The 72,089-nt window shown below is 39.4% G+C and overlaps 3 protein-coding genes and 1 long non-coding RNA gene across 5 annotated transcripts; 3 read left to right on the top strand and 1 right to left on the bottom strand.

Annotated features, from left to right (window-relative positions):
- Positions 1-20,267: 20,267 nt before the first annotated feature.
- On the top strand, positions 20,268-29,914 carry LOC122045817. Its single transcript, XM_042606189.1, has 4 exons — positions 20,268-20,457; positions 20,749-22,501; positions 27,798-28,873; positions 28,972-29,914. Exons 1-4 carry the CDS (start codon positions 20,417-20,419, stop codon positions 29,897-29,899), a joined length of 3,798 nt encoding a protein of 1,265 aa, XP_042462123.1. The 5' UTR covers positions 20,268-20,416; the 3' UTR covers positions 29,900-29,914.
- Positions 29,915-37,922: 8,008 nt separating this feature from the next.
- Positions 37,923-41,906, top strand: LOC122045816. 2 transcript variants are annotated; one of them, XR_006130126.1, is made up of 3 exons: positions 37,923-40,993; positions 41,118-41,280; positions 41,628-41,906. It is a non-coding gene; the product is annotated as an uncharacterized LOC122045816 (long non-coding RNA). The 2 variants fall into 2 exon arrangements; XR_006130125.1 differs by having other exon boundaries at positions 41,118-41,288.
- A 1,071-nt stretch (positions 41,907-42,977) lies between these two features.
- On the top strand, positions 42,978-44,524 carry LOC122045815. Its single transcript, XM_042606188.1, has one exon. The coding sequence runs from the start codon at positions 42,994-42,996 to the stop codon at positions 43,858-43,860; it is 867 nt and encodes a 288-aa protein (XP_042462122.1). The 5' UTR covers positions 42,978-42,993; the 3' UTR covers positions 43,861-44,524.
- Positions 44,525-64,778: 20,254 nt separating this feature from the next.
- On the bottom strand, positions 64,779-71,037 carry LOC122045814 (kinesin-like protein KIN-12C). Its single transcript, XM_042606187.1, has 16 exons — positions 70,645-71,037; positions 70,316-70,447; positions 70,122-70,205; positions 69,911-70,036; positions 69,631-69,690; positions 69,503-69,556; positions 69,319-69,411; positions 68,693-68,788; positions 68,379-68,527; positions 67,320-67,472; positions 67,112-67,241; positions 66,335-67,033; positions 66,151-66,249; positions 66,032-66,079; positions 65,280-65,951; positions 64,779-65,206 (listed from the first exon to the last, which is right to left on the bottom strand). The coding sequence occupies exons 1-16, from the start codon at positions 70,939-70,941 to the stop codon at positions 64,955-64,957; spliced, it is 3,144 nt and encodes a 1,047-aa protein (XP_042462121.1). The 5' UTR covers positions 70,942-71,037; the 3' UTR covers positions 64,779-64,954.
- Between the last annotated feature and the right edge of the window lie 1,052 nt (positions 71,038-72,089).

The following is a 72,089-nucleotide window of genomic DNA, read 5'->3' as shown; positions in this document are numbered from 1 at the left end:
AAAGAAAGTTATCTTTAAAAAATTAAAATCTCTTCCAATCTACAAATAAGGAAAGATATCTAATCTTTTCTTAATCTTTGTAGAAGCTTTATAAAAGAGATATTTAATTTTTAAACTCTCTTTTAAATCATGAACATGATTAAAAGGAAAGTTTTTACCAAAATTAAAATCAACCTTTTAATCTATAAATAAGGAAAGAGATTTAACTCTTCTCTTAATCTTTTGTAGAATCTTATAAAAGGAAAGATTTAAATTTTTAAACTCTCTATTAAATCATGTTATCCACATAAGAAAAATTTTAAAAATAAAATTCCTTTTTATTTTAATAGGGCCGGCCACCTAAGCTTGAGTTCAAGCTAGAGCCGGCCACATGAATTCACCCATGAACCAAAACATGGCCGGCCCTAGCTTGATCTCCAAGCTAGCTTGGCCGGCCCCCTATAGGATGGGTAAGAAGGTGGGTATAGGTGGGTATAGTACTCTATAATCAAGAGGCTACGATAGGGACCGAGAGGAGGAATTGGTTTTGGTCTCCCGATAAAATTAAGCATCCCGTGTTCGCCCTGAACACACAACTTAATTTTATCAATAATAATTCATTCCACTAGAGAATTATTATTGAACTACCGCACCAATCCCAAATTATATTTTTGGGCTCCTTCTTATTATGAGTGTGTTAGTATCCCTGTGTTTAAGATAACAAATGTCCACTGATTAAGTAAGTTACTGACAACTCACTTAATTAATATCTAGCTCCAAGAGTAGTACCACTCAACTTCATCGTCATGTCGGACTAAGTCCACCTGCAGAGTTTAACATGACAATCCTTATGAGCTCCTCTTGGGGACATTCTCAACCTAGATCACTAGGACACAGTTTCCTTCTATAATCAACAACACACACTATAAGTGATATCATTTCCCAACTTATCAGGCTTATTGATTCATCGAACTAAATCTCACCCATTGATAAATTAAAGAAATAAATATCAAATATATGTGCTTGTTATTATATTAGGATTAAGAGCACACACTTCCATAATAACTGAGGTCTTTGTTTCTTTATAAAGTCAGTATAAAAGAAACGACCTCTAATGGTCCTACTCAATACACTCTAAGTGTACTAGTGTAATTATATAGTTAAGATAAACTAATACCTAATTACACTACGGCCCTCCAATGGTTTGTTCCTTTCCATTATGGTCGTGAGCTACTGTTTATAATTTATAAGGTACTGATAACATGATCCTCTGTGTGTGACACCACACACCATGTTATCTACAATATAAATTAATTGAACAACTACATTTATCATAAATGTAAACATTTGACCAATGTGATTCTTATTTCTAGATAAACGTTTATACCAAAAGCTAGGTTTTTAGTATACACTCTAACAGTCTCAGAGTTTTCTAGCATTGGCAGAATTTATTTTTGCTTTTAAGGGGTGAGCATGCTTGGTCATCCAGTTGAGTGGGATGACCTGATCATGATTTTTGTTCTTTTCAACTGTAAGCGCCCGTTCGGACCCCAGTAGTTACTCGGAGCTCATGTCTAAGTCTTTTTTTAGTTGGGCCAGCTCGACGATTAGCTACTCAATCATATTGTGTCCGGTTGACCAGCCAGCGCTCGAAGCTACTGGTTCTCATGTTTGAGGAAGGTCGACCCTGGCACATGGCCAAACTTTCCACTAAGTACTGCAAGCAAAATGAAGCTAGTTGACGCCAATCGGGAAAAGTAAAGAAAAGATGTCGTTATACTTACCTAGTGGCTTTTTAGGTAAAACCGTCAGCAAGCTCCTAGGCGGGATGGTCACCGCTCGGGTTGTGGGAAGCATGGCGCGACATTGTCTGGTTGGCGCCACTCGTTGATTGGCAAATGGAGGATAGCCTTGATGTGTCTACCACCGCTCGGAGTTGAAGGCGCTGAGGTGGCTGGGCCCTTGGATTTTGACTTCAAGGAGGAGAGAATAATGGGCAGGGGCACTTCTATACTAGTCGGTGGATGTGGAAGATAGGCGACTGGCGCCGCGATTATTGTCCCGGATGCAGACAACGAGGGGGTTTGGTCAGAAAAGGAGTTGTTGGCAACACAACCTCCCTCTCAGGAATCACAGAAATAGAGGATCCCCCCCCCCCCCCCCCCCCGGCGCCGCTGCTCGGAAGGAGGTCGGGAGGTCATCACTGGAGCGCGGCCTGCAAAGTCGAAGACACCGAGCGAGAAAAGGATTCTGCTCGGTGTCACTTGCAGTGTTGGATTAACGGCTCACCGACGTGGCCGATTCAAAAGGAACAACGATTGGCGCCATGGAGGGGCGCTCAAGGCGGCAATTCACTAGTGGTAGCCGTTGTGTCACTTGTTGCCACCTGACTTCCACTTGCTTCATCGGTCGGCTCGTCAGAGTGCTCGGCCGACGTCAGACCGCAGCTCTCCAGCTTGGCCACCTCTTTTGCGTTGATGTCTGCATCGACAAGCTTACACTTGCTGTTCAGCAACGCTCGATTCATGATTGGATCTACAAAAATGAAAGAGAAATCAATTAAATTCAAAGACGACATAAAGAAGAAAAGACGTACCAAGAGAGATGGGCAACCGTGTTTGGATGGGGCTCAACCCGAACACATATAAAACTCCCTCTAATAGTAGCCTGTATATGGTATTTTTGACTGGCGAGACTCGTGACCGCTTGGAGGTAAGAAGACTAGCTTCGATATCTGCCGGTCGGAGGTGGTTTGGACAGCTCTATTTGCCAACCGATCAGAAAGCCCAGTCGATCGAGGAGATGGACAAAAAAGTAATGCTCCTTCCAGTGATTATTGGAGCTAGGCATTTTGTTAAAATATACAGCGCCCACTCGAGCTTAGAAATGGAAGATACCCAACTCAGAAAATTTTGGGTAATAGAAATAGTGGAGAACGCGATATACCAAAGGAATCTCATACAAACAGAATAAGACGACGACCTCACACAATAGCCTAAAGGAATTAGACACTAACTGATGCAGTGGGATGTGAAAATATCTATAAACTTCTAAGAAAAAAGAATGGACAGGAAAGTTAAGGTCAGCAAGAAATTAATCTTTAAAGAATAGAAGAAAACCGTCTGGAGGCAGATGAGGGAGGTTGTTAGTAGAGGGAATGACGATTTTATATTCATCGGGAAAATGGTAACTTAACTTCATCTGTCGACCTCATCACCATTGAATTTGGACTCGATGGAGGTGATCCACAACCCGGAGATGGATGGGATTGGGGAAGGAGAGACTGTCATCGAGCAAAGGATAGAAAGCAAAGATTAAAAGGAAGAAAGGAAAAGGAACTTACTAGAACAAGAGAGATCGCTGGTGATAAACAGAGAAAGAAGAGCAAGGAGGTGAGGAAGACAAAGATGAGGAATGTGAAGGGGCTATGGAAAAGTTAAGGGTTTAAAAACCCTACAAGTGATCAACCTGGGTTATCCGATCAAGGGATTTAGAAAACGAGGTTTCATCATAATCGTTGAATTCAAAAAAGGCAACCGTCACATCAAACCCAAACAGTTGACTGTCACATCACACATACGACGATATGCAAGGGCAACACGTGACATTCAGTTACAGATGACATTAATGAGGAAGCAAGAAATAGGAAGTAGGAAGCATGATTATAGGGCGTGGCCAAGCATGCTTTACATTAATGGTGAGGGATTTGAATGACTTTCGAGAAATTATGGTGACGTTAAGGCACTACGTGGGTTGAGCAGTTGGAACTGAGATCAGAAGGCAAAAAAAAATGACTAAGTGTTGGTCATGATATCGTTGAGCGACAGTTGAGAATTACAGTCGAGCGACTGCTATAGCAAAGAATATTACAGTCGAGTGGCGACTATAAACCCTTAAGCATTGAAGATTACAATCGAGCAACGACTATAAACCCTTGGGTGGAGAGCATCACAACCGAGCATCGTCTATAAGCCCTTGAGAAATAAGGAGCACAGTTGAGCGGTGACTATAAACTCTAGAGCAGTAAACATCACAGCTAAATAGCGGCTCTAAACCCTAGGACACTCGATTAGGAAGAAAGAAGGCTATACCACACTAGCTGTTCAGTCAGTCTGACTTACAATCTCCTTCGACTAGATTTGAGGGGAAGGCTTGTTATGCGATGATGAAGAGGGCCCCCACTAAAGCTAGGCCAAAGTAAGGAAGACTAGCTGACGTGGAAGTCAAAGTTAAGGAAGGAGTCAAAGTCAGTCGAGCGGGCTAGTTATAGTCGAGCGGACAAGCAAGGCTAAATGGATAAGTCGAGGATAATAGACAAACAGGCAGTGCATCCCCTGGTCATCGTCCCTACCGAGCAGGAAGCGTGTCCGTCCGGATAAGAGGCAGCCCTCCGACAACAAAAAAGCTAAGTAAAGGAAGATTGTGATGTTCAACACGACTGAGCGGAGGTCGACCAGCCTACAACGGGATCCACCCGCGTATCTCCTCATACTCTTTTGAAGGTTTGTGCCAGATACAACAAAATATATTCCGCAGGTTAATTGTACTTTGAAAGCTTCTTGTCTGTCGCATCAGAGATATGCATGATCGCTTAAGGAAAGGTGTCAGAGACACTTTTTGACTTATCATTTCATAGGACACTTAGGACAACATGTGCATGCTTTGAGATGCGTGCATAGACACTACAGTGGCACTATAAAAGGGGGTTCTCATCTACAGGCGAAGGTATACACAACTTCCTTATTCTATACACTTTAGCTATAATTTTCCACTATTCTCTAAATCACCGAAAATTGACTTGAGCGTTGGAGGGCTAACGCCGGGAATCCTTTTCCGACCCGACATTGACGCTTTTGTGTTATAGGACTACGTGGAGTCTTTGCCTCGTCAAACTTTCAGCCACATCCCCAACTTATCATCTTCCCCGCTTTCAGCTTATCCTCTTCTCCGCTTTCGGACAAGAACACATATATACTCTCCCGTATGGTTTCATAGGACACAAAATACAACCCATCAGTCAAATTAACCTCTCCCTTTCCTTGGGAGAGGAACCACTAGTGCAAACTCGACAAACATCCTTTATCATAGTAAGCACTACCTTGGCCTATAATGTCATACTAGGAAGACCAACACTAAGTACCTTCTAAGCGGTGGTCTCCACTTTTTTATCATAAAATCAAATTTTCGATGGGAAGCCAAATCGGGGAGATAAAAGGTAACTAGTTAGTGGCGATGAAATGTTACGTGGATATAATTCGAACTGACTCGCGTAAAACTCATTAAACTCAAGATAATGTTATGTAAGTCGTCCAAGAGACACTGATATCCCTACCATAGGAGAATCATGAAAGTGTATAGATCCATCCATAGCGTCCAAACGGGGTCACTCGAGTAGCGGTCAACCTCTCTTCAAAGCTAAAACAAGAACTAATTGCAAATCTCTTATGCAATTATGATATCTTCGCCTGGTCCTTAAAGGATGTTACAAGTATTTCACCAATTGTAATGGTTCATCAGTTGAACACACTGCCAAAAGTTCAGCCCGTTCGGCAAAAGAAGCGCAACTTCTCATCAACGCAAGATCAAATAATTCAAATGGAGATCACCAAGTTAATGAAAGTTGGGCACATATAGGAGGTTCAATTCCCTACTTGACTCACTAATATTATATTGGTGTCCAAATCAGTAGGTAAATAGAGAGTCTGCATCGACTTTGGTAGCATCAATAAAGCTTGTCCAAAATATTGCTACCCTTGTCCTGTATTGATCAACTGATTGACTTTAGTTCTGATTGTGAACTCATATACATACTGGATGCTTATCAAAGATATCATCAGATTTCTTTAGCTTCTGAAGATCAAGAAAATATTAGTTTCGTAACCGCTAATGGAACCTCTTGCTATACTGTCATATAATTCAGTTTAAAGAATGCAAGGACAATTTATGGATCTGGTTTTTAAGCATCAAATCGAGAGAAACATTGAGGTGTATATTGACGATATTTTAATAAAGTCCGCTCGATCTAATACTTTGATCTCAAATATTAAGGAGACATGTTGCACGCTCAGTACATGCTTAAACTTAATCTCAATAAGTGTCTATTTGGGGTCAAAATTAGAAAATTTCTTGGATACATTGTAACTGAATGAGGAATTGAGGCAAACTGTAAGAAGATCCCGACGCTCCAGAACATAGCCCCCCCCCCTCCCCCCCGCCCGCCCCAATAATCTCAGGAAGACACAATGATTGGTCGGGCATATACATCACTTGCTTGATTCATCTCCTATTTAACTGATCGAAGTTTACCCTTTTTGAAAATATTGAGAAAAGCTTCAAGTTTAAGTGGGACATAAAATGTGATGAAGTTGTCATCAAATTAAAAGAATATCTATCCCGACTACCTTTGCTCCAGACTAGTGATAGGAGAAATGTTATAGGTGTATCTGTCAGCATTTAAAAGAGCAATTGTCGTAGTCCTACTCCGACAGGAAAATGGTATACAACAGCCTATCTATTTCTTGGGATTTATTAAAGGATGTCGAAAGTAGATATGCTAATATGAAAAAATTGGCTCTTAGACTAGCCCTCGTCGCTCGTCGACTAAGGTTATACTTCCTCGCTCAATCGATTATAGTCCTCACTAATAGTAGTTTGAGTCGAGCGTTAGCTAGCCTTGAAGCCTTAGGGAGGTTGATCAAATAGACAACTAAGTTGAGTGAATACAATATCCAATATCAACCGTAAACAACCATTAAAGCTTAGGCCTTAGCGGGTTTTTTTGGAAGAAGTTCCTGACCAAAAGGCATATAGGACTTGAAAGATTTATGTGGATGACTGCTCTACTTGGAAAGGAAGTGGAGTTGGAATGTTACTGATCTCTCCTATAGAAGAAGTGCTCCAACTTTTTGTCCGACTTGACTTCTGGACATCTAATAACAAAGCTAAGTATAAAGCCTTACTAATCGAACTTCAAGCAATAAAATAAGTCAAGGGCTTCCCAAGTAATTATATATTTAGACTCTAAGTTGGTGGCTCAGTAAAAAGAGGTTTTGAAATCAGAAGAGATCGATTGCGGAGATATGTAAACAAATTTAAAAAGTTTAAAGGTGATTTTCAAGAGGCCGCTTTTAAAAAAAAATCCCGAGCAAATAATCAGAAGGCAAATGAGTTGGTCAAACCAGTAAGTGCACTAGCAACTTGGATAACGGGCAACTGCGTATCTTAATCTCTACTGGTTTCCTAGATCAAACAAGGTTCAAGTTAGGATGAGCTAGATGATTGGAGAACACCTATCATTGATCATCTCAAGCAAGGAATTTTGCTTGCCAACCAGGAACAAGCTCGATTGCTCAAAAGAAAGGCTCCCCGTTTAACTGTTACTTTAATTGAGGCGACGTATTGTATTGACGATCCTTCTCATGCCCCTCCTCAAGTGTCTCAATCTAGATGATATGATTATGTAATGAGAGAGATTCATGAAGATATTTGCGATAATCATATGGGAGGGAGGACGCTAGCTCAGAAGACATTACTAACTGGGTATTTCTGATCGATAATGCTAGTCGATATTGCCCGATTTGTTGCAGCTTGCATTCATTGCCAAAGGCAATAAAACCTTTCCCATCATCCGACAAAGTTCCTGATGGCCTCCACTATATCAATCTCATTTGATCAGTGGGGCATGGATATTATGGGGGCATTCTTGGTTAAGCTTCAACAGAAAAAATTTCTCCTAATTGTCGTTGACTACTTTTCTAAATGAGTCGAGGCTGAAACATTTGTCTGAATAACTAAAGATGCAGATTAAAAATTCCTATGGCAGAATATCGTTTGTCAATATGGCATCATCCCTCATAAAGCTCATCTATAATAATGCTAGGCAATTTCAAGGTCGACGACTAAAAAGAATGATGTGAAGGATTCAAAATCCAGCAAATCTTCACTTTAGTAGACTACCCACAAAGCAATAGTCAAACTGAGGTGGTCAATCGAAAAATAGTTTGTGAACTCAAAATCAAATTAGAGCATGTCAAAGGCAGTTGGATGGATGAGTTGTCAAGCATCCTATGCGTTTACTGAACCACACCTCGAGAGAACATATGAATGACTCATTTTCATTTTGTTTATGGAGGAGAGGTAATCATCCCAATAGAAATTGGAGAAGAGTCAAACTCAAAGGAGCACTTATGGATAGGAAAATTCTACACAACGACTCTTGGATCTCAATCTGATCATTGAGATTCAAGAATGAGTGGCTGCTCGACACAAGGTGTATCAACGGTGGATGCGTATCAAATACAATAAATGAGTTATTCTTCACACTTCCCAAGTCAGAGATTTGGTCTGTAAGAAGGTTAAGTCAGTGGGGGCATAAACAAATTGGAGCCACAAATAGGAGGATCCTTTAGGGTGATTAGTAAGCAAAGCTCAGGATGCTATTATCTAGGATATACGAATGATAAAAACTTCAATCGACCATGGAGCGTCAACCACATGAAAACTTACTTTTCTTAAGAATAGTTTTATAATCTTCAAGATTAATCCTCCTGAGCTTATCTATGTTTTGTATTTCTCTTATCGAATAAATGACTATTTTTCTTTTAGACTCATATCTTATCGCAAACTCCCCCAACTAGGACATAGTTGAGATTGAGATTCTCCCGGCTGCCGTAGCAGACTTCCCTTCATACAAGGATCGAGTGAGTATCGTATCGCCTTATCGTTTTAAGAGCCCAAACTCTTCCAGACTTAGACATAGTCGGGTTCGAGATCCTCCAGATTACGGTAGTAAACTCCCTTTCATAGAAGGGTCGAGTGAGTATTGTATCGCATTGTCCTTTTCAGAGTCTAAACTCTCTTGACTTAAACATAGTTGAGGTCGAAACCCTCCAAGTTATGATAGCATATTCCCCTTCATACAAGGGTCGAGAAAGTACTATATCGCATTGTCCTTTTCAGAGCCCAAACTCCCCTAGACTTAGACGTAGTCGAGGTCGAGATCTTCTAAGTTACGCTAACGGACTCCCCTTTGTACAAGGATCAAGTGATTATCATAATATCTTATCCTTTTTATAACCCAAACTCCCACAACCTTGGGCATAGTCGAGCTTACGATCCTCTAGGTTGCAGTAGTGGACTCCCCTTCATACAAGAGTCAAGCAAGTACCGTATCGCTTATCCTTTTTAGGATCCAAACTCTTAGGACTTAGACGTAGTCGAGGTCGAGATCCTCTAAGCTATGGTAGTGGACTCTCCTTTGTACAAGGGTCAAGCGAGTACCGTATCATCTTATCCTTTTCAGAACCCAAACTCCCCCGGACTTGGATATAGTCAAGGTTAAAATCCTCCCAGCTACATCAACAGGCTCCCCTTTGTATACTGTATCGCCTTGTCCTTTTCAAGGCTCAAACTCCTCCGAACTCGGACATAGTCGAGGTTAAGATCCTCTTTGGTCTCTACAATTGTAGCGAAAAGCTACATAAATCTCCCAAACTTCTATCATATTGACAAGAAACTGTATAAAAGATGAACGCTAAAAAAGTATCTTAAAAGTCAGTGATATCTTCATCAAGGATGCTCTTATTGATATTCAAAAGGTCAATGATTGGGAGAGGGGAGTCGGCAAGAAGCTTCTCATTCTCTATTAGTTGCTTCAATGTTTCATCATTCCCATGCTGCACCATTTGGATGAAGCGGGTGATGACCATATCATAAAATTCCTTCGATTAAAAAAATTCTTTTTTCCTAATGGCCCAACACTCATCTTCTCCCGCCTGGTGCCCCTCAAGCTCTGACACCTTGCTCTCTAGCTCATCTTTTTGAGCTTCTAGTGTCGACATAGAGGCTTGCATTTCCGCTAAGGAAGCCTCCTGAGCCTCGGCTCGAGCATCCTCGACTGCGACAAAGGCAGTTTCCAAATCACACCGCTAGGCTTCTGCCAGGGCCTTGGACCACTGAACCTCTCCTCAAGTGGCTCCTAGTTCCACCTTCAAAAGCCCCAACTCCTATTGTTGGCCTGCAAATCAACACAAATGGTTGCCTCCTTGACTATGACAATTTTCAGTTTCATTTCATAGTCAGCTGCCAAAGTGTCTATCTCCACCTGCAGTTGACTCACACTGTTAGCCAGGCTAATCCTTTCCATCATCGTCTCCATTATTCCCCTCCTTAATCGAGTGATCATTGCCTGGTCAAAAGCAGGTTTTACAAGTTGTCTCTTTAGATAATCAACTTTCAATTGTGCAATAATTATTTCCTACTGAGCGGTGACCAAAACTTCTTGTAAAGGGGTTACGATTGACTGGGTCTCTAGTTTAGCTATGCGAACCTACAAATCTCACTGACCCCGCTAGATCTTGGGGTATCGTTGGTCAAATATCATCAATTGGGACATGTGCTTAACCCCATCCTACATAAGTTCCTCTACTAAAGTTTGGATGAGCATGTCCTTGGTCACTGCTTCCCCGTTCTTCCATGCGAGGGTTGTCAGACCATAAAGGGTGAGGTTCAACCTATGCTCTTCTTGAACTGGATCTTGGGTTAGCACTACTGTAATGGGGATGCCTTCTTCACCCAGCGAATCCTTCCGACGACCCCAAGGATTCAGATCCCCGGGAGCATACGAGAGATGTGCTACCATGAGGGAAGTTCCCAATTCAACAGGGGGTGGGGGAAGTTGGATCTTAGGAGATGGTGAGAGAGGCATCAGGGGAAAATCGATAGTAACCAGGTAGCTCTCCAACTCGACTAGCTCTAGGGATCTAGTGGGAACTTATGCAGAGGAAGATGGGCCCAAGTAGTCAGTTGAGGGTCCAGACGGATGACGCATGTTCCTTGAAATTCTGAGAGGGGCTTCTAACTCTATAGACGAAGTCAATCTCGAAGCACCGGATTGATGGGAAGGAGACCTTCTCAATTCTCCTTTCGGGCTTGGCGCTCTCATCACCAATTGAGAAGCCCCCTATGTTAGGGTTGTAGCAGGAGCCGGTGGTGCTCCTTCCTCGAAGGTCGACTCGGTGGATCGATGATTGCTACTTTGCGCGCCATCAGCTCTGCCACAATAAGCTTCATCACCTTGTTCAACGATGTCCTCATCATCGTGTCGATTGCAAAAAATAGCATGTCTTCAGTTAGATATCAAAACTTGTGATGATGAGGATTCTTACCAAATGAAGTGTTGAGATGAGCTAGTCTTGGGCTCAGCCCGAACATATGCAAAAGTCCTTCCTCGAGTAGAACATTGCTGCTAAACTATAGGCCCAGTAGCTTTTGAGACTCACTGTAGTAGCTCCGCTCCAAGTGATAGTCATTCAACGCCAAAGCGGGGACAATTTTCATTGCCAACGAGTCAACTAATAAATTGAGTCTGGGGTTTGACGAAGAAAAATTAGAGTTTCCATCCCTTGTGGGATGAAGGAATAGGGATGATAATTTTTCTCATAGGTTCAGAGTCCTGTTAGGCAAACTCGAAATAGGGACAAGTTCAAGGAGTCTTTTCAGGTATGAATTTAGATTCAGAGATTTTTCAAATCCCCGCAATCGAACGAAAGTGGGTGTAGGGATGTTATCCCCATCCCTGAATCCACTCAAATAATAATAATAATAATAATAATAGAGTTTGATATTTTCTGTTTATTAAAACATGAATTCTTAATGTTATTATACATGTATTGTTAATAACTAATCTAGAAGTGTTCTAGATATGACGTTGTTACCTGTTAACTGAGGTGCCAGATTCAAGCCCTCTTATCAACCATTTATCCGTCAGATATAGTTGACTGAGGTGCCTTGTGCATGCTCTTATCAACCGGAGTGGTACTGAGGCTGCCCAAAATAATCCCTTCGAGGGTTTCTGGGGTATGGGGCCGCGAAGTGGTGCGCCCAGTCACTATAAAAAGTTTACCCTATCTTAGTTTTGTCCCCGAGGCCATGGTGTCGTGGCAGGACATCCAGGTTGTCACCTAGACACTCACGGTTCGAATCCCAACTACGACGTATTTGCAAAAAAAAATCTTCCAAATGGGGGGTGTAACTAAAGGATGTTGGGCTTCTGGACTGGCCGTTGTGTGCGCTTCTCGATTTATCCTGGTACCTGGTGGGAAACTTTCGTGGGATCGGGCCAGTCACTCCCAGGGATAGTCATGAGGCTAACTAAGATTATCATTTTTTTTATTATACATGTATTGTTTAATTAATATTAGTATTTATTGTCATTGGATTCTTGTATTAATATTTTTATGAAATGTATTGAAAATTGAAAACTTTTCTAACTAAGTCAATGGACAATAGACATTTAAAGTGAGGATAAGGATTTAATCCCCTTGGGGTCGGGGATGGAGATTCCTCGGTTAGACGGAACTGGGGATGAGGCGGGGATATAATTCCAGGGTGATGATGGGGATGATAAGCCTGCCCTCACTAGGGGTGTAAACAAGCCGAGCCGAGCCAAGCCGAGTCGAGCTTTGGGGCGTTCAAGCTTGTTTGATAAGGTAGCCGAGCCGAGCCGAGCCGAGCTTAAAATGAACCAAGCTTTTGAAATGAGTGCTCAAGTTTGGCTTGATTTATTTTTTATGAGCTTGAGCTTGTTTGAAGCTTGGCTTGAGTTTGGTTTGTTTAGATATTATCAAGCTCTCAATTCAAGCTTGGCGTGAGCTTGGTTCAAGCTTGGTTCATTTAGATGTTATCAAGCTCTCAATTCAAGCTTGTTTGATTGTTTAAAACTTTTAATTGTTTGATTGATTATTGAGCTTGATAATTTAAATTTTTTTATTTTTTTTTTATTTTTTTTATTTTATTATTTATTTAGTATATTGAAAAGAGTTTTATTAATAAATATGGTTCGTGAACATTGTTCATGAACGTTGTTCACAAACATTATTCACGAACGTTGTTCACGAACGTTAACGAGCTGAACACATATGTGTTCAAGCTTGTTTGTTTAGCTTAACGAGTTGTTCAAGCTTGTTTGTTTAATTAATCTTATATATATTGAACGAACATAAACAAGCTGTTACCAAGCTGAACAACAAGCTTGTTCATGAACGCTTGGTTCATTTACAGCCCTAGCCCTCACCCTGTCTCATTGTCATCCCTATGAAGGAAGCTTCTTGATCAGGTTATTCTCAAATCGGGAGGAAAAAAATACCTCATCCTCCATTTCCTTTGGGTAAAAGAAAAACATAAAAAAAGCGAGAAAAATATGGAATACGATACAAACGGAAAAGGATTACCAACCCAGTTAAGATACGAAAGGAATTAGGGATAAACTGTGATAATATGATGTAAAAATATTGTGATACTTCAATTAAGAAAGTTAGGATAGGGAAGCGTAATCCACTCAACATATGGCTTCGGAAGAAGGTTACAAAACTTGGAGGGGGGACAATTTGGTCGGTCATTACCATTCGGAAGCCTTAATAGATGATTGACTGGAATTCCATATGTCATCCTTAACCAATCCAAGGATGCATCAATGAAACTTGTAGCAATGGATTTATTATAGAGAACAAAAGAGGATTCCCCAGCCATAAAATATGCTACCAAGGGGCTGGTGAAAGAAAAATTCGTAAAGATGGACTAAAACAACTTATTGGGTAGAGAAGAAAACTTGGAAACGAAGGAGACAAAGAAGACTAAGAAACGATGATTAGAGAATCAATAAGTATGTGCAGGAACGTTCTTATCTAACCTAATATAGCTCGACTCATTCAATAGGAAACATTAGATCTCTACTGTTATAAGGGCGGGATAGATTTTTCACCGTGGGATCAGACACATGAGACAAATAAAAACTCAAGTATCATTACATGATAAAAGATGCCTAGTGTTCTATCCCATGGGTTCCATCATATTAATGTGATGTGATCTCAGAGTCACACTGATACATTTTTGGCTTAGAAATTGAGGTGGATGACTTAGGCAGCATGCTTAAAAAGAGTGGTTGCATTTAAGGACATAATAACCAAGGTGTGCTGGCATTTAATGCATAATCTCTTCAGAAATATACAATGGATCTGCCACATGTCTTAAGCAGTCGAGGCAGTGGGAATTATTCTGATTACACAATAATCTAGTCAGTCAAACTCTCGCCTCCATCGATTAGACTTGAAGAGGAGACTTGTGATTCGAGAAATAATTAGTGTGTGCCACGTGGATAAGAGAAGATTGGTAAAACCTGCTGAGATGGTTCCAATAAAGGAAAGTCAAGTCGATGCCCGACTCCTTAGCCTCCCGACCTTTAGATTTCTTGGCTCCTTCGCCTTCCTACCTCTCGGGTCTCTTGGCTCCTTAGTCTCCCGACACTTGACTTTCTCCTTAGCTTCCCGACCCCTTGGCGACGTAGGACGTATGACCATTTCAAGAAAAGGATAAATCATTGCGTAAATCTCAGATTATTTCAGGAAAAAGACTGTGACGTGAACAAGTCTTGCATTATTTAAAAATTAAATAATGGCAACATGTGAAGAGGAACATAAGGAAAAATTCTTGGGTCTCCTTATAAAAGGTAGCCCTTTCCGGTATCTTAAGTATATAGGTACACTAACGTACATCAAAATCCTAATATTCATCTTTTTCATCTTCTAACTTGAGCGCCAAAGTGGTTGTGCTGGGAACCCCCTGATCATCATTCTAACCCTCTTCTTCTTGTTTGCCTTCGTCTAGGCTCCCAACTACATTATCATCCTAGTTGTCATTCAGTGATTGACAATTAAGTTGGCAACACCCCGATGATTCAATTATCAACGTTCACGAGCAGGATCATACGTGTTCTATGTTATCATACTATATCTCTTACTAATTATATCATCATGTATATTTAAATAAATTTTATTTTATTATTACTAATCAACTCTTTTTTTATTTTTCTTATTTGATATGCATATTTGTCATAATTTCATATCACCTAATTAGAGAATTTATTGATCATCTAAATACATGCTTATAGTATCATAAATATGTCTCTCAAAGTTTTTACTGGATAAATGTAATCCCGACTTTCTCTCGAATCTTCTCATTTTTTATCATGCTCATTGTTGCATGTCCACTCATCCATTGACGAAGCAAGGAATTATACTTCACCTTGGATAAACAAAATTTAACAAAAAATAACAAATCCCCTAGGCTGATAACAAAATTTTATTTTAAAATTTAAGATTGATATAGTGAATAACTATATCCTAATGGACCCCGAGCTAAAGTATGATACTCTTGTATCAGGCTCTGCCCTTGCACATATTCATTTTAACATATTTATCTCTATAACTTTTATCTTCACTCATATATTTAAATTATGGTTCAATATTCAACTTTGAATAACATAACAAGTTTAACTGTCATTTTATGAATATTTCTTTTAAATTTTAGAGATTTTATATTATTATATAAAATTTTGATATTTTCTTTCATTTCAATAATGTTACTTATATTCTATATAAGACATATTTTTCAATTCTTTTATAATTTTTTAAAAAATATTTAAACTAATTATTTTTTATTTTAATAATTATATTATTACATCAAATATTGTTAAATTTAAATTTTATATATTTTATTTTTACTCTATTAAATTAAAACTTTTCACTTTTAATATTTCTTGGTAAAATTCAAGCTTGGCATTATGATAAACAATCTAAAACAAATGAGATATCTCAAAATTTGACTATAAATTAATTTGCAAATCAATTTTCAGTCATTCTATTTCACAAATCAATTCGTGTCAGTGTGTTTCAAATTCAAGCTACAAATTGTATTACAAATTAACTTATATACTAAAAAAAAATTTAAGAATTCTTGAATTTATCAAGCATAAACTAATGCGCAAATCATGTGTTGATCGGTGCTTCAGACGATATATTGCTTTGAATTAAAGCAATTTTTGTTTAATTTTTCTGTCGAATTAAAAGGGAGACAACAGGATCTGTGCTGTGGCAGTGAGAAAAGTGAAAATCGAGCCGGGCCGGTTGTGATTCCGTCCGGCCTGATTCAGTTTAAAACGTTTTCTGATATGATCGTAAACAAATGAAACGTATCGTTGAAGCCTGACCTGGCCCTCAGGCGCGTACTGGCCGGGTCGGCTCGGCCCATGGGCCGACGCGGAACAGGCCTACCAGAAAGATCGCCGTGGGACGCGGCTGAGAGCGGGGCTCGAACGGTGCCGGGAGCTGGATCTCGGATCTCGGATCTCTCCTTCGATCTCGGTGTACGAGGCTTGCGGACGATGGGGAATGAATCGTCGAGTTGTCGCAGCATCTCTTGCCCCGCCGCCTCGAAGGCATCCGTCAACTCCGCCTCCGACGGCGCAGATTTCGCCGACGATGTGCCCGATTTCTGGCCGAGAAATCCCAAAGAAATTAAGCAGGAACTAAGTGGAAATGCATAAAATCGCAATACGAGAAGAGAATTCCTATGTCCATCTAACCTCCAGTGACCGCGACGAAGGCGGCGGCGGCGGCACCTGGAATGGGGGCTTGCTGATCTCGCCGCCGCAGCGACTCCAAGGCTAGAGGTAGGAAACCAAGTCTTCAGACTTGATGAGCACCATCATCGTCGTCTTCCAATCAGAGCATCTGCGTCGCGCCCTCGCCGTCCCTTCACGGTTATACCATCGCGATCCGATCCCTCTCGCCGCGCCATCGCGCCCTTTCAAATTCAAATAACATTGCCGTTTCGAATTTATTAATGCTCTGTGTTTACCAGGAGGGAAAAGACAACTTGAACGGAGTACATTCTCTTTCCTTCCAGCGACTCCTCTTTTTTGGGTTTCCTCCTGTTTCAACGAAGAGCACACATTTGTTTTTCCACCCCACGAAATTAGCTGAGACGATAAATGAATAATAAATTTATCCAATGAGTGAAAAGTCGTATTTCGAAATTGACCAGATGTAAATCCCTATACCCGAGACAATGCACCTATTCATCCATACCTCTCAATCATGTATCATAATTTATCTTCCTCGTGATGATTCAAAGATGACCAAGATATTGAGACGAGCATAATCACTTTTTGCTTAACAAAGAGTTCACCATAATCCCATGGTTTGGTCGAACTAGTCACTACTTAATAAATTTGTAGAAATAGATAAGTGCCGATTCCTCAAAAAATTGACGGAAAATACTCTCCTATATAGTGATATGTTCGATTTACTGATTTACTTCTCTATAGATGATTGTGAGATCAGTTGTGTGAGATTCCTTGATCAACATATGATCTTTTGTATAAACAAATAGCTCACTGTGATCTCACTGTCATGGGTGATTGAGCTCACAATTGTGCCCCTCCTCTATCATAATACCACACTGAGTGAGGACATTGAAATTTTCTTTTCATGATATAGTTGACTCTCTAAGAAATAACACACTGAGCTCAAATTAGATTAGCCAAGTGACCTTGTATGATGACTTGGTTAGCTGGAGATTGGGGTTGTTCAAGAAAGAATGGGTTGGATATCTATTGTATCATATACCATCAAAGGTAAATGGATATTTAAAAAAAAAGTTTGTGATATAGTACTTTAAAATATAAAGTGTGTGTAATTTAGAGGGTAGGATATCTATTGTCTAAAATAAAAGGTTTTTTTCATAGTTTAAAGTATTAGAAAAATAGGTTATCCCTTCTAGTCAATACTAATAAAGTATATTTGCAAAAAAGCACTTCTTTTGTTTCTTTTTAGGAAATAAGAACAACTAGAGATCCTTTTTCTTGAGCAATAAAGCTTTCTCATTTCCTTTTGACTAAACAAATAATAATTCGCAACCTTGGAGGAATACAAATTGTTGTCCCTGTTCTTTTAATTGGCAAATGTTTTGTTGGCCAAATCTGTTTTTCCACTTTATTTTTTTTTAAAGAGAAGTTGCGTCTTCGATAAGTGTACCATTTTAAAAAAAAAGTGTTTGTGAAAGGGACATACATACAGGGGCTTTATTGGATAGAGACTTCAATGGAATAATATATTTTAAACTCATTTTTCTTAATAATAGGGATGAAATTATAAATCTAATCTTCAGTTTCAAACCTCTCGGATTAGAGGTCAGATTGTCTGCCATCCCTGATCTCTCTTAGTCCTTCATATCCTGATTAAAATCTGATTAAAATTAATTGTGATATTTTTTGTGTGCTAATTTTGTTATTTAAATTATAATTTTGGATCGAATTAGATGATCACCGGCGGTGAAGAAATCACCTCTACTTCACACTATATAATTTAATTATCGTTAGTAGCTTTGACCGTTTGACTCGATATAAAATTATAATCTAGATGGAAAATAAATTTAGATAAATTATAATTAATTTTGATTAAATTTTAATCACGATTGAGCATATATATTATAGAAAAGATTATAAATTATGGACTAGAGGATCTGGATCCTTGAATTAATGCAATTAATCCAAATGAAATAAATAAATCAATATAAAAAGGATAATGGTAAAAAAAGATAAATTAATAATTGTTCAATTGGACTAAATTATTCTCTGTTCGTAAGTAAATAATAATAAGATAGTAAAAAAATTAATTAGATTTAAATTATTCAGTTATTTTCATAATTTAATATTATTTAAAAAGGATACATTTTTTTAAGAAATCAATTAGAATTTTTTATTAAGATCATTACAAAATTTATTATTTTATAAAAATAAGTTATGTTATTAATTTATAAAAAATATCATAAATTAATTATTTTAAGACGATTGTAAATAAAATGATGTTTATGAATAAACTTAGTATTTGATTCAATAAACTGTATTTATATCCATTCAATATTAAAAATATATATAAACTAAACAAGCTTGATCATTCAATCTTGAATAAATTAAGTTTCATAAATTAAAAAAACATTTAAGTATTTTACAATAATAATGTTAGTTAAGCTTAATAACTAATAAGACAATGAAGTTTGATAAGATTTTTAATAATTAATTTTAAATAAATTCGATAAAATAAATAAATAAATAAATAAACTTCAACATAACTACAACCCTAGTTATGTGTTTGAATAAACTAAACTTAAATAAATTTATTATTATTATTTTCTTTTCTTTTATAGTTTTTAAAATAACAAAAAATAAAAACGAAGAAAGAAAAAAAATATCAATAATCGTTTGAAATTATTGGTAATGAAGTCATTAAAGTCGTTTTAATGAACAGTACGATTGGCGTCCCTTTTACCGGATCCTCACCTGGTCACACGTTTCGTCCTCCGATTCGCGCATTACCCTGTCACGTGTCGCTATTGGGACATTCAATCTGCCGCCAGAGACGTGGAGTTGACGGGCGTTGCAGCGACACCGTTCAACCGCCGTTCCTTGGGGGCACGTGTCGTTTATTTATTGGTTTAATTAGTAAAAAAAACAAAGTTTTTTTAGTTAATGCGTCCAAATAAAGCACATTAAATAGCTTAATAATAACCAATCCGTGTGTTTCTAATGGAAATGAATTAATATTAACTTAATGATGATTAATAACCTATTTTAATTACATTTTGGCAAGGGAAAGCATAAAACTTAGCTACCTGTATTTTCCTTTCTCCTAATTAAATACTATTATTAGTAAAAAAGATACCTTAATTTGTTTTTTAAAAAATAACTTATCCTAATTTTCTTTATAAATTATTATTTGTTAGGTACATTTCTTCTCTTGGTTAGGAAGTAGTTTTAATAAAATAATAATAATATAAAGTAAAATAATCTTAATCAATATGGAAGGAGTTTTCATTAGTGTAAAGTATTTTTTAACGATATTATGATAGTTTTAACTATCATTAATATAATATTTTTAATTAATAATAGAGTAATTTTGATCATATTAAAATAATTTTTATTAATATTAAAGTAAGTATTTTTAGTAAAACACAAGATCAAATTTTGAATTCCAATAAAAATAAAGATTTTAAAAAATCTATTTTTGAATATAAAAATTATATTCTAGATTTATCCCATATATGACGTCTACATATTATTAAAAAAATATCATTCATTTGACTTTGTTCTCTTATTTTAATATAATTTCCCATTTAAAAAAATATTAATTTAATTATAGTTAATTACTCGCATGACCTCACAAATAAATTTGCGAAAAACAAAAAAAAAGTATTAATTTGTTTTTTTTATTTGCTTCGTTGAAAATTGGAACCATCTAATTAATTAATCCCCTTTTCTTTTATGAAATAAATCTATGTTCATAATTGCTCCCACGTGATATTCACGCGCGAGTCTGGTGAGGGCATAGTAGTCAATTCGAGTTCCAATATCAATAATACTCGTTAATTGGTGGATTCTTATTCGCTTCGCCACCACCACTGAAGTCTCCCTCCTTCGCCACCTTCTCGTCTTCCTCGCCCTCTCTCTCTCTCTCTCTCTCTCTCTCTCTCTCTTTCTCCCTCTCTCCATCCATCGCCGGCGATCCAGACCGACCGGACGGCGACGCATGTTTCTCTTTGCTGCATGATGCTTTCCTGCGCTGTTCACATCCGCTCCCTCTTCCGGTAAGCTCTTCTAGTTCGCCTCCGTTTCGTCTTCTCACCATGTGCGGCCAATCCCTTAGGTTTAATGTTTTCTTCCCATCTCAAATTGAAAAATAGGTTTGTTTGGTAAAGTAAGCGAACTTTTGGTCGGGAGAGTGGTTCCTTGGGTTTCCAAATGCTAAAACTACCCTCAAAATGTTATTTTCTTCCTTCTCCATGCGTTGTTTTTCTTGTTCGGAATTAGCTGTTTAATGGATTAGAGCGTGCTCGTCGCTTTTGCTGATGTTCGATTCATCTTGGCTTTGTTTTTAGGGGATCTTTGAGGCCGCGAAGCAGGCCTTTTCCAGTTCTTCGATGGTTGTCGCTGGTGTTTGGCGTTTTGATTGTGCTCGTGACATCATGTGTGGGCGCTTACAACTCCTGCGCGGATGATTCGGTGCGGGGTGCTTGCGTGGGGGCTGCTTCTTTCGGATTTCCTGCGACCCTAGTCGGTTTAGGGCCTCCAGAGGATGATAGCTGCCAGGACCCTGATTATGGAGCTCAGGTTGGCGCCACGATCTCGAAGTGGCGGCCTGGTGGCCTGGCGGCATTCAGATCATCTAACGGAAGAGTCGTTTCCTGTTCTTTGGTGGATTCCATGAGCGGGGTTGATGATTGGCTAAGTGCCGGAGGAAAGAGTAGCGACATGGTAGACTCCACGTCATGTATGGCGCCTCTTCTTGCTGATGTTTGGATGAGCACTTCAAGTGGGAATACCAGTGAGCTTCATGACCATTCTAAACATGTTGATTCAGGCCTTCATGATGGCTCTTCTATGGATGTGGAGATAATTCCTCATTCTTTGGATTGGGGAGAGAGAGCTTTGTATACACCTTCAATTGTTTCCTTGACTGTGAAGAATCCTCATAAAAATAGAGTTTTACATGTATTTGAAAGCTATAGTAGTAACCCTCAGTATTTTTCTCATGGTTTTCAAGAGCTGATAGTGGCACCTGGTGGGTCTACCTCTATTGCTTTTGTGTTCCTACCGAAATGGTTGGGTTCATCCTCAGCACATTTAGTTTTGCAGACAAGTTCTGGGGGTTTCATAATCAAAGCTAGAGGGATAGCTGTTGAATCCCCATACAAAATAGAGCCTTTAGTGGGCATTAGTGCTCCTAATAATAGAAAGTTGGTTTGGGACTTTTCTTTGCACAATCCTTTTAACGATGTGCTTTATGTTGAAGAAGTGAGCACATGGTTGTCCTTGCCTAGTCAGACAAATCAATCTCTACATTTTATTTGTCGTATGGATGAATCCCAGCAACTGTCAAGTGGGCTTGATTACCTTTTAGCTGACAAAGAATGGTTCAGACTGGAAAGTAATACATCAGAAATGAGATGGTTAGACATTAGGCCGAACAAGCAATGGGAAGTAGCTCCTAACAAGGCTGAGTCAGTTCTACTAATGCAATTGTGGCCTTATAATGAAGGAAAGGTTCTTGGAGGTACCTGTTTAAAGCTGCGCAATTCCAGACTAGATAAAACTGCCACAGTTGTTCTCCCCCTTGAGCTAGAAATCCACGGTAAGACGAATTATAGTGATGGAAGTGGTTTAATTACCTTAGATATTGAGGCTTTTGAGCCCCTCGATGTGATGGAGGCAGTTGTTATAATTTCGTTAACAAACCATGGAGCAGATCTACTTAGATTGGTTAGTATTGAGCTTACAGATGGTTTAGATCTGTTCACAGTCAGATACAAGGAAGGTTTTTTACTTTTTCCTGGGGCTGTTGCGAAAATAGGTTCGGTTAGTTACTCAAGAACCTTTTTGTCCATGGAGATTGAGCCTGAGATTCCCAGTGATTGTAAACTTTCAATAGCGACGAATAATTCTGACAGTTCTGTAATGGAAATTTCATGCCTTGACTTGATATATGCCAGTTCTTTTAGTGAACAAGGCTCTGGTATTGTTGCATCAAAAGCATCATATATTAGTTGGTCATCACAGAGTGAGGAGGAAAAACATACAAACTCAAGGACAGGATCCTTAAAAGGCATTGCTAATGCATCAGCTCCTGCTGAGGTAGTTTGGTTTTATATGTGTCACACCACTTCCTATATTAACAATACCTTCTATCTTTCTACACTATCTGGAAATAGTTCCCTTTTAAAGGACAATAATGTAGGCCAATGCATTGTGTTTCTTATAATATTTACAAAGATTACTTTTTTAAAGTTTTTTAATTTGATTGTGCCAGAATTGTACAATTTAATCCCAATCAATGCGAGCTTATGATTTCCTTATTATTCTTGTCATATCAAGGCTTGTTTGACAGTTTTATTGGCAATTATTTGGCATTTTTTAGGTTTCATTAGTTTGTGTCATATGCATTGACTGCTGAATTAATAAGAATCAGATAGCTTTGTTTGATACTTGAATTAAATAGACTTTATCTCATTCATATATGGACCAGTCAATAATTTCTGAAGAAATTCTTACCATATTTTGTGTAATGCTAGTTGTCATCTAGAATGTTCTAAGGCAACCAATGTAACATAACTATAACTAAAAATAAATCCAGGTGACCTTGAAACTACTACCGATTGTATAGTTTTACATAGAGTTCAACAGTGGAGGATGATCCATGTGGTCAATTCCAAAAATTTAGGACACAATGTTTTTGTTTTTTTTGCTTTCTCTTCTTTGAAGCATTGCCACCAGTGAAAGAAAAAGATGGTTGAATTTGGCAACAGTGTAATGTGACACTTGATTTTTGCCTGTTCAAACTTCATCTCTCTGATTGATGCTATAATTCTCTTTCTCTCAACAATACAATGTGCGTGTCTCTCTACTTTCTCTATTAACTTTTTCTTTATGTATCACCTTCCATTGCATCAAAACATCTGTCTGATTCAGTTCAAATTGAACTGATATAGTTTAGAACAGGTGATTTACAATTTGGAATATAATGTTGATCTGACGAGTTATTATAAAATAACACAGTGATTTAGGGTTAAAAGTTCATCCATGTTTTGTATTTGATGGAGCGTCCTCTCGCCTGCAGACTTCACATTCTCACAATTTGTTGGCAATGGCTCATCGGCGATATCTTCTTCCTTAATAGATGTCTCCCTTAGGCAAGCTTCATGTGGCTGAGTGTTGTCGTCACAACTTCAACCTACATATCTGAAGGTCAACCATTGGACACCATTGACTCTAGCCTACTTCGTCGGAGACTACTACTTCACCAACTTCTTCATCTACCATCAGGCATTCCTCAGCAGTCGATCATCTTCTTCGCACATCTTCAGCAGCCCTACTGCACTTCCTCACTCTAGGGACCTATGCATTCAACCAGACACCTTTGGTGGATTATCAACTCAGTGCACATCCTCATTCCTATATCCAGCTTCTCCCTTAAGTCCTCAACATAACCAAAACACCAGAAAATCCCAGCTTTCAGCATCTAGATTACTACAATAAAATCCAGATTCTAACATTCAAATTCCATTACTATCTAGGCAGGCTTTAGGCTATTATTATATTTAGATAAATATTGCTATTAGACTTAGGAGAAAAATTAACATTTTGTGTGTACAAGAGACAAAATGGGTTGGCAAGAAGGCAAAGTTGATAGAGAACTCGAGTTTTAAGTTATGGTACATAGGAAATAGTAAAGTAAAAAATAGAGTGGGTATTGTTGTAGATAGTTCATTAAAGGATGAAGTTGTAGGAGTAGTTAGAAAAGGAAATAAAATTATAGCCTTTAAAATAATAGTGGCGAAAGAAACTATTAACATAATTAGCGCATATGCATTGCAAGTAGGATTAGATGAAGCTACCAAATCAAGGTTTTGAAACAACTTAGATGAAATATTACAAAACATTTCGCCAAATGAGATGATTTTCATAGGAGGTGATCTAAATGGGCATGTTGAAAAATGAGGAATATGAGAGGGTACATATGAGTGATGGGTTTGGAACGAGAAACGAGGATGGAAAAATTATATTAGATTTTGCGATAGCATATGATTTTATATTAGCTAATACGTTTTTTAAGAAAAGAGAAGAACACTTAGTCACGTTCAAAAGTGAGAATAATAAATCACAATTGACTTTCTTATAGTTAGGATTTTTTATAATTAGGAAGAAGGATAGAAAGATTTGTAAAGATTGCAAAGTCATTCATGGAGAAAACTCAACTACCCAACATAGGTTAGTAGTGTTGGATATATGCCTCAAATATAGTATCAATAGAAAGAAAATATATATGACTCCTAGAATTAAGTAGTGGAAGTTGAAGCATGGGAAGCAAAATATATTTAAGGAGAAAGTAGGAGTACAAGCATTAGGTGAAATATACTGTGACTCTAATACGACATGAGATAAGATGGTATTAAAGTTAAAAATAGTAGCTGCGAGTGTACTCGGTGAGTCAAAAGGACATGCACCATTAAGTAAAGAATCTTGATGGTGGAATGAGAAAGTACAAGAGAAAGTGAAGGAAAAAATGAATAGCTTATAAGGAATTATATATTTATAAGAACAAGGAAAACTTAAAAAAATATACAATAGCAAAGAAAAAAGTTAACAAAGTAGTGAATGAAGCAAAGAATGAAACTTTTGAACGGTTATATAAAAAATTGGATACAAAAGAAGGGGAAAGAGACATTTATAGAATAACTAGAGTGAGAGAAAGGAATCTTATCCAAATAAAATTTATTAAAGATGAATGTAATAGGGTACTAGTAAACGATGAAGAAATAAAAGAACGGTGGAAGAAGTATTTTCATCTTTTTAATGGAGGTTTAGGTGATCAACTTAACTTAGGTAATTTAAGTAAATCAAATGAGCATAGAAATTAAAATTTTTATCGTAGAATTCAAACTTCAGATGTAAAACAAACTTTAAATGGGAATATGGGATTCACAATGGAAAAACCGTTAGACCAGATGATATTCTGATAGAGGTATGGAAGTGGCTAGGGAAACAATGTATTGAATGACTTATAAAATTATTTAACATGATATTGAAAATGAAAAAAATGTTTGATCAATGGAGGATTAGTACTCTAGTTCTCTTATATAAGAACAAGGGAGACGTACAAAATTGTACAAACTATAGGGGTATTAGATTAATAAGTCATACCATGAAACTTTGGAAAAAAGTAATAGAAAAAAGATTAAGGAAGGAGACCACGGTGACCGAAAATCAATTTGCGTTCATGCCTTGAAGGTCGACAATAGAATCTATACATCTTCTTAAATAATTAATTGAAAAATATCGGGAGCAAAAATAAGATCTGCACATGATATTCCTTGACTTAGAAAAAACTTATGATAGAGTCCTAAAAGAAATTATATGGAGAATTATAGAAAAGAGAGGTGTTAGCGTAACATATATTGAACTAATTAAAGATATGTACGAGGATGTAAGAGTAAAGATTTCAGATGGAGTAACTGAAGTATTTTTAATAAATATAGGATTACGTCAAGGATCAACTCTAAGTCCCTATCTTTTTATATTAATTATGCACGAACTTACTGCACACATTTAAGACATAGTATCTTGGTGCATATTGTTTGCAAATGATATTGTTTGGATAGATGAAACACGTGAATGAGTAAATGCTAAACTAGAATTTTAGCAGGAAATACTAGAAGGAAAATGTTTTATGTTTAGTAGAATAAAAACAGAATATATGGAATTTAAGTTTAGCAATATTAGACGTAATGAGATAATTGTTAAGATAGGAGATGACGAGTTATTGGGAACCGAGAGCTTTAAATATTTAGGATCATTTTAGCAAAATGATGGAGGGATTGAAAGAAATGTTTTACATAGAATATAAGCAGGATGGTTAAAATGGAAGAAAGCGTAAAGTATCTCTTAAACTTAAAGGAAAGTTCTATAAAACTGCAGATAAACCTGTTATGTTATATAGAGCTGAATGTTGGGCTATGACTCAAGAACATGAGCAAAAGATGAGAGTTATAGAGATGAGGATGTTAAGGTGGATGTGTGGACATACGAGGATGGACATAATAAGAAATGAGAGCATTAAAGAGACAATCGGAGTTGCATCTCTTGAGGGAAAACTCCAAGAGACATGCTTAAGATGGTACGGGCATGTAATGACCAATAAATGCTCCAGTTAGACGATGTGAAATATGACACACACACATATCAAACGAGGAAAAGGAAGATAAAAAAAAAGACTTGGTTAGTAACAATAAGATAAGATAAAATTTATTTAAGTATAAATGATGATATAGTAGGAGATAGAGCTCAATGGCGTAAAATGATCCATACAGCCGGCCTCACCTAGTGTGATAAGACTTGGTTGTTGTTGTATTGCTGTTAGATTTGACTCATTTTCACGAATAATTATGTTTACTTCCACATACTTCATTTTCATATTTCATTTTTTATAACACATTTTTTTTCTATTTTTGGCAATATGCTATTGTGTTTTATTAATTTGTTAATCATATTACGGTGTTAAATATGATATTTCTACAAATTTTAGTAGGTTGATTTTTTTACATATTTTTTTTAATGATTAACATGAATCTTACAATTCATGATTCCCGAAATCACTAAATGATTCATGATACAAACCTTGATTCATTAACCTTGTCACATTTGATACCCCTTATTTCTATGGTATCCTACTCTCTGTTTCAGTTTTGATACTCGGTACTTTCTGATAAATGACGTGATTGTCTGTTCTAGCAAAAAGATTCCTTTGAATTAACACTTAGATGCTCTGGATAATGGACATTCATATTTGTTGGTTGGAGGACATTCATATTGATCACACCGTAGTTGGAACAATCCCTTAGTTCCTGTGGAAAACCATTACATATCCATTATTTTACCATTAAAGTAGAATTTCTATTCTGTATAAGATCTATACATTTGAACTACCACCCTCTTAAAATTTCATCATAGTTACAGTGCTGCTTCATTGCACTGTTAAAATCCATCATAGCAATGATGCCTTACCTTTGTTGCACTAAAATTTTTTAATTATAGTTTGCAGAATTATGAACCACATTACTAGTAATAATTATGTATTTGTATTCATATTCTGAAGCCCATATAACTATAAGTGGTGGTAATGAAAATCTGATCAAATTTCCATCATATAGGCTATTGCATTGCAGAGGAGGGTCTGTGCTATTTGATGGATCCAGTTCTTTACTCAATGTCTATGTTAGACTTTGGAACAATGGAAATTTAAACTCAAACACTGAAGTTACTTTAAGATCCAGTAAATTGGCGGCATATTTAGCTATGCAATCTTCTTGTATTTTCCTCTTTGTTTTTCTTGTATTTTCTTGCATTTCAATTATGTTGTGTTTTCTACGTGCAGTCAAAGTTATTGAAAACATTTGAAGTGGATGAGCTAATACTTAGCAATTGGATATCTCATGGTGCTGGAACTGACACTTCTGTCCTTGAAGAATGCAAAATGTTCTTTCCTGTGGTCCTAGTTGGAACACATTTCTTTAAGTGGATCTCTGTACACAATCCTAGCCAACAGCCTGTTGTAATGCAGCTTATACTGAACTCAGCAGAGGTGATTGATCATTGCAAAACTGATGAACCATATGAGTATACCTTCTCTAGTAGGTTTACCGAGATCAACTTTCCAAAGTCAAGAATTGGATTCTCCCTATCAGATTCAGCAGTGACAGAGGCCTTGCTTCATCCTTCTCAAACTGTGATGTTTGGGCCAATTATCTTTCGACCTGCAAATCGATGTATGTGGCGAAGCTCAGGTTTGATACGGAATAATCTTTCTGGTGTGGAATGGTTTCCTATTCAAGCATTCGGAGGGTCATATTCTCTCACCCTTCTGGAGGATGGTGAACCTGTCTGGAAGCTTGAATTTGACAATCATTTACCACTAAACATGTCATCTGCAAATTTTATAACAAGCCTCAAAAACACCAGTTCCTTATGCAGCTATCGAATTTCCAAGGAGATATATGTCAAAAATATTGGTGATCTTCTTCTTCAGGTGAAGAAACTTAGTATCTCAGGAACTGAATGTAGTTTGGATGGGTTTACCATTCATGAATGTGAACATTTTACTCTGGAACCAGGGGAATCAGTAAGGCTTGTAATTTCATACAATGCTGATTTCTCTACGCATGTTGTTCAGAGGGATCTTGAGCTAGCATTAAGTACTGGCATCTTTGTAATACCTATGAAAGCAAGCCTTCCATTTGATATGTTCAGCCAGTGTAGGCAAACACTTATCCAACCACTGCAATGGAAACTCTCTCTTTTTATATTTGCTTCTGTTTCTGCCCTTGTGATATTGTTGGCAAGTAAAAAACCACACTCCTTTTTCGTGGCTACTGAAGATTGTTATGAGAATTCTGATCGAACAGTGAGTAAGGCTGGAAAAAATTGCAGTCATCATAATGCAAAACTCTCCAGGTTGGTTTCTTTAGTCATTTCATTTCTTTTTTGTTATAATAGAATGATCCTGATTAGTACTTGATTTATAGCTTTTGTTTTCACATTTGGTAATGCAGGTCATCTAGCGAAGGTGAGAACTCTAAGGTTAAATTTGTGGACAGATATCGTGTTTGTGAAAATGTTACGCTTAACCACCCCAGAATGATACAAGGGAAGCAAGATTTTAATTATCAAAAAGAAGTCCCAATCTCGTGTCCAACTAACCATGTCAAAAGTCTTGATCAATTCAGTATGATAGAAACTCCACAACGCGGTAGTCTGACTATTAAAGTTATTAGGGAGAAAGGAAGAAGAAGAAAGAGAAGAGCTACTGGAGCTGGATTAGCAGCGCAACTTGAAGTTTCTAGCAGTCAGAGTGGGAACTCCACGTCATCGTCACCTGTATCCTCGAATGCTTCTACTCCAAAGAAAGCATGGTCTGTTTCTCCACGAAGTGATCTTCCATATACTGGTTTATCTTTGGAACAAAGGCACTATAAGATGCATGATTCAGAAATTACTATACCGGGGAGAGTATTGGAATCTGATAAGCAATGCAAAATGGTCGGTGTAGTGCCTACTCAAAGGCAGTCTCCTGCAAATCCGAAATCGCCTAGACACCCAGCTGCACCTAATGTGAATTTTCCAGAATATGGTTTCACTCGTCACCATATTGGTTCTTCAAGTGTTTTAGCCCCATGTTCACCAATTGCACCTCCTGCTCGTGCTCCAGGACAGAATAGCAAGGATAAATGCATGAAAGAGGAGGAAAGTCATGGGATCAAAAAAGAACATACTTATGACATATGGGGAAATCATTTATCAGATAATTTCTTGGTTAGGCGAAAGGAGTTAGCTATCAATGCTGATGCTTCGGAAGATGACTCACAAAGTTTCTTCGCAAGTGATCCTCAGTCCCTAGTGATGATGTCATCAGCATGGTCTGTTTCTCCTGGGCAAAGTTTGCCCTCTGATAATGTAACCTATCACGTTCCAATGAATTAGAAACTTTTCCCTACATCTAATTCTCACCTAAATATTAGATTGTCATACTAACTTTGCCAAGCATAGACTATGCCTAGCAAAATGCACTTCTGTTGTCTATGCTAAACCAAGGTAGGTTGACAGCTTACTACATAGCATACTGAAAAGCAGTACTGCCTCTAGCATAATCAAAAGTTTATGATAAAATTTTAGGATGAAAAGATTATAGCTGCAAATATTAATCAGGTACAAATTTTCATGTTCTCTTCCCAGCAATTAATCCCATGTTGCATGATTCCTATTCAATATAAATGTCATATATGTGCATCCTATATCTTTAATATCACATTAAAATGATTGTGTCCATGAGAATACGAGAAGATCTTTTGCATGTAATTTGAGAACATGGAATCATGCATATTCACATTACATGACTACAATGATATAATTGTAAGAACCTATAATTTGGTCTGTTATAATATTCATTTATCTACTATTTAGATATATACCAGAAATTGTTTCAGAGTTATTTGTGTTTATTAAAATTGTTTTAAGGAGAATATTGAGTAAATAAATAGTCAACTAGGCAGTCAGCTTGTTAATGGGATAAAGTTAGGACATTACTGTAATTTTGATATGTTATCAATCTGTGATTGCTTACTTTCTTAATTACCCCCAATTTGACTGACATTATTAGAATAATAATCTAATTGTTTTGAAATGTGAGAGGTATAACTCATATTTATAAATGAAATTGTGGGGGCTTTGTTATGAGATTGAGTCTGCTTGTTAATGGGATAAAGTTAGGACATTTCTGTAATTTTGATATGTTATCAATCTGTGATTGCTTACTTTCTTAATTACCCGACTGACATTATTAGAATAATAATCTAATTGTTTTGAAATGTGAGAGGTATAACTCGTATTTATAAATGAAATTGTGGGGGCTTTGTTATGAGATTGAAACAATTACATGTGTTTTTTGTTTCCTGCATATACTTTATTATTATTATCTTATAATATATATATGCTTATTTTGCATGGTATTTTGTTATTGTTTAGTTGACTTTATTAATTTTTATTTGTCTAAGGTTATTGTATAAATAACATTAGATAAATTTGTGTTTTTTTTAATAAAAATGAGCATTTGTACATTTGTATATTTTGCGTAATATGAATTGCTTGCACACACAGTAAGTATTTCTCTTAGCATGTTTTTATAATTCTGCTTAATACAAATTGCTTTATAATGTACTCTAATGGGAGTTGGGTTCAGAAATTCCGTAGTTTAATATTTGATTCATTTTATTCCTCCTAATAAGACCTTTTGTACTAATAAGCATATATCAAACTCTTATTTTAGATAAAAAGAATATGTATACTTTATTGAACAGTGAGGTATATTTATATACAAACTAGGAATTTATATTAGGAAAAAATCTCTCTTAGGAAATTATAATTAGGTTAATTGACAACTTGCTAATTGATATATATATATATATATAGTGTGGTGATACCCTGCACACCCGTTCGTGGGCCACTATTGGGCGACTCTCACTGAGTTCGGGCTCCTAGACTCGCCCGGACGCCCCGAGTGGTCGAAATTTACTCGGGGCGCCTGAGAGTCGCCCATGAACGGGGTATGCAGGGTTAGGGCTATAAATGAACTAAGCATTCGTAAACAGACTTGATGTTCGACTTGATAAGAGCTTATTTATGTTCGTTCAATATACACAAGATTAATTAAACAAATAAGCTTGAGCTCTCGTTTGGTTCATAAAAAATAAACCAAGTCAAGCTTGAATAATTATTTCAAAAGTTTGGTTCATTTTAAGCTCGGCTCGGATCGGTTGCCTTATCAAGCAAGTTTAAACACCTCAAAACTCAGCTCGTTTACAACCCTATGTAGGGTATCACCACTATATATATATATATATATATATATATATATATATATATATATATGATACTCCCCCCAAGTTGGAGCATAGATATTAATCATGTCCAATTTGTTACAAAGATAATCAACCTGAACCCCATTTAAAGTTTTTATGAAGATGTCCCCTAGTTCTCTCGTCTTCACATATGTTGTAGAGATCAAGCTTAGAATTTTCTCACGAACAAAATGACAATCAATTTCAATGTACTTAGTTCGCTCATGAAACACAGGATTCGATACAATATGAAGAGTAGCTTGGTTATCACATCATAGTTTTGCTGGTACTGAAATTTTAAATCCCACTTAAGTTAAGAGCTGATATATCCACATTATCTCACACATATACTGTGCCATAGCCCTATATTCTGACTTGCACTAGATCGTGACAATGTTTTGTTTCTTACTCTTCCATGAGTCTAAATTTCCTCCGATAAAGATACAATAATCTGAAATAGATCTATCCATTTTGGAACCTGCCCAATCTGCATCTGAAAAATATTCAATATGAGTGTGCCCATGATTTGCATATATCCCATCCGGGTGCTCCTCTCAAGTAACATAAAATTTGCTCTAACGTTGTCCAATGATGAATTATTGGAGATGACATAAACAACATTAACCGAATATGCAATATCTGGACGAGTCATGGTAAGGTAATTCAATTTCCCAGCCAACCTTTGATATCTCTCAGGATGTTCAAATATTTTCCCATATCCTATGAGGTGCATGTTTTGAAGGCTTTGGCCCCAATTTTCCTATCTAAGTTAATAGGTCGAGGATATATTTTTTCTGAGATAGAAATATACCTTTTTTTATTCCTCGTAACTTCAACACCCATGAAATACTTTAGCACCATAAGTCTATTGTGTGAAACTGAGTATGAATGAAAGGTTTAAGAGATGAGATTCCCATAGTATCACATCTAGTGATAACAATATTATCCACATACACAACTAACAGAATCCTACAACTCCTCTTGACCGGTTGTAGATCAAAAATGGTCAAATTTGCTTTTCATCATACCAAAATTTTCAACAATCTGACTAAATTTTCCAAACCAAGCACAAAAACTCGGTTTCAAACCATACAAAGATTTTTAAAGATGACAAACTCGCCTTGACTTGCTTGGAGCAACAAAATCAAGAGGTTGCTCTATATACACCTCCTCCTAAAGATCACTATGAAGAAAAACATTTTTGATATCAAGTTGATGGAAAGACTAATGATAAGTAGCGGTTATTGAAATAAACAAGCGAACAAATGTCAATTTTGAATAATTCACATTAGCAACAAGATGGACTTTTACTGGATTGACTTTAACTGTGAATATCCATTTGCATCCAATAGCCAATTTCCTTGAAAGTAGTTCGACCAAGTGTCATTGTCATCTAAAGCATTCATCTCCTCTATCATTGTATCTTTCAAACCGAGATGAGATATGATCTCACGGACAATTTTAGGAATAGAGATAGAGTCAAGTGAAGTAATAAAAGAATAAAAGGAAGACAATAAGCTATTATAAAAAACAAAAGAAGAAGTAGGATAAGTACATTGTGTTTACCTTTCCGTAACGCAATAGGAAGATCATCGCTTGGGATTGGATCTGATGATGAAGTAGCAGGTGCAGGACATGAATCAAGAGGTTGACACCTGGAGTAGATTTTTTTTTATGAAAGGTAACATGGTACAACATAACATGTGTCCGAAGATAACTATTCACTTATGATGAAATATCATATACGAGTAGCTATCTAAGGTATGAAATCATATAGTACCCTAGCAGGTACCAATCTCACAAAATACTGTCCAACATCGCATGACAAATACCATCCACACAACTAGCAGTCTCACATGCCAGAACATCTAGCCATGAGCAGTGAACACCCTGAAGCCTGGAGTTGCTGATATCCAACCACGAGGAGTGACGACCTTGAAGTAGACTTGAATAATACTTGTAACCTTTATGAAGACGAGAATGACCAAAAAATATACCCTTCAAAGATTTGAGATCTAATATAGTGACATGTGAATGAACATCCCGAATAAAACAAGTGCTACCAAATATCCTAGGGTTAACAGGAAATAACGACTCATTGGGAAAAAGGATTTTGTACGGGACTTCATCATGAAGAACAAAGGATGGCATGCGATTAATGAGAAAACATTTTGTACAAACTGCATTAGTCCAGAAAGGTTTAGGAACATTCATTTGAAATAAAAGAACTTGTGCAATTTTAAGAAGATGTTTGTTTTTACGTTCGACCACACCATTTTGGGATAGATATCAACACAAGAGGTTTCATGAAGCATGACATTATGACCCATATAAGATTGGAATACACCGGACGTATATTACTTGACATTATCACTTCGCAAAGTATGGATTGACATATTGAACTGAGTTTTAAGCTTAACACAAAATGCATAAAACAGAGAAAAAAAATTCAGAACGACTTTTCATTAAATATAACCAAGTTACATAAGAATAATAAAAAAAAAAAATCTAAAACCAAGTTCAGACAAAATAGGACAAGGATCCCAAATATGAACTAATTCAAAATGAATAGTAGTACGTTTATTTACTTTAGGACTTGAACTAAGACAGTAATGTTTTGCAAACTGACACGACTCAAAATCTAATGAAGACTTACCATATTGTGGACAAAGCTTTTTGAGCAAAGGGAGAGATGAATGCTCCAACCTATAATGAGCCTTGAAAGGAGAAGTAACACACAAGCGCAAGCAAAAGAATTTTGGAGCGGTGTGTCAAGAATGTAGAGACCTCTAGACTCATGTCCTTTATCAATAATCTTCTTCCAATAATCTTCGGCAAAAGATCCTGAAATAAGCAACGATACAAAAATGAAATGCAACCGTTAAGATTATGAGTTAGTTGACTAATAGGGAGCAAATTAAAAGATAAATTAGGTAAATGTAAGACGGATAACAGAGGAAGCAAAGGGGTAAGATTGATAGTGCTAGATCCATAAACACAAGACGGAGACCCATCAGTTAAAGTAACGATAGGAGTGTTAGCTTTGGATTGAAAAGTAGAAAAAAGATTAGAATTACATCTGTAGCACCGGAATTAATCACCCATTTGGAGGATGAGTAAAGAAGATATTAGGACCCTTGGTGGCCGGCTTGTGGGAGTGAGTTGCCTGAAAAAGAAAATAATATCTCTCTGCTTCTTCAACTCTAATTAAAAGCAATAATAATGATAAATTTAAATAACGACTAAAAAGAAGAGGCACAAGGTTTACTTGGTTACAACCTAAATGGTTGTTAATTTAAGGCAAGTGAAAGCGTAATATGAATCTCCTTCGTTGAAGGCGGAGAGGTCTTTTACACTCGTTGAAAAGCTCAAACAGTTGTTAGGAAATGATTACAAGAGTTGATGTATATTTCCTAAGTCCAGAGGTCTTTTTATAGCCTCGGAAAATCTTATCCGTGGCTGGAAGGTGCCTCCAGCGAGGCGCCAAAGGATAAAACTTTATCCTTTGGCAACGACTAAATTCTGCCTATCGAAGGTCCCTTCCATGTACATTGAAGGCGTCTTCCATGAAGGCTTGAAGGCGCTTTCAAGTGCAGCTACCAAGCTTCACTCTCTTCCTTTGACTCTTCCGCTTGGGTGATTTTGGCCAATCGAAATATGGTTCACCCAAACTCATTTTTCAGCCTTCTCGTCGAGCAGGCTTCCGCTCCGACTTCTCGTCACTCGGAACGTTGCGCATGTCATTCTCGTCCACCGGTGTACTCTTTGGCAGCACCTCGCCCCTCGGATGCACCGACCTCGTTGGCTCCCTTCCCGTGCCATCCTTCTCGTTAGCTGCGTCTTCCGCTCGACTTCTTGTGTTCCTAAGCTCCTGCACACTTAGACACAAGGTTCAAACACAACAAGACCTAATTTAACTTGGTTCATTACATCAAAACTAACACAGAGTTCCAATAATCTCCCTTTTTGATGTGCATCAACCCAAGTTCAAGTTAGGGTAAAAATAATGCAATAAAAGTATTATAAAGAAATTGCAATAATAACATTTTAGGAACATTAAGTATAATGTTGCAAAATTCAAAATTTGCAAAATTCAAAATTTGCAAAATTAAAAAAAAAATCTCTTGTATCTATTCCTCTCCCTTTGATCACATCAAAAAATAAAAAAATAATATAAGTAAGTTAGAAAATTAATTTTAGGGGTACTTAAAAACATTCCATAAAGTCATACTTTGTATTTGACAAGAAAGAGTTTTAAAGAAAACATTTTGTCAATTCTAAAAATGCGACTAATCCTTAAAAAATTTTAAAATTTGTTAAATGACTATGACAGGAAATCATTTAACAGTTAGTCAATTAAACATTAAATTCAATAATTGGCTTCCAGAGGATGATGATCCCATATGGCCTTCAAGTTCTTGTGCTTTGGTCTGATGCTCTTGTCTTTCTCCTTCTTCTTTAGTTTAGGGCATTCATCTTTGATGTGCCATTCCCCTTGGCAGTTGTAACATCGGACGTTTCTTTTACTCCGAAAGTGTTTCTTTGCCTCCGAAAGTATTTCTTTGCCTTTGACTTATTAAATTTATTAGATTTAATGAATTTACTAAATTTTCTTACCATTAGAGCCGCTTCGTCTCTATTACTTGACTCTTCGGAGTCTAGATCGTCCGTTCTTGCCTTTAGGACAATGTTCTAACTCGGTCCTTTTCTTTGTTCTGCACACCGAGATTCGTGCATCGAGATTCGTATTATTCGAAAGTAGAGAAAAGTTTTTGTAAAGTACTCACCTCGAGATCTTTGGAGATATAGTAGGAGTCTACTATAGATGTCCATTCCGGTGTTCTCGAGAACACATTTAAAGCATACCATAGCGTGTCCTGATTGGTTACCGTTTCTCCGAGGTTTGTTAGGCTGGTGATTAGCTCCTTGATTCTTTCGTGTAGTTGAGCAACTGATTCGCCTTCTTTCATTCTGAGATTGCTGATTTGGTTCCGGAGTAGATCCCTCTTTGCGAGTTTAGCTTCGGACGTACCTTCGTGTAGTTCCAGGAACTTTTCCCAAAGTTCCTTTGCTGATTTGTAGACGCCGATTCTGTTGACTTCTTGTGGAGGTAGATGGAATTCGGCTCGTCCATTTGCCACGAAATCTGTTTGCTTTTTTTTGGTTCATTAATACTCCTCTTTGTCTTTCGGTGCTACAAATCCATATTTTAATATTAACAATAAATCAAAATCGGTTTTAAAAATACCTCAATGCGTTTCTTTCAAGACGCAAATTCTCCCTTGAATTTTAGCTGGTAGATTGTCGGTCCAGCCATCGTTTCATTGTTTCAGTCGGCGGTTAGTCCTTCTAAGGCGGTTGGGCTCTGATACCACTTGTTAGGACCCTTGGCGGCCGGCTTGTGGAAGTGAGTTGTCTGAAAAAGAAAATAATAACTCTCTCGTTCTTTCAACTCTAATTAAAAGCAACAATAACGATAAATTAAAATAACGACTAGAACGAAGAGGCACAAGATTTACTTGGTTACAACCTAGATGGTTGTTAATTCAAAGCAAGTGAAAGCGCAATAAGAATCTCCTTCGTTGAAGGCGGAGAAGTCTCTTACACTCGTTGAAAAGTTCAGACAGTTGCTAGGAAATGATTACAAGAGTTGATGTCTATTTCTTAGGTCCAGGGTCTTTTTATAGTCCCTGTAAAAGGAAGGCGCCTCTAGCGAGGCGCCAACTTTATCCTTTAGCAACGGCTAAATTCTGCCTGTCGAAGGCGTCATCCATGAAGGCTTGAAGGCGCCTTCCATGAAGGCTTAAAGGCGCCTTCAAGTGCCTGTACTTGAAGGCGCCTTCCAGAAGGCTTTAGCAGCTATCGAGGTTCACTCTCTTCCTCTTGCTCTTCCGCTTGGGTGATTTTGGTCAACCAAGATAGGGCTCACCCGAACTTATTTTCCGGCCTTCTCCTCGAGCGGACTTTCGCTTTGACTTCTCGTCCCTCGGAACGTCGCGCACGTCCTTCTCGTCCACCAGTGTACTCTTCCGCAGCACCTCGTCCCTCGGGTGCACCAAGTCCGTTGGCTCCCTTCCCGTGCCATCTTTCTCGCTAGTTGCATCTTCTGCTCGATTTCTTGTGTTCCTAAGCTCCTGCACACTTAGACACAAGGTTCAAATACAATAGGACCTAACTTTAACTTGGTTGATCATATCAAAACTACCACGGGGTTCCAACAGAAGACGTGTTTTGTTTACCTGAATCAACAATAACAGTTATATAGGGACATGAAGACCTGAGTGATTCTTAATATTTTGAAAACTTGACAAATTCATCTCCAGATATAAGGATCGATTTATCAGACATTATTAGTGGACACAATATGGGCCAAGTGTTTTTGTTGATTTTTGTACCGAAGCTTTCTACACGCAAACTTGATATGACCTAACTCAGTAGTTGTACATAATACCACCTGAATTCAGCGTTTAAGTTTCAAAATCCTGAGCCACATCCTTTGTTTCCATTGTGACTAGTTGATCTTCTAAGCACATAATTAGTATTGCGACTTACCAAAACACCATTAAGCTGAACGAATGTAGTACTTTTTGTATGGAGAACACGACTAAATAAATTTTGTATAGAGGAGATCTCATAACCTTAGAGAACTTGTGACTTAGCAGACTTAAAGTCAAGAGATAGACAAGCGAGGAAGCGTATGATAGCCATCGGCTCTTGTTGATATTGTTGAAGCTTCACATTAGGGCTAAAGGGCAACAAGATATTAAACTCCTCATATGTCTTCTTGAATGCCATAAAATAATTGATTTTTTCACACGTTAAAATGCTTTGCAAACCTCATAAGTGCAGGAGAGATTCCCTTTTCCAGAGTATAAAAATTCTAAACAATCCATCAGTTCTTTAGCAAATTCACATCAAACCAATTACCTCACTATCAATATAATTCTGAATCGAAGGAATAAGCAAGCATCCTTTTTAAGCCATGTCTTCTTCAAATTATCTTGAGGGTCATCAGTTAAATGATTATCTTTATCAATACTTCGTAGATAAAGACGAACCGTCTTACTCCAATCCAAATAGTTCAACCATTTAGCATATAGTCCGTGATTTTAGACATCATAGGCACTATATCCGTCACAATTGAAGACTTATTTTTAGCCATAAGACCTTTTCCCAAATGAAATCAAATAAGAGAAAAATCCAAGTACAAACAAATCCACGCGCGCGAGAAGGAAGACCGAACCAATATCAGCGTCGGCTGCTGGCATGCAGAGGCTTCAGTAATAGGAAAAAAAATCACGAGTGGGGCAAAGAAACTACGTCCAAGGAGAACGCACGACATCCAGGGAGAGTGCATGACGTCTAAGAAACCAATATGACGGCGGATGCTCGACGCATAGGACAACGCGACCTGTAGTCACACGTAGGTGTTGCTCACGTCGAGGAAAGTAGGGCGACAGATAAGGAAGAGAAAAAAGGGCTAGAGGGGGTGGTGGAGAGGCTGAGATCGGCGAAGAGGGCAAGGAAGGCGTCTAGGGTTAGATCATTGTTGCGGGCCTTGTCACGATCGAGGGTGTCAAGGACGAATCCGAAGAAGGTTGGGTCGGTGGCGTGTAGTGACTTTTGCTGCTAGAAGCAACGCCGTTGCACATATGTGAGAGGAAGAAGAGATTTTGAAGTAGCTCTGATACCATGTTATTTAAGATAAAAAGAATATGTATAGTTTATTAAAAAGTGAGACATATTTATATATAAACTAGAAATATATCTTAGGAAATAATCTATCTTAGGAAATTATAATTAGGCTAATTGACTACTTGCTAATTGATAGAATATATACGGATAAGTCAAAAGTAACTTTTGAAAGCACCCCATCAATCTTACATCATTCTTACCTAGCAACTTATTCTTTTTTATATTTTTCTACTTTAAAAATCACATTATTTATTTATTTATTTATTTATATTCATTAAATTAATGTTAAAATTTTATCAGAAGACCATCTATTTAAAGAGATCAACTCACCATGTGAATGGGTTTATTATTTTATATATATTTTTTTTCTGCTCAAGTGTATCTGGAAATTGCGACCCAATCTCCCTCTGTACCTCCCACTTCATTTTTGGCAGGGAGGTTAACACAAGTTGTATCTTGGTTATACTTCTAGGTTGAAATCTTACCTTACAAGGAGTTTTCTTGCCTCTGGGATGATTCTATTTCATTTCTTATCTAATTTTTCCTTTATTTAATTTATTGTACGATAATTTTATTTCTTAGAATTAACTTTTTGATTCTATTTATCATATTGGCTCTAACTACCTTGTCTATAATGCTCATTACCAAATAATTGAAGTTCTACTAGGTTGCCCTCTTGTATCCTTGTTTGAAAGAGTTATCTTGACTTTTTGACAATTTCTTTCAATGTACTTGTCTTTTCCTTTTCTCCCCTATGGACTTATAACTTATATATTTGATACCAAAGTGACAAATTGCATAGCCTAAGTATTTATATCAGTTAGTTATTGTTCTTTTTTTTTAAAAAAAAATTATTGCTCAGTATGTATTGTATTTTCAATGCATTTGATCGATCTCATTGTATAAGAAATGAGTTGATTGGTTCATTTTGTTATTTTGCACATAGTCAAACTTTGGGTTTGTGCTGTGTACATTTCAAATTAGTTATTTTTGTCAAATACTTGTTCTATAACACTATTGTTTAGCCACACTAATTGATCTTTAATGTTGGTACAACTAATTTGCATCATTCAATATTATGTTTCTGCTAGTACTACTGTTTCTTGCAGAATCTATTCCCTGGAGTGGAGTTTATGGTTTTCAAACTTCTCCAAATTTTCTCGTGTGCAATAGAACTGATGTACTCGTCAGTCATCAGTTGCCTCGGGTATTTTTGACACAATGATGACTGATGCCAATTATTCCTAAATTGTGGAGCTAGTTAGAGTAAACCCGCCGAACTCTACAAGAGTACATTTTGGATCTGGAACAGTTTGGAAGTTGATCTGGATAAACTCCTGTTTTTGGATAGAAATACTTGAGACGGAACATGTTACTAATGTTTATATTTTTGTTTTACTTTTGCAGCAAACAGCAGCATGGAACGAAAACTCTCTCTTCCTGGAGGAGACGAGTTCTAGTCGAGTTGCACAGTAATCAATGATAGGTGAGTGTTCTATTTCATCAAACAGCATTTGCTAGTGAGAGTTATAATTTCAGTAGTCTTGCGGATACACCACCATAGCAGAGACCATATACATTAATCTGGTTATCCTTTCTGTACCTTTCAGAACACCAGGGATGAAAGGAAAAAATTTTCTTCCCGAAATTCCACAAGCAAGCGAGATTTATCTGAACACTATCTATGTAAGGTCTGGCCAGAGAATTTTGCTGGGGACTGCAGGAGTTCCTCCACAAGCTGATGAAGAGGAAGGGCTTCAAACGTTGAACCAGGTTTGGAGGTTACTTCTCAAGCTAACATTCTGACTATGCCTACTGTTCTTGAGAAAACGAAAAAAAAAGAGAGTCAATTTTGGTGTCGACTGATGATCAAATAGCAGTGGAGGTTGATCAAGTGTGCCTCTCAAGATTGAGAAAGGTTCAAGAACCATTCCTGCTGACATTGATGTGGTGTGGCACCACAAGCACCAGGCCCCAGCTGCCTGCCTATACTATACATCTAAATTAAAATGATGATGTTTCCTAACCTACAGAAAGTCTGAAACATTGATGTTCACTCTTGTTTGAATCTATATCAAAAAGATAAATATGCTGAATCTCCCAAATTCTGATTTTGTCAGGTTTCTCTTGGACCAGGTTCCATACATCACCATCAGCTTTTCCGTGGATGAGCAGGAAGCAGGTGAGTGGATGTGGTTCTATCTTTTGCTGCCTGAACTCTTTTTGGTAGATTATGATTCCTTCAGAAGAGTTTGCATTTGGTTGTCCATGTTTTTGTCTACTTTTCAAAAAAAAAAAAATCTCTTGAAGGATTTAACTAATATGCTCATACTATTTTGGCTCTGATTGATGTGATTGTGGAGCCATTTTGAAATGTTGCATTTGGATAATGATAAAGTTGGGGCATATTATTTAATAATACATTGGTATCAATATTCAATACAAAAGTTATAAGAGGGCTAATTTTTTAATAATCAAAGGGCATCTCATTTTAATTTTTTCTATCTCACTCCACCAGTAAACAATTACCCAACTATTTTCTAGTATATTATTTATATCCAAATAGTGCAAAGTTCCCGGTCTTCTTTTATTGTATATAAAAAAAATTTGAGCAAATTTTGATAGACACATATTTATCTTTATGTTAATTAACTTCCCATGTGCTAATTAATCTCAAATTGGGATGGTTAATGCTTCACTCACCACCAATTTTCCAAAATATATATATATATTTTTTTAATTTCGTTTTCAAATTAATTGACTTTTTGATGTTTCACCTTTCAATTTATTTTAAATTTGTGATAGGTGTTGTGTTCCCTGTTCACTAACAAATTTTGAATTATGAAAAGAAATATAATTCTTTTTGCGGATTAAAATTATCAGATTAATCAATAGTTGACTCTTTTCAGCATGCCTCTTAGATTTCTGCAATTAGATTTTTGTCTTTTTATCTCCAAACTAATAACATAATTTTTGAATTTATAAAATGATGAGGTAGCGAATTGTAAATATCAATGGAATGATAATTGGTTACTAAAGTAAGAAGAGGTTGAAATGTTTAACCTCTTTTCAAGGAGTTTTTCCTTTTGGTGGATTATCGATCGAGAAACTTTTGAATGTTTAGGATGGCAAGGCTTAACGCGTAAAGTCGATGCAAGTGGAGTTCAACTTTAGAGGAGATGAGGATATCTTTTTAACATTCTCTCTTATCCCTCGAGCAACAAAGATGAAAAATGAATCTCACAAAATGCCTGTAGGTTCTCAGACTCTTCAAATGCCAGCATATGCTTAAGGGTTTATTTGACAATAAGTAAGATTCCAGGGGGTAACATGGAAATTTTTACCCTTTTATGTACACGTAGGGCTTTCGTCATCGCCGCATATTTTTTGGGTAATTAATTATTTAAATAAGTAATTAAGTAAATCCCGTTTCTTCTTCTAACTCCCAACTCCCAACTTATAAGAAAACTCCCACCTTTCCATTTCATGGCGCTAGCGATGGAGGAGGTGGTGGCCATGGCGATGACCTCGCCCCTGGGGCCGGCCGTCCCCTCCTCTCCTGCCGGCGCATCCTTCCGGGACCTCCTCCCCCACTTCCGCTACTTCTACACCAGCGCACCCACCAGCCCCGCCCACGCCGCCGGCCTCTACGGTTGGGAGGCGACTGACGCGCCGACGAGCCCTAAACCGGAAGAAGGTGATACTGACTTCGCCTTCTACACCCAATCGGAGGGGGAGTGGCCGATGCAGCCCTTCGCCACCGCCGACGAGCTTTTCGAGGAGGGGATGATCCGCCCCCTGATCCCCAATCCGCGGTATTGCGCATCGAGACCAAACCTCAGTTCGCCTGGTGCTTCGATCATGATCGAAGCATCGAGAAGAGATCGAGGGAGGGGCAAGTATTCCGCCCCTGGCGGCGGCGGGAGCGGCGATGCGCCGCTTGCTAGGGGGCATCGAGGATCGCGATCGCTCTCCCCGACGAGGAGAGGCGAAGTCTTCTCCCCCAAATCCCCAGATCCCTCCTCCGCCCTGCTGAAGGGCGGCGGAGGCGGGAGCAAGAAGTGGAAGCTCAAGGATCTGTTCCTCTTCCGCAGCGCGTCGGAGGGCCGCGCGACGGGGAGGGGCAGCAGGGACCCTCTCCGCCGGTACTCCGCTCTCCCCCGCGGCCCTGCCGGAAACGCACCGTCCCCGCACGAGGCGTACTACTCGGCGCACCGAGCGGCGTCGGAGGAGCTGAAGAAGAAAACGCCGCTTCCCTACCGCCGCCAGGGCCTGTTCAGCTGCCTCGGCCTCAGCCCGGCCGTCGACGGCCTCAAAAAAGGTTTCAGTGCCTCCTTCTTCTCCCCTAAATGATCTGCCCACTTTCTGTTTGTTCATGTTCCTGTGCACCAAACTCTCTTCTCCCAAGATCTACAATTCCGATCCCGCTACTGCATCTTCTCGATCGACCAACAATCTGAATCACAAATCTACTCAAAATCCAAACTTTGCAGTTCTAATCGAGTAATTCCAATGTTTATCATCTTTGAAGATTATCAAAAACTGGCAATTCCTTTCACTCTACCAACCACACAAATCACTCACTCGATTCCAGTTCATATGCTTACTGGTATGGAAGTGGCAAAGGCATAAACAAAAAATTGCAGGCACATGCTCTGTTTGGTGCTTTTGGCAGGAAGTAGTGTCATCTATTGTTAATCTAATCTCCAGACTGTTAGGTTTTGTTCTGATCATGAGCTTGTGCACATTCCACTGCTGGTTAGGTTGCACACCAGCCACATCACTTCCTCATGTCATTTAAGACCTTTAACAGCAGAGATGAAGCTGCACTGAGCAGGCAGCATTTGTTGTCATTCAGTGAACTGCTCCAATGGTATGGCTTGGCCCTCTTCAATGCTTAGTTTTTGCCGGAAGTAATTTGCTTAGGGAACAATTGCTTCGGCAACTTAGGCTAGTAGATAGGGCCATCAATTAACCAAACCTTTATAAGCAAATTTAGTGTTTGATTTGATAAAAATTTGTTTATGTTGTTTAATATATATAATGATGTTTAGCTCATTAATGATCATGAACAAGAATTATGAATTGTTCGCGAATAATATTCACGAATAAAATTTGTGAATAGTATTTATGGACAAAAGTTTGTTAACCATGTTCATTAATAAAATTTAAAACTTAATAACTAATCAAATAAATTTAAAATTATAAATTTTTTAAATAATCAAATAAGTTTTAATTGAAAGTTTCATTTTAAACTCGGCCTAATTTAACTCGATTATCTTATCAAATAAATTTAATATTATTAAATTTAGCTCGATTCCATTCCTTTACAACCTTAAGCTAGAAGGTTGTGCCACGGATGGATGAAAGCTTGTAGGGAGTCAATATTAATATTTAACAAATAAAAAAAAAAGCTTGAAATGAAGTGCAGTAGATAATTGCTTAATGAAGTCAACTTTACATATTAAGCTGATTATGTGTGATATGTCATCTGATCAATAACAAATAAATTAATAGTATTAGGTTAGGTAATTAATAAGTATAGAAAAATATTATCGAGATATTATTTGAACAAGTAGTAAGTGTGATGATGTACTTGTGAAGAAAATATGAAGAAAGTGAACAAAATAAAGAAAGGACAAAAAGAAGACTAAACTAGATTCTTCTTTTATCTCTAGGGTTCTTAACAATATCTCATAATATCAATTTTAAAAAATAAAATAAAATAAAATATCACAATAGCCATTAAAAATGACCCTAGATTTTTTCCTTTTTTTTTTTTTTTTTTTGACAAGGTGTTGGGATCAAAGTCATTAAAAATGACCTCTAAAATCCATTTAGAATAATATAAAATTATAATATCAACTATTAATATATAAATGCATTTAATGATATTATTATTCTTAATCATAAAATATCCCCTCCTCTATGGACACTATGGATAGAAATTATTTAGCCATGTTAATAACGTAAATTCATTATTTATCAACCATCAATTCAATGTATCATAAAGTAACACATAGTCCCGGGCTACGCTCAGTTATATATTATAAGATATTTTTTCTATTAGAATGATAAATTTAAGATTTGATTATCAGCTATGATGTATTGTAAGATTTTTTTTTTCCGTTAGGATGATAAATTTGGATTGTTGGATTGCTAAGCTTCTAGGACTTTTGAATTTATTTTAATAATCAATGAAAATTTTTGATAGAATTGAACCGTTTATTTTAATTAATCTGTTTAAAAGTTGGATATCTAAAGCATGACATATAATCTAATGGGTAATAACACATTATATTCCATGATCTATTTGTAAAACTAAAAAAAACTCTAATTATAAATTACATACTAATCATGTGTTAGTAGTTCTAAAAAAAAATAAAATACAGTGTATGATTTGTATATCATCAAAATCTAGATGAAATTATTCCATGTAAATAAATTATGTATTTATTATTATTATTATTATTATTTCCTACTTATATTTTCTTAGTTACTTAAAAAAGCTCCCTCGGGCATGGTGCAATAATAAAAATGCTAGGTGGATAATAAATTGTTAGTTGGATTCAATACTGAGACCTGATGTTCAACTGAAGAAAAGGTTGTGAGGACTGCACATAGTTTGATTATCTAATTGGAGTACGGACAATTCTACTGTGATAGAAAGATCGTGGAGGTCAGCTATCGATACGCTATTAGTAGGTGAACTGAGAAAGGTAGTCCCATCTTCAATATTAGGAGGGTGGTTTAGACATGTTTGACTTAAAAAAAATTAATTACTAAAAAAACATTAAATTGTGTAGATCTAAACATTAAATTGTGCTATTAATTTATGACTACTGAATAGATCTATGCCACAATAATTACACTAAAAATCATAATCTACATAAACATCATCGCCCTTGATGGTTAATAAAATATTTTAATTTGTAAAAAAAAAATCTCAAATAAATCTATTCATTTTCTATTAAATGAATAGTATTTATTAGTCGAACGGACTTATTTTCTTCGTTAGAAATTTGATTTATGATCTGTCCAAATCTATCTCCTTGAATTGAAATTTGTCGACATAAATTTGACATCTAATTGCGATGAAATGTTGAGAATAAGTATAAAACTTAATATAGTGATTGTTTTTACGGTGGAATTGCAAATTCATAATCTAAATTTCCTATCCGCGGAACAGCCTGGCAAGATAAAACATTTCGGGTTAATTTCTAGCAAAGGCATTTGCCTAGATTTTAGAAAGTCCGGCTGCAACCCGGATTTACTTGATGGTTAGTGAATTTTTATTTTTAAACTTTTTATTTAAATTAGGTCATTTTTAAAATTAATCCATATATATATATATATTTCTGATCCGGTGGTAAGGATCGAGGGCCCACAGAGGAAGGGGTCAATAACACGGGAGAGTCAAAGGTCCGGTCGAGCAGGGAGGAATCTCTTGGCCGACCGGCCTGGGTAGATCCCGGGCCGGTTTGAAGACAGCTCGACCTCGGGTTGAGCTTCCGACACTCACAAGCTCCTTTATAGAGGAACCGCTATGCCGAGTAGCTAAGCTGCTCGGCCGAACGACAGAACAACTAGTCGGTGCCCCACCCGAGTATGTGACCGATCGGCCGTCTCACCCGGTCCAAGGTGCGTGTATGCCCGGGCGCCCTGGAGGCCGAGCGATCAGCTCGACCGACCCGATTAAAGACAAGGGGCTTAGAAGAGGACAAAAGGGGCAGCAAGTGATATCATTTTCGAGACGTTTGTCGCCGACAAGCAGCATGGTCGGCGGCCGGGCCGTACCAAGGATCGTACGGAGGGAGTTTCCGCTGCCGTGACAAAGATATGTTCGGACAATTGCGGTATGGCATCAGACATGTTTTTCTGACACAACCATTCCAAGGTATGCTTCGAGGAACGTGCACGCCTTAGGAAGCGTGCACGCGCCTCTCCGGGGTCTATATAAAGACCTCCGGACTTCGACGGAGGTATGATTTTTCTCCTTATCTACTGTAGCCACAATGTCTATTCCACCTCTGTGTCTTCTTCTTGCCATCGCCTGACTTAAGCGTTGGAGGGTCGTCGCCGGGAACCCCTTCCCGTCCCGACTTTATTGCAGGTTCATCGGAGGCTTACGTCATTGCGAAGATCACCGGGGAGCAGCAGATCGAGAGCGCAACGCCCCCAGTTTCCATCGACTCAGTGCGCGGACAGGATCAAATTTGAGGGTTGTCGCCGGGAACCCCTTCCCGGCCCGACTTTGTTGCAGGTTTATCGGAGGCTTACGTAGCTGCGAAGATCACCGGGGAGCAGCAGAGAGCGCCACGTCCCCAGTTTCCATCGACTCAGTGCGCGGACAAGATCAAATTGGCGCCGTCTGTGGGAACGCACCTGAATCCGAGCCGAGAAGATGGAAGAAGTTGGACGCCAACTCATGGTAACGCTCTCTCCCGAGGAGCTCGAGGCACTCATCCAAGCGCGAGCCGCAAAGATGGTTGAGCAACAGCAGAAGGCTCAATCCGAAAGGATAGCGCAGCAGGCCGCCTCGGTTTCTGGAGGCCTAGCGGCAATGGAGGATCGACCGGAACAATATTCTACGTGGGCTCAGAACAAGGGGCAGACTGGCACACCAGGAGACGCGCTGGCCGCCCCTATTCCATTCCATCGGGCACTGTTCTAGACTCCGTCGGAACTGGCCCTAGCCAACCAGGGATTGTCCGATGAAGCACTCGTACGGGACGCCAGAAAGGGAAAGCGCCGTACGCGGAATCATCCCCCGAGCGGGTCAATCGCCAGTTCTCTGAGGCGATCTTGCAAGACCCTCTCCCAAAGCATTACGCTCCAATATCGATCGGGGAGTATAGTGGTGTAACCGATCCGGACGACCATCTCGGTAAGTTCGATAATGCTGCCACTCTTCATCAATACACCGACGGAGTCAAATGCAGAGTTTTCCTTACTACATTGCCCGGTTCGGCTCAACGTTGGTTCCGGAGGTTGCCGGACGGATCAATTAAAAGCTTCAGGGATTTCCGAACGGCATTTCTCCATCACTTTGCCAGCAGCCGACGCTATCAGAAGGCCAGCGTCAGCCTCTTTTCCATAAAGCAAGGGCCAAAAGAAACTCTCCGAGCCTACATCCAGCGCTTCAACCAAGCAGCTATGGACATCCCCACGGTCTCGTTTGAGACAATGATGCATGCTTTTACACAAGGCTTAGTCGATGAGGACTTTTTCCGCTCGCTTATCCGGAAGCCGCCTCGCGACTACCACCACATGCTGAAAAAGGCAAGTGAGTATATTAATGTGGAGGAAGCGCAGGCGGCCCGAAAGAAGGAAGCACCGGGCGAACCGCCAGCCCAAACCGAACGGAGAGCACACAGCAACCAGCAACCGCCGAAAGGACCGCGTGCCGAGGGGATAAGCCCACCCCAAGATTTCAGGGCGCCAGCCGTGCAGCATGTTGCGGCCGAGCGGCCTTGACAAAAACGCAAGGTATGGACGTCCATGTTTTGTAAAATCCATCAATCAGCCACCCATAACACTCGGGACTGCCGGAGTCTCCCCTCGGTCAGCCACCCTGAGCTGAGGATCTATCGCCGATGGTCACCTTCACTAGACAGGCAAGCTCATCATCAGCACACCGAACGGCGAATAGTTAGGCGTTCACCCGAGCGGCACCACCATCAGCAGCAACAGCACCAGCCAAGGGCCAACCCTCGAGTCTCCCACGAGCAGGCCAGACCATCTGCTCGGGAGGAAGAAAATAGAAGTAATTCCGCTCGGGGGGAAATCAACATCATCGCAGGTGGGCCAATCAGTGGCGACTCCAACTGAGCCCGCAAGTCGTATGCCCGACGACTGGAAATACATGTTGTAGGATGCAGCCAAGAGAAGGCGAGCGGGCCGGCGATCAGCTTTGGTCCTGGCGACCTCGAGGGAGTCAAAGTGCCACACGACGACGCCCTCATCATCCGACCGATAATAGCAAACTACACTATTCATCGCATCTTTATTGACACAGGGAGTTCGGTCAACATCGTCTTCAAGAAAGCGTTCGACCAACTCTAGATCGACAGGGCGGAGCTATTACCGATGACCACAGCCTTGTTCGGATTCACGAGTAACGAGGTTCAACCAGTCGGTCAGATTAAGTTAGCCATTTCGCTTGGGGAAGAGTCATTTAGAAGAACGCGGACTGCCAACTTCATCGTTGTGGACGCTCCATCAGCGTACAACGTCATTCTGGGCCGACCAGCTCTCAACGAGTTTCGGGCGGTCGTCTCAACTTTCAACCAGAAGATCAAATTCCCCGTGGAAGACCGAGTGGGAGAAGTTAAAGGCGATCAGTTGGCAACGCGGCGTTACTATGTGGAGATGGTGAGAGCAGAGGCGAGATCCGCTCGGAAGCCCCCCCGCATCAAGGTAAATACTATAACCGAGAAGTCACTTGTTTTTATTTATGAAAAAAAGGAGGAAGTATAGATTAACCCGGCTCGAGCGGAGGCCACAACGTTCATAGCCTCCGACCTGGAGGCAAGCCAGAAGGAGGAGCTGACAAGGTGTCTCCAACAAAACCACGATGTCTTCGCGTGGTCGACGCACGAGCTGCCAGTAATCTCGCCGAGCGTTGCACAGCACGAGCTACACGTCCGCCCGGACGCTCGGCCCGTCAAGCAGATGAAGCAGGACTATAGTGCCGAGCAGAACGTCATCATACGGGTGGAAGTCGAGAAGCTTTTGGAAGCCAACCATATACGCGAGGTGCAGTTCCCAAGCTGGCTCGCAAATGTGGTGCTAGTCTCCAAGCCCGGCAACAAATGGAGAGTCTGCATCGACTTCCGCGACCTGAACAGGGCGTGTCCGAAGGATTTTTACCCACTGCCCCGGATTGACCAAATGGTGGATTCGGCCACCGGGTGCGAACCGATATGCATGCTGGATGCATATCAGGGTTATCACCAGGTGCCACTCGCCCGGGAGGATCAAGAGAAGGTCAGTTTCATCACGGCGGACGACACTTATTGCTACAACGTCATGCCGTTTGGACTGAAGAACGTAGGGGCTACGTACCACCGACTCATGAACAGGGTGTTCCGGAAGTAGATCGGGCGAAACCTCGAGGTATATGTTGATGATATACTCATTAAATCATTCCGAGCGGCCGACCTCTGTGCAAATATAGAGGAAACTTTCCAGACATTACGGGCATACGGGATCAAGTTGAACCCGCAGAAGTGCATGTTCGGAGCAAAAAGTGGTCGTTTCCTAGGCTACATAGTCACCGAGCGCGGCATTGAGGCCAACCCTAGCAAGGTCAAAGCGCTACAGGATATGTTGTCGCCCAGAAACTTGAAGAAAGTCCAGCGCCTCACGGGCCGCATAACAGCGCTATCCCGGTTCATCTCCCGGACGGCCGATCGGAGCTTGCCCTTCTTCAAGATCCTTCGCCAGGCAACCAAATTCCAATGGGACGAGGAGTGCGACCGAGCGTTCGAAGAATTGAAGACCTACCTAAACTCATTACCTGTATTAGCTAAGCCATCTGTCGATGAGCTGCTCCGCATTTATTTGTCTTCAACCGAGCACGCAATCGGTTCAGCGCTAGTCCGGCAGAACGGTGAAGAACAGCCGGTGTATTTCCGTAGTCACATTCTAAAGGATGTTGAGTCCCGCTACACTGGTCTTGAGAAGCTTGCCTTCGCACTTGTTCTAGCTGCTCGAAGGCTCCGGCCCTATTTCCTGGGGCATACGATCATCGTCATGACGAATAGCCCCTTAAGCCGAGTTCTGCTGAACCTTGAGGTGTCCGGGCGGCTGATCAAATGGACTACAGAGCTTAGCGAGTTTGACATACAATATCAGCCCCATACGGCAATCAAGGCACAGTCGTTGGCAGACTTCATCACTGAGGTGCAAAATCCCGAGCCCAAAGCCACCTGGAAGGTGTATGTAGATGGATCGTCCACTCGACAGGGAAGTGGAGTAGGCGTACTGCTGGTCTCCCCCCCACGGAGAACGGATGCACCTATCCGTACGGCTAGACTACAAAGTAACCAACAATGAAGCGGAATATGAGGCGCTTATAGCAGGTCTGCAGGCTGCTCGGCATGTGGGAGCTAGCAATGTTTTAATTCATTCAGACTCACAGTTGGCCGCTCAGCAACTTTCGAGAGCATTTGAGATAAGAAAACGCTAGGCTAAAGCTTTATGCGGAAGCCTTCGCCAAACTTAGGGTCGGTTTCCGAGAGGTGGTGGTACAGAAGATCCCTTGCACAGCCAATCAGGCTGCAGATGAACTGGCTAAGTTGGCCAGTTCAATATCACCAATTGTCATTGAGCAGCCAGTCGAGCAAGTGTCCCTGGTCACCCACGTTGATCGGATGGAGGGACTCACATTCCCAAATGATTGGCCAACGGTTATAACCGAGTGTCTGAAATCCGGAACAACACCGCCCGATCAGTCGGAGGCACATCTGCTTAGAAGAAGAGCTGGTCGGTTCGTCCTCATTGGCGACCAGCTCTACAAAAAGGCGTTCTCCAGGCCTCTGCTTAAATGCGTCGGCCCGGAGGATGTGGACTACATTTTGCAAGAAGTACACCAAGGCTCATGTGGCGGGCATCCGGGCGGCCGCTCGTTGGTGAGGAAGATTCTTTTGGCCGGCTATTTTTGGCCGACTTTACAGGAGGACGTCGCTCGGACAGTCGTCACATGCTTATCCTGCCAACGATACCGCAGTTTCTCACATCGGCCCGCGGAAGAATTAAAAACTTCCACGGTGTCCTGCCCGTTTGATCAATGGAGCATGGACATTGTGGGATCATTTCCAATAGCGACCGGACAGCGAAAGTTCTTGCTGGTAGTAGTGGACTATTTTTCCAAGTGGGTTGAAACCGAGCCACTAGCTAAAATAACCGAGGAAATGGCCAAGAAATTTATATGACAGCATATCATTTGTCGATTTGGCATCCCGCGGCAGCTCATCTCCGATAATGGGAGACAGTTCTCGGGTCAGCAGCTCAAGGAATGGTGCGAGGGGTACGGCATTCAGCAAGCCTTCACCTCTGTAGCATATCCTCAAAGTAACGGGCAAGCCGAAGTCACCAATCAGGAGATCTTACGAGTTCTCCGGGCCCGGCTCGACCATGAAGGTGGCAGTTGGGTAGACGAGCTGCCCAGGGTATTATGGGCGCTCCGAACGACGTCCAAGGAGGGAACAGGAGCGACCCCCTTTCACCTGGTGTACGGGGGAGAAGCCATCGTCCTGGTAGAAGTCGGGATAGAATCTGACTGGATCAAAGTCTACGACGAGAACAATGCTGAGCGAAGGTATTTGGAGCTGGACTTGGTGGACGAGACGTGAGCCAAAGCCGTCGTTCGGTTGATGGCGTATAGGCAGAGGATGAAGCAAAACTACAACAGACGGGTAATTCCCAGATCTTTTCAGGTCGGCGATATTGTCTGGAAGAAGGTCAAGCCGGTCGGCGATGTGACCAAGCTGGGAGCTCTTTGGGCCGGGCCGTTTAAGATTATTGAAAAGCTCCATTCGGGTGCCTATTACCTCGAGGATGAAGATGGACGGAAGCTAGAGCGACCGTGGAGCGCAAATCACCTCCAGCCGTACCGAGCTGGGTGAAAGGTGTGACATTGTAACTCATAATGTTTAATCATGTTGTATCTTTTGACCGTAGGAGTAAAATCAAAGGAACAATTTATGCCGAACGAAGACCGTCGAGCGACGACGTTAAATCCCGAGTCGGACTGGCGACTATAAAACCCCCGGCCCGAAGACCGTCGAGCGGCGACGTTAAATCCCAGAGTCGAACTGGCGACTATAAACCCCCCGACCCGAAGAGCGTCGAGCGGCGACGTTAAATCCCAGAGTCAGACCGGCGACTATAAACCCCCAGGCCCGAAGAGCGTCGAGCGACGACGTTAAATCCCAGAGTCGGACCGGCGACTATAAACCCCCCGGCCCGAAGACCGTCGAGCGACGACGTTAAATCCCAGAGTCAGACCGGCGACTATAAACCCCCCCGCCCGAAGACCGTCGAGCGGCGACGTTAAATCCTAGAGTCGGACCGGTGACTATAAACCCCCCGGCCCGAAGACCGTCGAGTCGCGACGTTAAATTCCAGAGTCGGACCGGCGACTATAAACCCCCCGGCCCGAAAACCGTGGAGCGGCGATGTTAAATCCCAGAGTCGGACTGACGATTATAAACCCTCCGGCCCGAAGACCGTCGAGCGGCGACGTTAAATCCCATAGTCGGACCGGCGACTATAAACCCTCCGGTCCGAAGACTACCGAATGCCGCTCGGAAAGAATGCGTTCGAAGAAGTAACATCGACAGAATCAAAATTTTATATTGACTAGTCGTCTAAAAAAATACACAGACAAGTAGGCTAAAAGACAGATTAAAGCGGATAATGTTAACTCGCGAAACGGCGAGCATACAGATGAATTTCAAAAACATGGACAAAGACCAGCTAAAGATGCTCCTCACTCCAGGACATCAAAGATGGGCTCGGGGATGGTTTCTAGCAGGCCGGCCATGTCTTGGGGAGGTATAGAGGTCGTCTCCGGGCGATGTCCCTTAGCCTTCAGATAGACAGTTGTCGCTCGGATGACTTCCTCAAATGCTAGAACTAGCCGATCGCTAAACTTCTCGCCAAATTCGTCCGAGTGGAAATAATTCTGTTTCATCACCGCGAAGCGGCCTGATTCACCATCTTGATATTCCTTTAGTGCAGCTCAGGAAGCGTCGAGAGCGTCTTGGAGATCCTTCTTGTCTCCTTAAAGTTTAGCTTCAGCCGTCGATCGGCCCTCTCGCTCAGTGGATAGCAGGTCGGCCAATTCTTTGACGTGCTGCTCCAGCGCTCGGGCCTGCACATTCTTGGCTTCTAGATCGGTGACGACCCTATTCTTTCTGTTAGTGGCCAGCTTGATCTCCTGGTCATGGGACTTAACCTGGGCTTCAAGCCCAGCAACCCTGGTTTCCAAGCCAGAGGACTTATGCCGCTCGGCCGCAAGCAGTTTCTTTGCCTTAGTCAGCTCGGACCGACGCGTGGCGTACGAAGGCCCCTGAGCCGGCGCCCCTCCAGAAATTTGGAGTTTCTTCAACTCTTCCTCCAGCGCAGCCAGACGGTTGCTGACCGCGATGTTCTCTACCCATTTTTGTGCTCAGATGAAATAATATCAAGAACCAAGTTAAATAGTCATGCAGTGTCTTAAGAAGCATACCCCGGTAGCTTGCTGCAAGTGGCTGTCGCCGAGCTGGCCAGGAGTCATCAAGGCAACGCGAGCCCTCGCATCCTCCCATATCTTGGCGAGTGGTCCGCGGATAGTGATCTGATGCTCCGGGGCGACTGGCCGATCAACCGCCAGAAGAAATTCTTCTGTTGGGAGATGGAGGACGACCTTAACCACTCGACGATCGCTCGGATCCGACTGGGCTGACGCTGCGCGGCCAGACGACTCGCCGAGCGGAGCGGAGATTATACCAGAGCGCCTAAGCCGAATATGAGCTCGTGGCTGGGAACTGACGGGCTGCGCTCCGAGGGAAGCCACGGGCGGATCCAGCTGGGAGGGAGTTCGGTCCGAAGATATGGCCTCGACTGAAGCGGGGGCCGGGTTGATGGCTGCAGAGGGGGTGCCGACCGGCTCTCTCACCGGTTCCACAGATGTAGCGGAATGAGTTTGAAGGTCCGTCCGGCGCCGTTTGCGTATTATCAGTGGGGAGTCCTCGGTCGAGTGTCCCGCTTCTTCCGACGCCGGGTGTCCGGCTGACGAGATAGCATCGCCGACCGTTTCAGTTGTAGGGATCCGAACAACCAATTCTCCAACTGCAGGCAGAGCTTCTTCGCTCTCACCCTCGTGTGAGCCGACCGGGGCGATGCCTAGATCGGCCATCTCCTTAGAGGCCGCTACCTCAATCTCGGAAACCTTCAATCTCATCCGCTCAGTAGCCTTGGCACACCACATGATGTCGGCTGCATAAAAGAAGAATAAATCAGTTAGACCAAAAGGAAGGGGGATGAGGAAAACACTTACCCATGTTGCTCGGAAGCTTCGTTCGGATCGGGATCAATCCGAATATGTACAACACGCCCTCGCAAAGTAGCTTGTGGATGTTAAACCTTTGCCCGGCCAGCAGATTGGCTGCATCGAGATAATCTGGCTGACTCTTGTATTTACCAAGGTCTGGTGGGCTTGGCACAGTTGTTTGCCATTTGGTTCGGAAAGGGGGCCGCTTGGGAAAATGAAGATAAAAGTAGTTCTCCTTCCAGTGTTTGTTTGAGGTCGGCATTTCGTCGAAGAAAACAAGACCGATCCGCGACTGGAAGAGGAAGGTGCCCCACTCGAACTGTTTTGGATAGTAGAAATAGTGGAAAGTCTTGGGGACTAAGGGGATGTCGTTCAGCCTAAAGAGGACAACTACCCCACACAGCAACCTAAAGAAGTTGGGGACAAGTTGGCCGAGAGGGAGGTGGAAGTAGTTGCACACCTCAATGACGAACGGATGAACAAGAAAGCGTAGGCTGGCCACAAACTGGTCTCGGAAAAAGCAAACAGTGCCGATCGGAGGGTCGTGTGGCCGATCAGATGAGGTTGCAAGTATTAGTTCATGGTCAGAAGGAAGCTCGAAGGTTCGGGTGAGACTCAGGGCATCTCTCTCGTCAAAACAGCTCTCCGTGGTGGTATACCAGAGGTCGGGGGCAAGGTTGGACTGGTGAGAGGAACTAGCCATTACTAGGACAAGGACCGAAGCAAGAGATGGCGGGGGTTAACGAGAAGAATGGCCGGAACAGTGTATAAGGGGGGCACGAATACGGCGAGAAGTACAAAGAAAAACACAAAAGAACTGAAAGGAAAAGGGCCAAGGGGCCTTACGGAAGATAGGACCGAAGGAGGAGGCGACAGATCACCGGAAAGCAAAGAAACGAGTTCGCCGGAACGCTGAGGGAGAGGAAGCGGAAGCCTTCGGATGCGCACGCGATAATGCGAAGCGGCTGAGGAAGAGGAGAGATCCTTATAAACGTTGGGCTCGATCGAACGGAGCCGTCCGATCCAGGTCACGCGATCCGAGGAGCGGATCTGACCGTCGAATTCGAAAAGTCAAAGGTCACATCAGACCTGACGGCTCAAGTGAACGGTGACGGATGCGCGACCACGTGGCGCCCGCTCACGGGTCGCATTTAATGAGCACCATCATGCGGGCGTGGCCGCGTGCTCAGCCTTAACGGCGGTGATTTACACAAATGCCGAGTTGTTTCTAGGGATACCAGCGTGACCACTGCCGGAGCGGCGGAACAACCACTGGCAAACAAAATTGGCCAAGTGCCAACCGGTGACGTGCCGATCGACATCATCCATTTGCGTAGTCCCCGATCGGATAGACCCTAACATCGACAGCCGAGTGGCAGAGACGCCACCAAGCCAACGGTCCAGTAAGTCGGACTTGCCGCCTCCTTCGACTAAACTTGAAGGGGAGGCATGTGATCCGGTGGTAAGGATCGGGGGCCCACAGAGGAAGGGGTCAATGACACGGGAGAGTCAAAGGTCTGGCCGAGCAGGGAGGAATCTCCTGGCCGACCGGCCTGGGTAGACCCCGGGCCGACCGGCCTGGGTAGACCCCGGGCCGACTTGAAGACAGCTCGACCTCGGGTTGAGCTTCCGACGCTCACAAGCTCCTTTATAGAGGAACCGCTATGCCGAGTAGCTAAGCTGCTCGGCCGAACTGCAGAACAACTAGTTGGTGCCCCACCCGAGTATGTGACCGATCGGCCGTCTCACCCGGTCCAAGGTGCGTGTATGCCCGGGCACCCTGGAGGCCGAGCGATCAGCCCGACCGACCCGATTAAAGACAAGGGGCTTAGAAGAGGACAAAAGGGGCAGCAAGTAATATCATTCTCGAGACGTCTGCTGCCGACAAGTAGCATGGTCGACGGCCGGGCCGTACAAAGGATCGTACGGAGGGAGTTTTCGCTGTCGTGACAGAGATATGTTCGGACAATTGCGGTATGGCGTCAGACATGCTTTTCTGACACAGTCATTCCAAGGTATGCTTTGAGGAACGTGTACGCCTTGGGAAGTGTACACGCGCCTCTCCGGGGTCCTATATAAAGACCCCCGGACTTCGACGGAGGTATGATTTTTCTCCTTATCTACTGTAGCCACAGTGTCTATTTTGCCTCTGTGTCTTTTTCTTGCCATCGCCTGACTTGAGCGTCGGAGGGTCGTCGCCGGAAACCCCTTCCCGGCCCGACTTTGTTGCAGGTTCATCGGAGGCTTACGTCGCTGCGAAGATCACCGGGGAGCAGCAGAGAGCGCCACGTCCCCAGTTTCCATTGACTCAGTGCGCGGACAGGATCAAATTTGAGGGTCGTCGCCGGGAACCCCTTCCCGGCCCGACTTTGTTGCAGGTTCATCGGAGGCTTACGTCGCTGCGAAGATCACCGGGAAGCAGCAGAGAGCGCCACATCCCCAATTTCCATCGACTCAGTGTGCGGACAAGATCCATATATATATATATATATAAAATCTAAATTTCCTCCTTAAAAGTTATATATATTATATGTTTGATAAGCTGTGGACCTTAAGCCGTACCTCATGCACATTTTAAAAAAATAATTAAAATTTTTTTTATACTTAATATTATTATTAGATTATATATTTATTTATTTATAATTTTTAGAAAAATTTAAATTTTTTCCTTTTTTTCTTAATAGAGTTTAGGATTTATTAACTTAACTATATAAGACCTTATACTTTATATCAATTTTAAGATCCAATAAGATAGGTTAGTTTTTTCGTTCTATTAATTTCTACATGGTATCAGAGTTGTTTTCCTTCTCTAACCTAATTTTTTTTACCGCCCCTTATTTCTTCCTGTTGCCACTGTCGTCTCCTATTGCTGCTATTGATTTTGGTATCGACATCTATTTTTTCTGTCCTGCTGTTGTTGATTTTGGCACCGACATCAATTTTCTATCGATTTCGGTGCCGACATTATTTTCTCCCGATTTTGGCGCCAACACTATTTTCTGCCGATTTCGGTACCGATGTCCTGTGCTGTCAATTTTGACATCGGCGTCCTTTTCTATTGATTTTGATACCGACGTTCTGTGATACTGATTTCTACATTTGACATCCTTTTCTGCCTCAGATTCTTTGTGTGACCACGGGTCATCCTGACATCAGTTTTTTGCGGATCATACAAATGTGTATCCTTACAGTTTCGTTATTCTGAGAATTATTCGTTCTGTCATCATTCCTGGTCGTGCAGATGCTTCATGGAAATCTAATTCATATATGTTTGAGCAGTTTCAACAGTTCCTTGCTTCACAGCCCTCTGCCATATAAGCTTCCTCTCATTTAGGTTTGTTGTCGTTTGGTATTTCAGGTATATCTTCATCCTTGTGGATTTTGGACTCTGGTGCCTCCCATCATATGTCATCCAATTTGTCATCTTTTGTTTCTTTTTCTCACAGTTCATCTATATCTATTGTGACTGCTGATGGTACTCCTATGTCATTAGTAGGTGTTGGTTCAATTGTTACATCTTCTTTATCTCTTACTAATATTTATTATATTCTGAGTCTTACTTTAAATCTTGTTTAAGTTAGCCAATTATGTGAGTCTGGATACCTAATTTTTTTTCTTCATCCAATTGTTATGTTCAGGACCCGCAATCTCAGAGGATGATTAAGACATGTGATAAGCAAGGAGGACTTTATGTTTTAGATCAACTCAACTTACCAGAAGTTGTAGCTTCGAGTGTAGATTTATCGTCTTTTCATCTGAGTCGTTCATCTTCTGATTTTTATTTGTGGCACTCTCACTTAGGTCATATTTCAACGTCTCGTTTGCAGTTTTTAGCCTCTACAGGAGCATTAGGACCTTTAAAAAGTTCTGATATTTCTGATTGTAGTGGTTGTAAACTGGCCAAATTTCCAGTCTTACCATTTTCTAAAAGTCTTTCTTTTTCTTCTGCTCCATTTGATCTTATCCATTCTAATGTGAGGACCCTCTCCTATTCCTACAAAAGGGGGGGGGGGTGTCAAGGTATTATGTTTCGTTTATTGATGATTGCACTCGTTACTCTTGGGTCTATCTTATGAAACACAAGTCTGATTATCTTACACTTTTCAACAACTTTAGAGCTTTTGTGAAAACTCAACATTCTAGTGTCATAAAGTGTTTTCGTTGTGATTTGGGGGGTGAATACATTTCAAATCAATTTTTACATTTACTTGCTTCTGATGTTACTATTCATCAAACCTTGTGTGCAGATACTCTTGAACAAAATGACGTGGCTGAACGAAAACATAGACATCTTGTTGAAATAACCCATTCATTTTAATTATCTGCTAGTGCTCCTAGTGCCTTTTGGGGGGAAGCAATCCTTACCGTTGCTCATGTCATTAATAGAATTCCAACCTCACACAATTCAGGTTTGTCACCTTTTGAAAAATTGTATGGGTATTCTCCTGTCTATTCCTCTTTGCGTGTTTTCGGTTGTACTTGTTTTGTCCTTTGTCTACATGCAGAGCATAATAAGTTAGTCTCTCGGTCTGCTCTTTGTGTCTTTCTAGGTTATGATGTTTGTAAAAAAAGATATCGTTACTTTGATCCTATTAGTCAAAAATTGTATGTCTCTCGTCATATTATGTTTCTTGAGCATATTTCATTCTTTTCTATTCCGGCTAGTTTGCATAATATGACAAAGTCAGATATGCTTTGCATTGATCCTTTCAATACCGATACTGAGGAAGATTCACCCACAAATCCTACTGGTAGTTCAACTAAATCTGGTACTTTGGTTCCCGAGATATCTGCTCTATATGTTCCTCCTCCTGTCATTACCCAATTATCTCTTGAGGTTGCGGATGATTCTTCTCTCCACCGTCGTCAATCCACTCGTATTCGTAAGTCTACTAAACTACCAGCTTTTTCTTACTCTTGTTATTCTTGTTCTTTTGCTTCATTTGTTGCATCTATTCATTGTCTTTCTGAGTCTGAATCCTATAGAGAAGCTGCTTGTAACCCACTTTGGCAGAGTGCTATAACTGAGGAACTAACTGCTTTGTATTAGAGTTATACATGAGATTTGGTTCCATTGCCACAAGGAAAACATACTATTGGTTCTCGTTGGGTATATAAGATCAAGACTAAATCTGATGGATCTATCGAACGATACAAAACTCGTCTTGTTGCTAAAGGTTATTCTCAGGAGTATGACATAGATTATGAAGAAACATTTGCTCCTATTGCAAAAATGACAACTGTTCGTACTCTGGTTGTTGTTGCTTCTGTTTGTCGATGAAGAATATCTCAGATTGATGTCAAGAATGCATTTCTAAATGGTGATCTTCATGAAGAAGTTTATATGACACCTCCTCCTGGTATTTCACACAAACCTGGTGAAGTTTGTAGGTTTCGTAAAGCACTTTATGGTCTTAAACATGCACCTCGTACTTGGTTTGAGAAGTTTTCTATAGTGATTACTTCGTTTGGTTTTCATCCCAGTAATCATGATTCAACATTGTTTGTCAGATGTACGAGTGTAGGTCGTATTCTTTTATCATTATATGTTGATGACATGATTATTACTGGTGATGATTCTGATGCAATTACTTCCTTGAAGTCTGAGTTGGCTCATTGTTTTGCTATGAAAGACTTGGGTATACTACGCTACTTTCTGGGCATTGATGTTGCTTATTCCCTGAAAGGTTATCTTTTATCTCAGTCAAAGTATATATCTGATCTGTTTGAGCGTGCTCGTCTTACTGATAATAGAGTTGTTGATACTCCTATTGAGACTAATGCTCGATATTCTCTATCTGATAGCTCACCTTTGTCGGATCCTAGTTTGTACAAAACTATTGTTGGAAGCTTGGTTTATCTCACCGTGACTCGTCCAGATATTGCGTATGCTGTTCATGTGGTTAATCAATTTGTCACTACACCAACTACAGTTCATTGGGCTGCTGTTCTTCGTATTCTCATGTATCTTCGGGGCACTCAATTTCAAAGCCTTTTATTTCCTTCTACTTCATCTTTTGAGCTGCGTGCATACTCTGATGCGGATTGGGCTGGTGATCCTACGGATCACAAATCTACCACTGGCTTCTGCATTTTTCTTGGTGATTCCCTCATTTCTTGGAAGAGTAAAAAATTATATGTTATTTCTAGATCTTCCACAGAAGCTGAGTATCGTGTCATGGCCTCAACTACTTGTGAGATAATTTGGTTGCGTTGGTTGCTTGCGGATATGGGTGTCTCTCTTCATCAACCTACTCCGTTATATTGTGATAATCAAAGTGTTATTCAAATTACACGCAATTCAGTTTTTCATGAGCGGACGAAACATATTGAAATTGATTGTCACATTACTCGTCACCATCTTCAGATTGACACCATCACATTGCCTTTTGTTCTTTCAAAGCTACAGATTGCTGATATATTTACGAAGACACATTCCGCTTCACATTTTCGTTTCTTATCTGACAAACTCTCAATACTTCTAGTTGTAGTATCATGAATTTGAGGAGGGATGTTAGATTATATATTTATTTGTTTATAGCTTTTAGGGAGATTTGGACTTTTTTCTTTTTTTTTTATAGAGTTTAGGGTTTCTTAACTTAACTATATAAGACCTTATACTTTGTATCAATTTTAAGATCAAATAAGATGGTTAATTTTTTCCTTCTCTTAATTTCTACAACTATAACATAACTCCTAACTCTAAAGGCAAAACCCTAAATGACATAACCACAAGCTAAAAAATATTTTTAAAAAACGCCCCTGGTCCAATATATCCCTCTATATATATATATATATATTTATTTTGTTTGATATGCCGCGGACTTGAAGCCATACACACCATGCACATTTTAAAAACATAGTTTAAAATTTCCTTTTTATGCTTAATACTATAACATAACTCCTAATTCTAAAGGTAAAATCCTAAATGACATAACCACAAGCTAAAAAAATATAAATAAAAAAAAAACTCCCCTTGTGTGTCTCTGTTACATGATTGAGAATTAGAACGTCTGGAAGTGATTCGGGCATCTCGACTCACTTAGGTGATAGAGCTTCTACTAAGTGCTTCTTAGATTTTAGCTATATGGAAATACTTTTGAGTATTTGTGAATGTTAACTTCTGCTTCAATTTTTGTAATTTTTACTCAAAAGCTGAAAGCAAGAATTTGATTTTTTTTTTTACTTCTGTTTTTTTATTTATGGTCTAAAATTAAAAGTTGACATTTATGCCCTTAATAAATTTATCATTTTACATAATTGTCATCATATTTTTCATTTTAATAAATTTATCATTTTATATAATTACCTCTACACTTTTATGATATTTATTTTTTAAATAATATTTTATATTTTTAGATTTTTTTATACATATATTTGTGTATTTATATAAATTTTATTATTTTTTATTTTTTAAATCAATTTTATATATTTTTTCATTATAAAAAAATAATTTTGATACAATATTTAAAATATAATAATAATTACATAAACAAATAGTGTATCGAAATTATATTTAGATAATTAAAAAATAATAATTTATATAATTTAAGAATATTATTATCATTTAACTAAAAATTAAATTTGGAAGAAATTATTTATCAAATACTTCAATTTAACTTATATTAACTTTTAACTTCTATTTCTAAACACTTCATATTTAACTTGTCATTCAATTCAAAATAATCTATATAAGAATCATTTTTAATGAACAAAAACTCTTTCAAATACTTTCTTAGTCGCTAAGCTTAGGTGCAGAAGTAAGGTGTGTAGTTAACTGGACACCTAATGTTAATTTTTTTTAGTTTAAGGTCAAAGAAGTAATTTTCTTTTAAAAAAAAATAACGTGCCCATAATTACTCAGGTAAGCAGTACGAGCTGTTTTAAATAAAATTGATTGATCAAAATTATTATTATTGTATATTATTACATTTTTAACTTTGTTAAAATGGCTTTTTCAAATTATTTTAATATTATTATAATAATTTTAATCAAGCTTGTTAAAACAAATTATTTTGGTCAAAATTATTATAAACAAATTTTATGTTATAGTACTTTCAAATAAAATTATTATTAAACATGTTTGGAATAAGTAATTTTAGTTAAAATTTTCTTATTATATTCTTTTACTATAATGAAGATACGGGCTCCATTTTTTCCCAGTTAAAAAGTTAAAACAATAATAGACACACCATTTCTCTTTTCACTCGTCTCCTTCTACTCTGGAAACCAAATAATAGGACAGCAACAGCAGCGCCTACCTACATTTTAGTTCTCGGTAAAGGGTGGCACTTCGGATATGTTTATTTTTCCATGGATATATGATTCCTTATTCATCACTAGATGTAGACGAATCATGCGGCTCGTGAATTATTCAGATTTTAGTTCGAAAAAAAAATTCATTCAAATGTATTAGATAAAGTTAACGAGTTGAATTTGAATTTGAATTTAATTTCGAGCTCAAAAATATTATCAAGCCAAGCTCAAATTTAATAATATATTCTTTATGAGTTCACAAATATATTCGTTTAGATGTCTGTGAACAAGTTCATTTTATATATATATATATATATTATTATTATTATTATTAATTATTATATTTAATTATTTTAAAGGCTCGAAGTAAACTCATTTAATTTTTAAATAAATTTTTTTCGAGTTGAGTTCGAAGTTTTTAATTTTATTATAAGTCAAACTTGAACTTGAGCTCGAGTTTAAAAATTAAAATTCGAATTGAACTTGAGCCGAACTTGAGTTTAGGGATAACGAACTAAGTCTAAACTCAAGTTTTTTACTGTTCAACTCATCTCGACTCATTTATAACTCTATTTATCGCTAGTCTTAGAAAAAAATTTCTATCAATCAGAGTAAATGAAGGCCCATCTAAATCGATTCAATCATGTCTAATTAACTTAACCACGGTATAGTAATCCAAGCCGTCAAAATTAAAATTCAAATATTAAATGCCCGGTTAACCGCAGGATGCACAGAAATCTGCCCCATCCGAGGGGCATTAAAAAAAAAAATCTGACCAACTCAACTCTGTGAAATTTTTTTCATCAGAATAAATCCAGAGAGCTTAGATGAATTCAAATTTGAACATCACGGATTGATATACCCGGAGTCCATTTTATCATTGTACGGTGCCGGAGAGGAATGCCACTCGTCGCTTGCTGGAGTCGGGTCCATTGAGCAAATCAAAATCTAAAATTACTGAAAGATTGAAATATATTTAAAATAATCTTACTGCCAGTAGGAAATTTAAAATACGATTCCAACTATGTTTAATCGACAAACAGGCAAAAAATAATGCGGGCCTCTCAACACAGACAAACAAACAAACACTTACAGCGCGCTCCCCTCCAAGACATCTTGGAGGAGAATTGAATACGATCGAACATGCTGCTACTGGTAGGAAGGCTGGAATGCCGACCTCCACGATTGATCATCGTAAGGTGCAGCCGAAGGCGGTGCTGCTCCCTCTTCTGTGATCTCCGACTCACGGTGGTGGTACATGGGTTCCAGAGCTGACTCAGGGAGCCGGCTTTCTGCCAGGAAATGCTTCATCGTGAGCAACTCCATCTGGTGCTTTCTCTTCAGCTTCTCCATCTGCTTCCGCATCCTCTCCACCTCTTGTTGCGCATTCCCACACTTTTCCTGTAAAATGATATCGTGTTTACTCTGAAGGTCTGTAAAATTACGAATAAGTTTTTGTTCGTTGAGAACTAACCTCAGCTTCGTAGGCCGCTGCCTCCGCCTCTCGCAACCGCACCAGGAGCTCTCCGGCGGCGTGGACTGCTTCCGCTGTATCGCGAAGCTGGATTCTTAGCTTCCTGTTCTGCTCCTTGAGGTAAGTCCGTTCCTTCTCCCTGTCAATCCTGAGGGTCGATAGCTCCGCGGAGAGAGCTGCGGCGAAAGCAGAGCCGCACCCTTTCCTTCCTGCTTTCTGGGCCGCCTTCTTTACTTCTGCGATGCCTTCCATGATTTTCCGATGCTTCAGCAGCAGCTCGTCGTAGGTCTCTTGTAGCTCCACGTAGTGCTCCACGATTTTACCATGGCCGAGGATTGACCGCTGCAACGCATCGTTCAGCTCGGCGGTGCAAGTTTTTTCCATGTCGAGCTCCATCTCTTTCTTCTCTGCGAGCCTGCGGTTTTGTTCGAGATCGACTCTCAACTCCTCGGTGAGACAGATCCATCTGCTCTCGGACTCTGTCCACTTCTGTTTTTCCTTCTCGTAGTCCTCTCCCATGGCCGAAGATGAAGTGGAACCATTTCGTATCTGCTCGAGAAGAGAGTCATTGTCTGAAACATCCTTAATTGTCTTCAATTGATTCTTCAAAGTTTCGATTTCCAGAAGTAGTGCTGCCCTCTCGTCGGGCTGTAGTGGGCTGTTCTTGGATAGCTGCAAGATCAATAAGAGTACTGTAAGGTTGCCAAATATTCGAGTTAAAAACAAACTAAATGATCATAAACAGCGAGTACATTTTCATCGCTCAAATGCTGCTCCTCTTCCTGCTTTTGGTTGTCAATCTGAAGTTTTTTTTTTAAACAATTAGTTAACAGAAGATTAACACTATGTGAGAATTGTGAAGACGACGTACTAAGGAATTGAGATGCTTGATCGTCGTTGCCTGGTTCGCACATAGAGCTTCAAGTTCCTTCTCCCTCTCGGTGGGATTTGCTGAAGGCTCATTTATATCCTGGACAAGAGATGCAAATATTTAAAGCAAAAAAAAAAAAAAACATTAATTTTTCCATCTTAATAGAAATGATACTAATGCTTGCCTCATTGACAGGTATTACTATCTGCTTATCCTCGCATCCATTATCAAGTATAGCATTCTTGCAAGCTGAACAAAGCGAAGGAGAAGCATCGACATTTTCTTTTTGGACTGAAATGGAAGCTAAGTGCTCGAAGGAAAGGCCTACAAAAGAGCTTCTTGGGCATGAACTGCTCTCGTGGTAGTCAATCATCTGCAAACCCCTTTGAAGGCTGGCGGCCAAGGAATCAGTTGGGTTCGCCTTGCTTGACTTCAAGGAAGTACGGATGATACCTTCAGGTGCTACTACACTTCTCTTCAACGTATTGCCAACTTTAGGAGATGAACATAAGACAGGATCACCAAGCATCAGCTGTTCTTGACAGGGGATCGAGAGCCCTAAAGACATTTTACTTGCATTTGCATCCACTGATTTAGCATTTTGATTATTCTCTCTGTCAGATTCCTCAGTAAGATCGATATTGTTTGACTTGTCTTCTACAGATGAATTCAGATTTTCCAGTTGAACACAAAGTTGGCTGACATCTTCCTCATCAACATCCATTTCTTCATCAGACTCCTGATCAACATTTGGTAAATTCAAAGATCGATTGAGGCTTGCTCTTAAGAGATTCAAGCTCTGACGGCCCTTCCATCCGTTGAATTGCCAGTCTTTTGAAACATTAGATTTGCCTTCATCCAATTTAGTGTTCATGAGCTCCTCCTGTGCAAAAGTAAGAGAAGATGATGGGTTTTGACATAACCAATAAAAAGCTCAAAAACATGCTGACTAGTGTTCCACCTTCAACTGCCGAATCTGATCACTTAAATCATTAACGTAATCTTCAGTTATTTCATTTATCACCGGCTTGTTTTGCACATGCTTTGCTCGTTCTCCAAATCTTAGTGTACTCAACGTGCCACTTCGAGAACTGTATTAAACATAGAATGCGATCATCTGGAATATGATATGGCAATTGGCATTGCCAACAATTTAGATCGATAATCACCTCTCATCTGGACAAATTGCACAAATAACTGCTGCTTTTGCATTGCCACCAAGAGTATCCTTCAGTAGATGAGTCAGACACGAATCTGTGTAGTAGGTGATGTTCTTGTCCCCTAGAGAATTCTCAGCTTCACCGAGAATGTTCACTAACTTGCTGCATTTTTTCAAATAAAAATAGAAAAGACCAAAGAGACAACAGTAGTTAATTCAAAATGTTTATCTATAAGCAGATTAAATTGTTGCAACATTACATAATCGAAAGTCAAAAAAGGTCTATGTTATCCGTATGATCCAAAAGGGTCTTAAAAACTGTTCCTCGTGCGAGAAATCAATCTCAAAATTCTTTTTAAACGGCTAGGACCATGGATACTGCAATCATGTGAGCATCCAGGATGCCACATGTTTTTCAAGCATTGCCATATTCCCATTAGCTAAAATGACAACAATTTTTTTACATAGATCAACATTACAGCCGTTAATTAAAAAACAAATAAACATCGACCCAAAAATGCCTTGCAGCTATTAAATAAAAGAGATTGTAAACATAAACCCAAAAACAACTTATGAATTACTACCCAAACTGTTTGCAAACATAACCAACCCAGTTTGGGAAGCTAGATAACTAATTAAGACTTATGAAGCTCCATCCTAGTCTATAATGATTAGTCACCACTTAACCGATAGACACACTTGTGCCCAGGACAACCCTAAATGAGGTGAGGTGAAACTAACTAGAGATTGTTCTATTTTTCAACACACCCTTCATCGACCACCTTTTTGATTCCACGAGGAGCTCTGACTCTCTCCTCGCTCTGACTCTATATTCAGAAGCGTAGAACAATGTTGTAAGTGTCTTGGTGAGAGAACTTGAGCAGACTATTCTATCACGATATTATCCAAATTTAAGATATCTTCATGTTCGTAAGGGAATCAGTATAAAGATAGTACAATGTGCTGTATCGCACATGCACATTTATCAGATGGTTCAATATAAGTGAAGCAATTTTTCTTTACAAAGAGAATTGCTTAGACATAATAGTTGTCAAATTTAATATCTCACCCAAGTTTTGCAAGAGACTTCTTAATATGCTTCCGTTCCTTGAGACATTGACTTCCAGCAGCTTCAAATATGCCATCATCGGATCCAGCAAGATCAGCAAGGACAATTCTACTAGTCTTTGAATTACTAAAACATTTTGTTGCTGAGAGCTGCAAGCAAGTGCATGGCCAAAGAAAAAAAAAACTAAGAATTGCACTAAGCGAAGCAGAGACATATCCTTGATCTTACAAGGACAGAAAAAATCGAGTACTAATAATTCCATTTTAAGAAACAGAATGCATAGAGAGGAGGAATCAAAAAGCCCATGTGTATACCTTGCACCAGGATTCAACTATGCATGTGAATATTATATGAGAACGTGAACTCTTGGAATTCATACTTGTAGTGCCTACTTTTCTGTTGGTCAACCCCTACAAGATGAATTTGATGCAACAATTAAACTAGAGAAACAAAACAATATAGAAGTAATTTTATTGTCAGGATATGAAAAATATGAACATGGATTTACCAAAAAATATGTTTTGAACAACTTCAGAAGTAATGGATTATCTGATTTTATGTGCGACAGCAAAAAATCACATGTCCACACATGTCGACACATAAAGAAGAATTGTTGTATGTAAATGACAAGAGAGATAAGACCATGAAGTTACAAGGTTCCAGATGAGAAGGACTACATTCACCTTTAAGGTTGTAGGATTGCATAAGTACAGACAAACACATGAAGGTATCATCTTTCTAAAGAACAAATCTTTGCCCATTAAACTCAAGGATCAAGAATGAGACAGCAAAAACTTAAAAATAAAACAACAGAAAAAAGAAAAGAAAATCATCTATAGCGTACTCTTCTAACTTATGTTAGCACCTCTGCAAACACTAAAATTGCAACCATAAGCATACTTCTGAAAGTTTCAAAGCAAACCAAACAAACGATCATTACCTTTACAAGTAGTTGGGTAATATCATCGATCGTTGTGACATACTCGTCAGTTAAGTTTTCCACATGAGAACCATTCTTAGGATCGTCTCTTATCTGACATAGAAACTAACTGAATCATATTTGAAAATACAATGCAAAATAAAGGACGCTGAAGAGAAAATGCAAATGTGCGACGTTGGATTACCTGAAGGTTCCTTTGAGTTGGATCTAGGAGGTCATTAATCTGATCATTATGTATCTGCAGAGAGAAATACAACCAAATAGTACTTTGCAAATGAATATCCTAAACCTGCTTGCCTAATTAACGCTTACCTCAAGAAAAGAACACCGACATTGGTAACTCAGTTGTTTTGCTTCTGAACTATCTTGCTTCTGATGGAAAAACTATATATTATATATGGAAGAAATAATACCAATTAAAGAGAGATTGCATTTGGTGAAACAAAACCTTAGTTTAGATATGAAACTGTTAAGGTCATTCATTGTTTTTTTAGTAGGACTCTAGCTCCTCCTAATCAAATATTTAATATCTAAAAAAAAGTATATAAAAGCATTCTAAGAGCTGAAGAAAGCATAAATTAATAGAACCTACCCTATGTATCTCAGAGAAGAGCATCTTGAAGAGTCGTGGTGCAATCCCCTGTTCACTGTTAGTTGAACCATCATCAACCATGGCTCCAGCAGGACCCCACATCGTGTAGGTTTTTCCACTACCAGTCTGTCAATTATATAGGTTTGTCACGTCAGACAAGTTATTTATCGTATAGAACAACATTGAAGAAACTTCATAAAGCAACAAGTACCTGTCCATAGGAGACTATTGAAGTGTTGAAGCCTGCTAACGAATAATTTACCAAGGGAATGCCAACCATCTTGAAGACGTCTTCCTGAGGAGAAGATGAATAGTGATAAAAAAAATGACGAGTCCCAGAAATGGCCTCCTAATTCAGCTTCCAAAGACAGTAAAACAAGTTGCACAAGAAGGTAGCTGCATTACCTGGGTTGACTCAGGACCAAGAACGGAATGGAAATTGAAAGACCGGTCTCCAAGTGACAAAGAATTAGAAGAGATCTTGCGAACAACTACATCTGTCTTCCGGCCACTCCCTGATCTCAATCTGACCACCACCTTTAAAACACGAAAAGGGAATTTAATAATACTAACTTTAATTCTATCTCAGCTCCCTCAATTCATTCATCTTGAAAAACTAAACAACAAAACATTAGCAAGGAAGTATGATGCATCATAGCTTGAAATCCACAAGGAAAATAACATTCATTGTTCAGTTACAAAGAAAAAGGGACACAATTCGATGTACACTGAACCTTGACGGAAGATCCAGAGGGATCGAGGGATCCATCACTTCCACGCAATTCGTCGGCCACTCCAGACTGCTTTTGCAGCGGAAGACCATCGGTCGGGTGAGGCAGTGCCTTGCGAGTGAAACTGGAAGGGGAGTTTGGAGGCTCGATCTGTGTGTTGGGGTTCTCGTTCTCGCTTCCGGATCTCGAAGCCAAAGGAGACGCCCTCTTGCGGCCGGCGCCAGAGGGAGATCGGGAACGGAGGGGGGAGAGGATGGATCGAACCGAAGATTTGGGGGATTGAACTCGCAAGGCCTCCATTGCTCGATCACGATCTCGATCTGCTGCTACGCTCTCTCTCTCGAGAAATTACAATCGCGAGGAAGAACGGGGATTAGGTTTGGGAATGATTTGGGAGGAGCGTCCTCTCTACTCGATTCAAAAATGCGACGGTGGGAAGAATCTGGTGATCCGCCGGAGCATCAACGAGATTGAATAAACGAATAAAAGAACGACACGTAGAAACCGACCGAGCATACACAAATTTAGCCGTTGGGCTGTGTGCCTCTGACGGAGATAATTTGAACTTTCGAAAAGCAGCGGAGTAGGTAGCGTGGAAAGATAACGGAAAGGTGAACCGGCATAATCTCCATAACGGTCTAGCATGCCCAAATTATATTTTAAAAAAAATATATAAAAGACGTTCCATTCTATTTTTTATTCAAAATATTCTTATTTCACCATTAACGATAGGGCAAAATAAAAACTACGCCTCTTTTCAAAATTTTTTAACGAATAGTAAAAGGCCGTCTTACTTTTATTTATTATGAAAAGAACATTTCATTTTTAGTACAATTACTCTTTTATCCCTCATTTATTATTCGATTAGGTGGGGTTAGTTAGTAAATCGGTTCGTGTTAAATCGGTAGGCTGGCCGGGTTGGGTGGGAAACAAACTAAATACATTTAAGGTGCGTTTAGTTCAAGTCATCATGTATAATCTTGGTTATGTGATTACCTTACAAACTAAATAAAATATAATCAAATGTTGTTTGGTTCAACTTAGGTAATGCAACAAAAACTTATTTGTTTGAAGGTTTTAATGAATACCTTACTTTAATATTTTACCGTATTACCCTCAGTTACAAAACTAACTATACATAATAATATTATTATTATTATTATTATTATTATTTATTTATTTATTTTTTTTTAATATTTTTTTACTTTCCTTTTTCTGGTATATTTTTTTACTTTTTTATGTGTTTTTTTATTTTTTAATGTTTTTATATTTTTATATTATTTATTTTTTTACATTTTTTAATTTAAATTTTTATTTATTTATTTTATTTTTAAAATTTTTAAATTTTTATAAATTTTTTTTTATTTTTAAAATTTTTTAATTTTTTTTTAAAATTTTTAAATTTTTTAAAAAAATTTAAATTTTTAAAATTTTTTTTAACATTTTTT

This window comes from Zingiber officinale, chromosome 2B (genome assembly GCF_018446385.1).
Source record: "Zingiber officinale cultivar Zhangliang chromosome 2B, Zo_v1.1, whole genome shotgun sequence".
In the NCBI taxonomy this organism is placed as follows: Eukaryota; Viridiplantae; Streptophyta; class Magnoliopsida; order Zingiberales; family Zingiberaceae; genus Zingiber; species Zingiber officinale.
Note: the sequence above shows the minus strand (reverse complement) of the source record. Positions and strands in the feature narration are given on the sequence as shown.

What these genes read in the sequence shown, in the direction of transcription:
- LOC122045817 (XM_042606189.1), top strand. Translation starts at nt 20,417, where the DNA reads ATGATGCTTTCCTGCGCTGTTCACATCCGCTCCCTCTTCCG. An exon ending in CACATCCGCTCCCTCTTCCG is followed by an intron (nt 20,458 to 20,748) that starts GTAAGCTCTTCT and finishes CTTTGTTTTTAG; the next exon opens with GGGATCTTTGAGGCCGCGAA. An exon ending in CATAATGCAAAACTCTCCAG is followed by an intron (nt 28,874 to 28,971) that starts GTTGGTTTCTTT and finishes TTGGTAATGCAG; the next exon opens with GTCATCTAGCGAAGGTGAGA.
- LOC122045815 (XM_042606188.1), top strand. Translation starts at nt 42,994, where the DNA reads ATGGCGCTAGCGATGGAGGAGGTGGTGGCCATGGCGATGACCTCGCCC.
- LOC122045814 (XM_042606187.1), bottom strand. Translation starts at nt 70,941, where the DNA reads ATGGAGGCCTTGCGAGTTCAATCCCCCAAATCTTCGGTTCGATCCATC. An exon ending in TTGGTCCTGAGTCAACCCAG is followed by an intron (nt 70,206 to 70,315) that starts GTAATGCAGCTA and finishes TCTTCTCCTCAG; the next exon opens with GAAGACGTCTTCAAGATGGT. An exon ending in GCAATTTGTCCAGATGAGAG is followed by an intron (nt 67,242 to 67,319) that starts GTGATTATCGAT and finishes TGTTTAATACAG; the next exon opens with TTCTCGAAGTGGCACGTTGA.